Genomic DNA, 72,089 nt, shown 5'->3' with positions numbered 1-72,089 from the left:
ACACCTTGTCTACTATTTTCAAACCTCTAAACGTCTGTTATCTGAGGACACTACACCGATTGATCTTTGCTGCACAGATACTCAATACTGCTAAACTAGCTGGGAACCAGTCTTCAGCGCACACTTTTTTGATGGGGCAATTTGTGTCTCTTTAGCACCGATAAGTGGCTACTCTCTCCTCTCTGCCTTCCTCCAGCCCCTCCCTGCTTGTCATGCTAGGTTGCATCTGTTATATGAACCTATATGTAATCATCTTAATCAAGTTATTGTAGATTAACTTAAATTTATCATAATACTCTTTGATTGCAGGATGCAGGCACTCGATCTGAATTTATTTTTTTTTTATTTTTGCATGTTTTATTTATTTATTTTGAGAGGGAGAGACAGAGCACAAGCAGGAGAGGGGCAGACAGAGCGGGAGAGAGCGAATCCCAAGCAGACTCCGTGCTGTCAGCACAGAGCCCGATGCAGGGCTCAAACCCACAAACTGTGAGATCGTGACCTGAGCCAAAATCGAGAGTTGGATGCTTAACCGACTGAGTTAGCCAGGCGCCTCCACTCAATCTGAATTTAAACAAAAAGATTTATTGATCCACGTAACTGTAGTCCAGAGGTGTAACTTCTGAAAAAAGGGGCCGAGGGCCTTCAATAATGCTGTTGTTTTCTGTCCTCTATGTCTGGTGCCTTAATAGCTGTGTGCAGGGGTTCTGCCTCTCTCCCTTGGTTCTGCTTGTCTCTGTCAGGCTTGATTTTTCACACTGGGTCTACATATGTGACTAACAAGACAGCCACCAACAACCACAGACTTCTAACTCCCAGTTTAAACATCCCACTGGGGGAAGAGACTGTTGCTCCCCAACAGATCCAGGAAATAATTTCTGGAATACTTTGGTCAGTCCGACTGGAGATATGCTCCTGTACTGAACCTTCTCACTCTAGAAAGAAGGCACTTGGATGGGCAATGACTTTCTTCCCACTGTGGCAAGGAACGGGAGGGTCAGCCCCATATGAACCCAATGGAATTCCATAGAAGGAGAGAAATTAAAAAAAAAATTAATATTTATTTATTTATGAGAGGGAGAGAGACACAGTGTGAACTGGGGGCGGGGGGGTGGTGGGGGCAGAGAGAGAGAGGGAGATACAGAATCCCAAGCAGGCTCTGCACTGCCATCTCTATCTCACAGTGAGATCAAGACCCAAGCCAAAATCACGAGTTGAGTGCTCAACTCACTGAGCCACCCAGATGCCCCTGCACAAATTTATTAAGGAACATATGACCCAGGTGATAAGAGTGGAAGCTAAGAGATGATTAGTATTCTCCCTATTTTTGTGTATATGTGAGCATTTCCATGTTACTTAGGGAAAATAAGTGCATCTCTGTTTTTAGGAATGTGGTGCTCCTAAATGGGGTAGCATGATTTATAATCGTATATATCCTCTCTCATGACTAACACCATACAGGCCCCAGGGAGCCACTTTCTTACGTATCATTCCCTGTAGCCTATATGAAATGAGAAGCAACTATGCCTAACTGCCATGACTGTTTGTGGGCTGTTTGTTTGCCATCGTCAGAAACAATGCTTCAAGGGCAGGGAAGATTTGAGCAGGAGACTCATCTAGCCAAGATAAAAAGCAAATCGACTTGTCAAATTTTTCTCACAGGCAGCAAGATGCAGTAGAGTTTTGTATTATGGAATATAATTTCCCAGAATCCCAGACATTCTTGCTTCTTTTTGTGTTGCAATTTGTGGTTACAGTATTAACCATAACTTGTAACAGCGTTCAAGACACTTGCATATGATGGAGGAACATTTTATAGCATTGTGAAAATGTGTGAAGGAAAACCTCGTCAAAAATGGGGTTGGGTTGGAAAGCTCTGGATGGGGAGCCCTCACCCATGTGCCACTTTTTGCAGTTTATTTTACCGAACAAGAAGAAGCTTAGTTTACTACCAGGGGAGGAGGAAGGAAGATTTTGCTCCTGGCCCAGCGACAACCCAGCCAATGAGAAACTGCTACATTTCAGCCAATGAGAATTTGCGCAGCCTCAAACACTCATCTATTTCATTCCAAACAGCCCCTCCTAACTTCCTTCTTTCCTCTGTAAAAGAGCACCACTCTACCTTGTTCCCTGAACTTGCCTATAGTTCACCGTGTCTTGCCTGTCCCAAATTGCACTTCCTCTGCTATTCTCAAAAAAACTCATTTTGCTGGCAAAGTAGCTGGCTATTTTATTTTCAAGGTTGACAGTATTATGTAATTTATATTACTTTTCGAATATAACATACATTGTGAGTCCAATTCAACTGATGAAAACTGAATGCTGGAATTCTACTGAGTAGTTTAAACTTTATTGACAGACATAATAAGATGTATGTGAATTTTAAAAATTAAATACTATTTATTAATTTAAATGTTTAATATTCATTAGTTTTTTTGTATGGGCTTTACAATTTTAATAGATCATGTTGGATATTTCAGAAGAAAAGTACTTTGAAAACACATAAAAATAATTTTAACTTTTAGATTTTTACATTAATTTTAATCTACTTTTTAATGAAACTGTTTATGCTTTATACATATTGAATTACATATTTTCTTTTAATCCTTTAGAATAATTGCTTCCAATAGAATACAAAAAAAAGGTGAAAAATCCTTCTTATTGGGGTACCTGGGTGGCTCTGTTGGTTGAGCTTCCGACTTTGGCTCAGGTTGCGATCTTACAGTTGGGTTTGAGACCCGCATCAGGCTCTGTGCTGACAGCTCAGGGCCTGGAGCCTGTTTCAGATTCGGTGTCTCCTTCTCTCTCTGCCCCTCCCCCACTTGTGGTCTATCTCTCTGTCAAAAATAAATAAACATTAAACAAAAAAACTAAAAAAATCTTGATGATTAATACATAGTTATTTTGCTTAAATGAAGGCAAGAAAATATATTTTATGGAATAATTGTATGATAATTCATAAAATATGCTTGTCAATGTTACTCAATCATACATTGGTAGTTCATTAACAGTGCAAATTGAATTCTTCTGTCTTTGATATTTTGCTAATTTTCAGCCTTGTGAAATCATAGAACGTACATTTAACAGCCCCCATTTGTACTCTTACTGTGGGATCTACAGGATGGACAGAGACAAGAAATGTGGTCTAAACCTGGATGTTGTGACAGAATTTAAGGTGTTGATAAAAGCATGATTGAGATGATTTACTTCAGGGCAAGGCCCATGAAGAGAGAAAAATGAAGTCAGGAGGTAGTTGATAGAGAAAATAAGGAAACACTGAAACACTAGGTTTATACTGAAGAGAAAAGGAAAGATTGTAGCATTTACCCTGTTCTTTTGGATTGCATCAGTTACTCTCACTTTTTCTGGTTTGGGATTTTTTTGGGGGGAGGGTTTATTTTGTGGTTTTCTTTGATACCAAATATGCTTCAGTTTGCCATTATCTGTTATATATAATACCTCATAATTAAAAATTCACACAAAGCATCTTTTCAGTGGGTTTAGATCTTTGTGTGAAAATTCAATGTATCATAAATTTATGCATATATAAATATAACTTTTTTGACCAGTCAAGGTATCATGAAACTGATATCAGTCAAGTCTACTTTATCTAAATTAATTCAGGATTTTTATTCTTAACCTCCGTATTCCTGTTTCTTTATCTGCAAAATGAGTTTCATAATGGTACCTACATCATAGAATTATTGTGAGGGTTAAATGTGTTAATATACATGGAAACTACATAGAATAGTGGCCGGTCTGTAGAAAGTCTTATATTTTTGCTACTAGTATTATTACCTTCACCTTTATCCTTGCTGTTAGGCATACATTCCAGATCATGATGGTGGGTCCTTGAGGGAGTAAGGTGTGGTAGGATACAATTTGTCTTCGATTTTCATCATCTATGCATGCCAGTACCCTTGCTGAGAAGTTCCATTCCTCCAAGGTTTGCACTCAGGTAACTACCGCATCTTGTCTACATTCCTTTCTGGTTTCATGCCACACTTAGCTATTTTCACACCTCTTTTCAGCACATTTAGCTCCGGGAAATTCTGTGTCAGACACACCTACTTAGATAATGCAAATGGCAACCTCTAGTATAACACTCTGCTATGGTTCTGGGAAGAAGGGAACTTCATTAAGCTTGCCACTTCCTCTCCCTCCACCTGAAAACTGAGGCATGATCTGTCTCTCAGATCCTTCCAAACATATACAGGATTTCTGTTCCATACTACACCTCACAGCCTGTGGAAAAGGAGTTAGTCCCTCATCAGGGACTCACTAGCTCCCAAGCTCTCTGGCTTCCCTGCTCCACTCCCTTCTTTTTCTCTCACGCGTCTACCGCTGCCCAAAGTAATCTTTACTTCCTATGGACCTTATAGAATCTGTGTGTGTGGGGGGGGGCGGCGAGGGGACTGGCTCTTGTTTAAGCCTGAGTCCCCAAATCCAAATGCTTAGATTTCTATAACTGAAAATCTACTGCCCTACCCCAGCTTTCCACCAGACCCATATTTTCTGCTTTCCTCTGTGGAAAAAATCTCCTTCCCTGGTGACTTAGCTGACTAGCTAGGTGATTTACTAGTTTGACTGAGAAAAAGGCTAAGGATCAAAAATAAAGAATCAATGATTTACTTTTTGAAATATTATTTTGTTCTAGTAGCTTTGTGTTCTGAGAAAGAAAACTGACTTCTCGTTTAAGTGTGTTTGTCCCTGTCTGCAATGTCCAAAAATACTGAGACCTAGTTTTCCCATCCAAAATCTATTTCACAAGACTAGTAACTTCCTCATCACGCAATGTATCCCATGGTACTCTGGGTACTTTCCTGCTCTGCCTCCAGGGTTAAGCCTAAATAGTGGCTTCCATATGCAACCCTCTTGAATAGAACTGCCAGTCATTTTAAAGGGGTTTCCCTCCTTCAGTGCTGGCCTAAGCCACTCACATCCCTCCTTGCCCTCCTCTGAGGACATTGACCAGAATGCAGGCTGAAGCTGTCCTTCATGAATAAGCCCTGATGAAAACTTTTACATAAGGGGAGAAGAATTGGCTTTGCTTATAGATAGGGTGCTTTGTGCACTTTGTCTAAGCTTCAGAAACTTTTGAAAGTAAAAGGGGAAGCCATTTCTAATTATGCCAGGACAATAGGTCTGAACTAGGATAATCACTTTCCCTTCTAGCAAACCAAGCCTTATGGCACTCAGAGTTTACAGCCAATGTAGCCAGGTTCCCCACCAAAGTCCTAGCCATGTCCACACCCACCACGTGGTGATTGGCTAGTCTTTGCCATAATTGTTCAGTTCGAGAAAATGTGGTTGAGCTTAGGCTACGTAGGGTAAGTGGCCCCTCTCTGATTTGTTGAGCTTTCCTAGGCCTGCATGGTCTTAGTTGGTTTTAGTTATGGTTTCTTTTAAGAGTTTAAGCCAAGAACAAAATGCCGTCTTCATAAAAGCAAAGAAAAGGAAGTGTGCTTCCTCCAGACTAAATGCTTAGCAGCTATCTGATACGGTTCTTTATTTGTGACTAAGTGGTTCTCTCTGGCTTTACCAGGGAGTCCAAACTCCTCTCCCGAACAAGCAAGGTCTGTCTCCTGGCACGCACCCACCTGCCACTGCTTGATGGCTAATCTGCAAGGTAACTAGAGCTCTGTGTCTTGCTGTGCTTTTGTAGACAGTGTTTTAAAGAAATTCAGAACCTAAGGAATGGGTTCTAATATAACTTTCATTCTTTCCTAGGTATTCTCTAGGGATTTAGAAGATTGAATTCCTGTGGCAATTCATAAGGCTCTGTTGACTCTTGTTTTTTTCCTTACACTGATTCCCATATACCTACCTAGAAAATTTAAAGCATTCGGTAATTTGCTCACACCAAGAGGTTTATCTGAAAGTACTATAACTTTAGAGTCTGCCTCATTCCTACCCACCAATATTCTCCATCTGTCACCTCAACATAATTTCACTCTGTAGTGCATGTATTTGTTACAGACAGGCTTCAACGTATCTGGGTACCACCATGGGCCCGCAAGACTCAGTTGTATAAGACGTGTAACTTCATCTTTCTAAATTCAAACTTAGGTTCAAATAGGAATTGCACAAAGTAGATTCTACTTAGTCTCCATCAAACCTAGATAATCTTCATTCATTTAAGGTTTATTTTCAGCTGATGAATGTATCATATTTCACAGAGGAAAATCAGGCAAGTATTTTCTCATTTTCTCCCATCAAATCTGCTAGATTCCCTGCTTCAGTGCCCATGTGCTCTGCCATCCCTTCTGTTTAGATGACAGAATGCCCCCCCTCCTATGGCAACTCCTTCACTGCGCTGTAGTTCTCAGACACGTCTACCCTCTCAAGGACATCTCTTCAGGGATTATACCCTTTTTCTTAATTGACCCTGAGACTTTCAAGTAACTCAAAAGTTCAGCCTTTTTCAACTCAAAAGTGTTGGCTTTTACAAGTTCCTTTTTGCTCTTTCTTTCTTTTTTTTTTTTTTTTTGGCTTTCCCCTTCCCTGTTCATCAGTGGTGACAATAGGTGCCTCAAAGTCTAGCTTCAAGCAGTGGCTCCAGCCAAACATCTTGTAATCTTTCTCGACAGTGCCCTTTCTCTTGTGTGGGACAGGGACCATCAACATCAGATGCACTGGGGATGAGTGCCAATGTCCAAAGAAGACTGAGAACTAGATATTGTGATACCACCATAATTCTCTTCCTTCCTGGCCCCTGGCCTCTGTCACTTCCATCTCATCCCCCTGTCTTCAGATCTTGGGTGAAACCTCATAGAGAAGGAAGAAGAAGGAATCCTTGAATTGCCTTAGTGAAAACTTAAAATGCCATGGGGCACCTGGGTGGCTCAGTTGGTTAAGGGACCCAATCTAGATTTTGGCTCAGGTCATGATCTCATGGTTCGTGAGTTCGAGCCCCACGTCAGGCTCACATCAGTCTCTGTACCGATAATGCAGAGCCTGCTTGGGATTCTCAGTCTGTCTGTCTCTGCCTCTCCCCCACTCACGCTGTCTCTCTCTCCCCAAATAAATAAACAAAAAAAAAAGGAAACCTAAAATGCCTCAGTAACCACAAATTTTACTGAATTTGCAGAAAATTGACTATATAAAGTTTTCTGCACTTAGATAAAAATGGGAAGTTGAGTTAGGAATCAAATACAGTTATAGGAAAAGAAAGACCTACATTATTATATGTATGTCTAGACTACAAATACGTACCTGCTATCCTTGAGGGTTCTCTCCTCCTTATGTGGTTTGTGGACTTTCTTTCCTGATTGATCTCTCAAGGAGGGTACATGAATCTCAGTGATTCTGCAATACAATATTGGCCCCAGAAGATGGGGTGCCTGGGTGGCTCATTAGGTTAAGCCTCTGACTCTTGATCTCAGGGTCTTTTGAGTTCAAGACCCCTTTGGGCTCCACGTGTAGCCTACTTCAAGAAAGATTCCAGAAGAAACTATTAGTACTCCTACATATATTTAATTTTATATAAAATGAGATTTAAATTAATCTTTAGTATCTTTATATGTGGATTGACATTGTCCCTTTACACAGGCATACTATCAGTCACTTGTCATGAAATGTCTTGAGGAAAGAGTGCATGTGGTAGTCTAGAGGTAGTCCCAGTTTTCATCCCCTTTCAGCTTACTGTGAATTACTGGCATTGAGTGGGGACACACGTAAGTGAATTCTCAAATAATGTTACTGAGTTTTAGTTAAATGAAGCATTATAAAATGAGATGAAAAGACTGGGAAAATGTCTACAGAAATACTGAAGAGTTAAGACAATGCTAATAACATACAACCTTAGAACAAAAAATGACTACTTATATGTTTCTATTCCTAGTGTGAGTTTTTCTAAGTCACATCATAAGATATAAATTGGGAGCATATAAATAGTTTTAACAAAAAAAGAGTTGGCTTAGAATTTCACAATTACAAGAAGATCACTTGAAATGTGAAAATTTATGGACATTATTACTGAAGATAACCCTCACCCTTAAGCTTGTTTGACCTCAAAATAGTAGCTAATGGTAACATGAAGCTGTCTGCAATTAACAAGACAATATAAAAAATATTATTTATTTCATCTTCATCTCATTCTCTTCAGTTTATATTTTTGTGTAATAAAATTCATACTATTCATAATATTCATACTATGTTAATATGGTTATATATACATATAACTTATGAATAAGTTATATATATGAAGGACACAACATTTTTTATTGATGGGGTGCAAAATAAAAAATAATTAGAGACCATTGCTTAATAGGACATCAATTAGCAAGACTGCTTCTAACTCTTACAGTGAAAAATGGTAGAGCTACATGATGCTTTGAGAAGTTTCTTAAAGAAACAAGTTCCCTTGGGACCAACGTCATATTTTGTTTTCTTCTTGGGTTTTTCCTTTATAAAGTTATAAGGCAGGGCCAAGCATCACATACTCAGAATGAGTCTTCCACCCTCCCCCACCCACATTCAATCATTTATTCAAACATACTAATTAAGCACATCCTATCTGCGTAGTGTAACAGCACACAGTCCAGAAGTTCTTCCTAAAAGTCTTCAAATCGAGTAACAAGAATTCTTGGCAACAATTCTATATTGTGTTTGGCTGCCATCTTTCCCCATAGGGCGTCTGCCAACTATGCAAGTCAAATTATAGGAAGATATTTGTCATCACTCAAGCTAAAAATCTAGACACACAAATTAATTCTTATTAATCCCTGAGTTAAAAAATGATTTCCAGCAAAGGGCTATTTTTCTTCCTCCTTCTTCTTCTCCTATTTTTCTCCCTTTAGTGTGTTAAAATAATGTTACAGATCGTCAGAAGTGTCCACTGTTAATCAAGGTTAAGCAGGAAATACAGAATATAATCTGTATTAGATAATCACTAACATCTATTGAGTACTTACTAAGCACTTTATTTGTATTTATTCATTTAATCCTTACAATGACCATTTAACTATGACTCTGCTCATTTTAAAGAGGAACTGAAGCACAGAGAAATGAAGGGATTCAGTTAATTTTATTTATGGTAAGGAACAGAGACAGGACTTCGCTTCTGGCAGTCTGGCCAAAGTGTGTATGCTCTGAATCACTATGCTATAATGCTACTCTAGCCCACTTATGGTTCATTTGGCAGAAGTCAATTTTATTCTTTTTCATTTTTTAACTTTGTTAAAATATAATTTAAATGCAACAATGTAACCATTTAAGGTATACAGTTTGATAATTTTGACAAATGTACACACCCAAGTATCCAACAGACTAATCAAGATGGAGAATATTTTCATCACTCTGTATTGCATTACTTCCTCATGACCCTTTGCAAGGAATAGTAATTGAGTAATTGACACTTCCATCATTATAAAATGTCCCTCTTTATCCTTAGTAAGTTTCCTTTTCCTGTTCTATTTTTGTCTCCTAATTACACAACCACTTCAGTTTTCTAATACCACTTGCATGGTATTTTTTCTATTACTTATAACATATGTGACTTCATATTTAAACTAGAATTTCTTGTAGAAAAACATGCATATATATATTTAAGTCTACCATATTGCCCTTTGTTTTCTATTTGTCCGATCCAGTTTGGGCTTAGCTCCTCTTTTTTCTTTTGTACTTGCCTTCTTTTGGGTTAATTGACTTTTATAGCATTTAATTTTTGTAACCACTCTGAGCTCATTAGGTATAATTCTTTTCATTCTATTTTTTCACTGTGAAAATACAGCTGAGGAGCAGTTTTACATTAATTATTAAATTAGTTGAATAGCAAGTATTTTTAAAATAGCTTTTTTTGAAAACAATAAATATCTTCATTTGTTATAACATTCTGATTTTATTTAAATGAAGTTGCTCTATTGTTACATTGTTATATTATGTATTGTTATATATTATTATATCGTATATTATACTGTATAATATATAATGCTATTATATGTTATATAGATAGTTATATATATTTTATATGTCATTAATCTATGTTGGTATATCCAAAATGGACAAAATGAAAACTATAAAATTCAAGACATGAGAAAACAGGTTTTTGAGAGATGAATCTATAAATGTGGTTTCTTCAGTGCACTACTTGTTTTAAAATTGATGTGAACAATAAAATGTGTCTTTGTTGAGCGTTTTCTTTGCTGTTAACTAGAGTTATTTGCTTAGCCATAAATACTTGACAGATAATAGTAAGTTGAGCATATATCACTATAACAACTTAAAATGAGTGTTTTTGCCTTTTTGAGGTGACTAGTGTATAATTCCTCATTAAGTAAATAATCAAATTTTTAATAAAACTTGTTTTGAAGCGAAATTATGAAATTTTCAGGTGAAAGTTAGCTTTATTTACCATAGAAACTCAAACTTAGCTATTTAGTTCTTTCTTCCTTTCAATTCTATCTTGGTGAGCATCTGAGGCTCATACAAGGTGACTGTTAACATAAATAGGCCCAAGATCCCTTAATTTCTCTGACAGGGCTTCCATGAAATTAATTTGAAAATAGGTCAGCATAATGTAGAAGTACCAAAGAATCCTAAGACATTTAAGAAAGAAGGCTAGGTGATGATTCGGTGTAACATCATCATTTCTAGACCAGGATTCAGATGGTCAAGTGGTTAGGTAATTAATTTTTCTAAGGATAAATGTACAGATAGCCAGTGGAAGAAAGCCTGTGTTTTGAACCCAGACACTAATCTTTCAAAGTCAAAACAAGAAAATCTTCTCATAATGGGATTTTAATATAGGGCAGCCAAAGATTATTATATTAATTTATTTAAGTACTGACTTTGAATAGATTTAAGATTAAAAGTGCTAATCCCTGAGCTATGGAGTTTTGCTTCATTTTGTTTTTGTTTTAATTATTTGTTCCACTGAAAGCTGTCTTGAAGAGAGTAAATAGATTAAGGACACAGACTTTGTGTAGAAAATCAACATATTACTGAAAGAAGTATCACACTTTTGAATAAATGGAGCTAGAATCTAAGGTCTTTAAGTGGAAAGACTACATATAATATTGATTCAACCCTCTCTGAAAAGATTTATAAATTTTAACTCAATTCTAATCCATTAAAATTTTGGCAAGAATAAGTTTGAAGAGACAAAAACTGTCCTCTCCAAAAGGATCCCCAAGAAACCCTGGCCCGCAGCATTACTTCAATCTTATATGACCCATTGCCTCTTAGATAAAAACTGTGCACATCCTCCCTTTCCACACCCAAATCCTCCTTTTAGAGAAGGGATGAATGTTTGTATCTCTCCTGTAAGCTGCAAGCCATTGCCTTAAAGTGTTTTGTCATTGTTCCAAATCTGGGCTTGATCTTATCCCAGGGGCAGGCGCAAGTCAACTACTATGTTGTCAGGATGGATGTACCTGATCAAAATTTACTAATTTGTAAGAGAAATAAAATCATAAATTGGGTTCTCAAGTCCATAGCCTATTATATAGTCTCTTCCTACAGGCATGCAGCACATGAAAATGGTATAATAAGAAGTTGATTGATTTTCCAAGAGAAAATGTCTTCTACATTCACATATAATTAAAACAGATTTGAACCACCGTTGTTTTCAAACACTCTGTAACATCACTCTATATTTATTTGGTATCTAAATGCTACAGTGGAAAGACTATGGTCAGCCATACTTACAACATTTTATGCATCTTTCCTCCTGATTGAATGTCTACTGTTTTTTCCATTATTTTTATATTAACTTATTTGAATTATATTTGATTCAAAAACATTGCTAGAATTAGGAAGTTTAGGTTCTATTTTCATTTATGGTGTCAAATGGTGTGGCATTTTGATCTATATACTGATACCTATTTCCAACTATGGAAGATTTTCCTCCATTATGATTTTGTATATTCCATTTGTTTTGATTATCTTAGTAATATCTTATAATTATTACACTGTATTTTCATTCTTTTCATATCTAACATTTTCACTTTCACTATTCACAATGTCTCCCTGCATTCTGGAGATTCTTTTCAAACAATGTCATTCTATTTATTACTTTCTCTTTGGTTGATATAATACCTTCTATTTAGTTATTAATTTTTGAGTCTTTTGATCACATTCAATTTATTTTTGAGTCTCAGTCTTTCTGCTGTTCTTGTTTTCATTAGGCTTATCCTTTTTATTTCAATCTGTTCTCTTCTTATGGGTTCTTGCTCCTGTTTTATAGAAGCCACTTGCACTTATTGATATACAAGAGATATTTTTGTTTATTTCTTCTGTTTATTTTGATAAATCATTTTTCAAGGGTATACTCTTGTTCTCTGTCTTCAGCATATTGTGACCTCTACTTTTTTGTAGATATGCCCATAGATTTCATGCTTCATCTGATTATTATTTTCTGTCTTTCCTCTTTAAATAGAAAGAAATAAGCATCCAGATTTGGCATTTGTTACAAACAATGAGTAGCGTTTTTTGCTTGTTTTTTAAACTAAACTTGCTGTGCAGATAGTAACTGATAGAAACCTGCTCTCAGGTAGAGGAGCTATCTGAACTAGCTATCTTAGCTGGAGGATAGGTTTGATGGGATCTGCTACCAGTTGTAAAACAAGTGTGCAATGAGTTGGAATATTCTTCTGCCCTTACTGCCTAGTTCTCTGATACTTTTGGGATATTACATGCAGAAAAACTATCACATTAATCATTTATTATTTAAGTATTATTATTATTCCAGCCCTTCTCTAATTCAAGGAAGGAGAAGGAAAGTGCGGGAAAGAAAGAACAGAATTATAATCTAAAATGTAATGTTCCTGTTTGCAATATCCAAAGTAATATGGCTAGGTTTCTGGCTGGCACAAAGATTTAACATCACATAACCAGGAGGCAGATGGTGGGATAGATCAAAGACTTTATTGCTTTATTGTAGGTCTTAAAGGCCACATGATATTAGATGGCAAAAAAGCATATTACCCACCAGTAACCCCATCCATAATAAAAATAATTAGGAAACCAGGAATTTAAGGGAACATCTATAAAAAAGACTGTTTATAAAATAACATTAGAAACATTGCTTTAAAAATCAGGAATGAGACACCAAAACTTTTTACCTTACATTTGACCTCGAGTTGAAATTCTTAGTACAATATTATAAGAAAAATTATATCAGAGAAGAGTTAGCTAAAATAGCATTAATTGTATATGTTACGATTATTTACATAGAAAACTAATCTATGGGTTATTAAAAATAATAAGATAGTGTAGTAAGCAGGCTACAAATCAAATGTTTCCTAAAGTCAGTTATATTTCTATATAATGGCAGGAAACCACTAGAAAATATAATTAAGAAGATAGTATTTTCAGTAGTCTCAGGGAATCCAGTTGTCTAAGAATAAATCTATATAATATGTATAAAAATCTTAGAGGGAAAATTATTAAACATTATTATGCAATATTAAAGACTATATAAATAGATATATCATTTTCATAAATAGGAAGACAATATCATAAAGGTGTCAATTCTTCCAAATTGATATAACATAGATTCAATTCCCATTAAAAAAAACCAATTTTTTACACATGTTAATAAAATCTTATTAATAAGATTTATTAATAAAATCTTATTAACATGTGTAAAAAGATAAGGGCCATGAATAGTTCGGATATTTCTGAAGAAGAATAATGAGTTGGGGAGACTTGCTCTTCCAGATACTGGATTGTTATAAAGTTATACAAATTAAGATAGCTTAGCAATGTTAGAGAGATTATAAAACTGATTAGTGGCATTAAATAGGATGCAGAGATCAACACATGTATGGAACTTTGAAAATTATAGAGGTGGAGTATATTTTGGGTCCTCACTTCTCATGACACGTAAAAATATAGTCAAGATAGTTAAAAACTCAAATGTTAAAACTTTATAACTCTCGGTAGAAAATGCAGATGACTATCTTTTGGATCTTGGGTAGGCTCTTTCCTTAAACAAGACAAAACATGTTGACCATAAAATAAAATATTAATAAATCTGACAATATTAAAAGTAAGAACGTTGGCTATCAAAAGCTACATTAAAGAAAGTAAAAGTTACAAATTTGTAGAAAATATTTATGACACCCACACTCTAAAACAATTAGGATCAAGAATATGCAATAAGAAAAACACAAATAACCTACAAGGTATTGGGCAGAAGATGAACAGATATTTCATAGAGAAAGAAACCATAGACCAATAAACACATGAAGAAATGTTTACCTCGTGAGGATTAGGAAAACACACATCAAGACAAAATTGTCATTTTATGTGCATCTGATAGACCAGTTTTTTAAAGTTTTTAAAGTGTTGAGGAAGATGTGAGTCCCCCTGTGGGGGCTTAAACTGGGGAATCCATTTTGAAAAACATTTTGGCATTATCATCCAAAATGGAAGGTTAATCTATGGCGCAGCAATTCAATTCAAACTATGTATGGTTACTTTGCTCAAGAACAGTGTTAAAAATGTACTAATAACTCTGTTTCCTTAAGAAGAAAAAATTGCCATAAAGCAGGCACCAGGAGATTTGACTCCATGTGGAAATTTTGCCAAGATCTCCTAAAGCAGGGGCTCCTGGGTGGCTCAGTTGGTTGAGCGCCCAACTTCGGACATGTCATGATCTCATGGTTTGTGGGTTTGAGCCCCATGTCAGGCTCTGTGCTGACAGCCTGGAGCCTGCTTCAGATTCTGTGTCTCCCCTCTTTGCCCCTCCCCAACTCACGCTCTGTCTCTCTCTCTCTCTCTGTCTCTCTTTCAAATAAACATAAAAAAAGTCTCCCAAAGCAACTTTTTTTCTTTGTTCCTTTTATTTCACTACTAAAAACTTTTGAAAAAAATGTTTATTTATTTTTGAAAGAGAGAAAGCATGAGTGGGGAGGGGCAGAAAGAGGAGGACAGAGGATCCGAAGCCAGCTCTGTGCTGACAGCAGAGAGCACCATTCAGGGCTTGAACTCAAACCCTGAGATCATGACCTGTGCCAAAGTCAGATACTGAACTGGCTGAGCCACCCAGGTGCTCCTAAAAAAACCTTTGTCATAGATTCTTTAGAGTCCTTATGGTCATTAGTTAATTCATAAACACTGAAAGAGTGTTCAATCTCTCACAGTATGTCCTTTTCAAAACCTGTGGATTCATTTGCATTATAAAAGCCATAGCAAAGTCACAAATTGCTCTCAGGTTTAGAAAAATTGGAAAAAATATCTATTAGTTGCATTATGCTTATCACAACAAAGTCTCTTCTCTGTTCGTCTACTTTCTCTTCTATTAAAATCCGCAGAAATGAGAGCAAATAACCTATTATCTGAAAGCAAACATTCTTATGTATAAACCTATTATATATTAAATAATTAAGGGGCGCCTGGGTGGCTCAGTCGGTTAAGCGTCCGACTTCAGCTCAGGTCACGATCTCGCGGTCCGTGAGGTCGAGCCCCACGTCGGGCTGTGGGCTGATGGCTCAGAGCCTGGAGCCTGCCTCTGATTCTGTGTCTCCCTCCTCTCTGCCCCTCCCCCGTTCATGCTCTGTCTCTCTCTGTCTCAAAAATAAATAAAACGTTAAAAAAAATTAAAAAAAGAAAGAAATATTTAAAAAAAATAATTAAAAATAGTAGGGTTACATGTGTCAGTTTAGAGAATTATAAAATTGTCGAGTGGCTTTTCCTTAAATTTCTGCTATAGACATGTGTATAACAATATTCTCTTCTGCTTAGCACTAAATTAATATACAATCAAAAAATGATCTCTAAATTGCTGGGCTTTTATGTTTTATATAAGATGAAATCATAAGAATTACAAAATATATCCTTTAAGTTAGAATTTATAGATCTTTAACTTATATCCTTATGTAAAAAGTGGAAGAAATTAATAAAAATGGACAAATAATGTCAGCACCATAATCTATAGGGAGCTAAGGGAATCTAAAGAATACATGGGCCCTGCTTTCAATGATCTTACAATCTTAGACTACAAAAAAAGATAATTTACTAAATTTTAGAATAAAAAACATTTTATCAGTTTTAACATGTTTTATTAGATGCAACACATAAGAATATTTTGATGTTGCAAAACAAATTGGTTTAAGAACTTCTACCATAGAGGATGCTTTCCATGATGGATTAATTAATCATCTAGATTAAGCAAGGAAACAGAATTTTTGTTGTTGCTGTTGTTGTTGCTCTCAGGGGATGGTCCATGTGGAGATTTATTTATTTATTTATTTATTTACTATTTACTTTTTAAAATTATCTATTTATTTTTTTTTTAATTTATATCCAAGTTAGTTGGCATGTAGTGCTATAATGATTCTAGGAGTTGATTCCAGTGTTTCATCCTGTATGTATAACACCCAGTGTTCATCCCAACGAGTGTCCTCCCTAATGCCCCTTACCCTTTTAGCCTATCCCCCACCCACACTCCAGCAACCCTCAGTTTGTTTTCTGTATTTAAGAGTCTCTTATGTTTTGCTCCCCTCTCTGTTTTTATATTATTTTTGCTTCCCTTCCCTTATGTTCATCTGTTTTGTATCTTAAATTCCTCCTATGAGTGAAGTCATATGATATTCGTCTAAGAAAGAGAATTTATGAAAAGATCATAGATGGGGCTAGTTTAGGGACTTGGTTCAAAGGCTCAATTGATGTCAGAAGGGTCTAACTGAGTAAACTTTGCTTTCTCTGGGTTGGCTTCATTTCAGGCTTTTCATGGTGGTCTCCGGCATCTTTAGTTATGTCAGCACAACACCAAATCCAAGTTAGTCTACATCCCAGATTTAGGGAATTCCAGACCAGCTCCTGCCCACCCACCCCACCAGCTCTGCAGAAAGCCACAGAGTGATCTATTGGGAAAGGGGGGAAGGCCAGGCTTTGAGTCCTGTCTGGGATGCTGGTCAGGCTATGTGCATTGTTAAATCCATAACTTTTATTGTTTAGACATAATGGCATATCAGCTTCCCTTTGAGTTCTTACTCTGAGTCCTTCAAATGTTAGGGGCAGGCCAGGTATAGGCAATGTTGGAAATTTTGTTCTTCAACCTGAGAGCAGGAGGAAGTCATTTGAAGGAATTTAGGCAGGAAAGGAACAAGATAGGGTTTAGGTTTTTTTAAAAAAAAATTTTCTTTTTAACGTTTATTTATTTTTGAGACAGAGAGAGATAGAGCATGAACGGGGGAGGGTCTGAGAGAGGGAGACACAGAATTGAAACAGGCTCCAGGCTCTGAGCTGTCAGCACAGAGCCCGACGCGGGGTTCGAACTCACAGACTGCAAGATCATGACCTGAGCCGAAGTCGGCCGCTTAACCGACTGAGCCACCCAGGCGCCCCAGGATTTAGATTTTTTTTTTTTAAATGGCATTACCGTGCTATAAGCAGCATAGAATCAACCGCACGTATTTAATGTATACACCTGATCCATTTGACATGCCAATGAAATCACAATTAAAAAAAAACAACAAAGAAAATGAAAAAACCCACAAATGACTTTTACTTGGAATATATAGGACTCTACAATTCAGTAACTACAAGACAAACAACCCAATTAAAAATGGGACAAAAGACCCCCCAAAACCAAGAGCACACTGTACACACTATAGGTTAGCCGATTTGAAAATAAATTACATTAAAAAAATAATAAAATGATTAAGAAAAAAAATGGGACAAAAGATTTGAACAGTCACTGCACAAAAGAAGATATACAAATAGCAGAGAAGCGCAGGAAAAGGGTCTCAACATCATTTGTCACTAGGAAGATGCAGATTTATATTTTAAAATGTCACTCAGGCTCCAGTAGGGAAAGAACTGGAGATCAGGTTGGCAGGAAGAACAGTTAAGAGGTTGTTGCTATAGGACTAGTAAAAGACAGCAGCTACTTGAATTAAGATGGTAGATGTAGAGACAGGGAGTGGATGACAATTGGACAAATATTCAGGGAGCAAAATAGATAGGCCTTGACACTGGTTTTGATTTTAGAGAATCAAGTGTTAGAAATGATTCCAGATTTTCTGGCTTGTGCAGTAGGGTGGCCAGTGGTGCCATTCACAAACGTGGTGAAAACTGGAGAAAGACCAGCTATGGGTAAAGATTAAATATATGTTAAATGAGCACTTTTGAGGTATTTCTGAGACCTCAAAGTAGACTCTGGGAGCTGGCAGTGGAGCAAAATGTGTCCTAAGCCTTGTCTCTTGTGTTTGGTGTGGGCAGAAGCTCAGTGGCAGTGGGCTGAGGTTTAAATGCAGGGAGAAAGAGAAGAGCAGGGATTGCTAAATCAGATTCCCCTGTTCTGTCCTCAAGAAAGGGAGGGAGACTGTCATAGGTGGTCTACACTAAGGAAAGCAGGAAGAACTTCTGGAGGAAGGGGAGTTTCGGAGACGTTCTTTAAATACTCAGAACTCCTGAGGTATTTTGCTATTTGGGGGGTACCCTGAATTGGAACAAGTAAGCTAAAGATCGTCTGATTTCTATGGTTCCTCCAATTCCTATCCTACTCCCATTGCTGATCCCCAATTTACACACAGATTGTATAGTGGATGTGGCCTCAGGAAATGAAAAGGTCCTACAGTGCGGGTCATTCCAAATCTTACTAAATGACCTTATGTTCCGTTTTTCCTCATGGATTCTATAATCTGTTGAAGAAGGGGGAAAAGAGCATTCTTTTCTTTATTTTTATACCTCATTAGTGAATCTTAACCATACTCTGCCTTAGACCCCTTTTCCATCTCAGTCTGGTTCTCAGATTCTTAGAAAGGACAATGGATCTTTAAATTCACTCAGTTTGTGCTGGGAAGAGGCCAAAATTAGTTAGCGTCCCATTGATACTCAGTTGGAGTAGCCTTCTAGTTGTACAATCTAGGGAAGGCATTCACACCTCCTCCTCCTCTTCTTTTCCTAGTTTGGAACATTCTGGCTTGTGTTTTGCTCTCCCTGTAAATATGAGAGAAAATAAAAGACACTATTCAGCCTCCTTTGTCTGAAAAGTCTGGCAGTTCAGTGGTTTTCTTTAAAGGGGGCCCTCATTTGTAACCAGCTTTGCCATTAACGGAAATCAATCTGAATGTCCTATTGTGCATCTTTTTTCTTTCCTCACAGTCTGAACTTGTCTTTGCCAAGTTTTCGAGCTGAACCTGAAAGACCCTCTCTCATTTTCCCTGTTCCCTGCCTCCAGCCCCATTGACTCCTAGCACAGCTTTCTCAGGGAGAAGGGCTGCAGAGTGTGGATAAGGAGGAACTCGACCTACTCCGCTAACCCAGTGGCCTGAGCCAATCACAAAGCGGATTGGAACCTCATTTGAGCCCCCCTTCCCACCCCCTCCCCCTGGCAACAGCCTCCAGTAAAGGGGGACAGTGGAAGGGTGTGTTTGCAATTCAAATCCTTGGCTTTCTGCCTGCATCTTTTCCAAATAAGAAGGCAGGAGCTGCTGTGAGGTGCAAAGGGGTCTTCAGAATTGCAGTGGGAATAAGATCCATAGATCCTCCCTCCTGTCTCTTTTATCTGTCTTCAAAGCAAAAGGAAAGGGCAAGGATGGTGGAGGCTTTCTGTGCTACCTGGAAGCTGACGGACAGCCAGAACTTTGATGAGTACATGAAGGCGCTAGGTAGGTAAAAATAAGATGTGCTGTTCTCTTCTTAACCTGAAGCTTCAGTAGTGCCAATTCCTTTTTTTCTCCTATTAGATTGCCAAGCGACAAAGAAAGATCATGTTGTCATAACTGAATCCTAGGCTATGTATTTCCCACTGAAGGGATTTTTAATGTGGCGTTTGCCTGCTTTCTTGCCCAGGGCTAAATAACAGTGCATTTGGTAGTCTGGGGGAGGATGTGAAGCTTCTGTGCCTTTTTGTTTTCAGCATCCACTTATCATTTGTGCATCCAATTAAGCATCCGCGTATTATAGCTCTTCAGTAGTCATACTGCATAATTAAGGGACTAAACGTGTCCTGATGAAACTTACACTCGAGGGCCTGGATTCCAGGATAGGAAAGCAGATTCCTGCTATGTGAGTTATTTTGGAAGTCGCTGCTAACTGCATTGCTTTTTTAGGTGTGGGCTTTGCCACTAGGCAGGTGGGAAATGTGACTAAACCAACAGTGATCGTCAGTCAGGAGGGTGACAAAGTGGTGATCAGGACACAAAGCACATTCAAAAACACAGAGATTAGTTTCCATCTGGGAGAAGAGTTTGATGAAACCACTGCAGATGACAGAAACTGTAAGGTAAGGACCGCTCCTTCTCTGGGGTGGGGATGGGGAGGAGGGAATAAAAAGAGATCCCTGATGTTTCTCGTGTCTAGATGATGGGAGTAGAGAAAGTTCTCAGTATTTCAGTTCAGAGAGGACACCACCAGGATTAATTTTGCATTCTAGTGCACATATGTGGGTACTGGCTATAGCTCAAATCTCAAATCTATCTGTCTCTTACTCTACATTTTTCTTTTCATATTTGTATTTCAGAAAGTAAGAGTGTTCATTTAAAATAAAGATTGTATTTTGTTTAATGTCGCTGATTGCCTCAGATTAACGAAACTGTTTACCTCATCTGAAGGCTTTGTTTACAAGAGTAGAGTGACTAGTCTGAGAGTACTTGTTCAGGATTTTTATCTCTAACATATGAAATTTTTGCATCTAGATGTACACACTTCAATGAAATTATGAATTATTAGTTTACTATCATAATGACTCTAGAAGCCACAGAGGATATGGTACTAATATGATAATTAGTTGATCACCATTCATTCAATTCTATAATTCCTTCAAAAACCACTTCACTTGACTTTCATCTCAGAAATTTAATCTGTACCTTTTGCTATGTTCTGCATTTTGTTGTTGGTCTCAGTCTGTTGTTAGCCTGGATGGAGACAAACTTGTTCATGTACAGAAATGGGATGGCAAAGAAACAAATTTCGTAAGAGAAATTAAGGATGGCAAAATGGTTATGGTAAGTAAAGGCAGTTCTCCCTTTGTTTCTTCTTGCCTTTCACTCCTCTCCTAGTTCCCATCCCCTTCTCTCTCTCCCACCCTTCTTTAATAACAGTAAGTCTCCAGCAAGCTTCTTTGAAGACATAAAAATGTCCTGGTGAATTGTATCATCAGCTCTGCTTCTTTAATTATAGAAAAAAAAGAAAAATTCTATGCAAGCGTGGTTTTCAGAAGTTTCCATCGATTTAGCTAAAACTGTCAAAGAAAGAATTTGTGTAGTATTACTGTGAATGTCTAAACCTCAAATGAAATCTAAATATAAAAATATTCATGAAAACACATGAATAAGACTGATAAATTACTATGAGTATCAAGTTGACTGAATATCCAAAAAATTACTTTACAGCTACTGTAATAAATAAGAGATCTTGACACTTTTTATATTTTAGTTTATGCAGGTTCCATAAGCTCAGTGCAGATAATTTAGAATATAATAGAAAAGTGTAGTTCCTCCTTAGAGGGAACCATTTTGATGTTACTTCCTTCTAGTCTTTCTTTTGATGCATCATGCCTTGTAAATATTTCCATTCAATACCACTAGTCATGTAAAAACTATAAAAATATAAAATTTAAAAAAATCTCTAATGATGTAGTAGCATCATAAACTGGGGAAAATGTTATGCATTAATCTAACATTCTAGACACATTTTTGTGAACTGAGTAATGGTATTTTGATGACATTGAAATAGTCAATATATCATTTTGGGGTTTTTTGAGGGTGGGTGGGTATTGCTTTACCTATTCCTTCTAAGATAATAGAAGAAAGGGCTTTTTGTTTTTGTGATTTAAGGAAATTGACTGCTGTTTTTTCTCTTCCCTTTAACTGTTGCAATCAGGGCTGTTCTAGATTGAGACACAGGGCTTACATTATTCATACTTCTTTCCATGGGATGGGAAGAGAGGGGCAGTGTTCCTCTTATGGTAATGAATATTTGCCCACATATTTCTGCAGTGATCATCAAAAGAAAGGATTTGTTTATAAAAGATTCAGTCTGAGCTTCTCCTTTATGCTTTTATCTCCATTTCCCACCCCCCACCCCCCCCCCCCCCCCCGCCCCGAAGACGGAAAAGTGGATAGCTTATAACTGACTGATCAGGCAAGACTGAGTTCAAAAAAAGGAGATTAAAGCAATGAATGACAAGGGCATGCTATGCTCTTGAAAATCATGTCAATCCATGTAAATAACAAACCCTAAAAAAACTCCTAGATTTTGTAAAGAGATTTTATAGAAATTCTTTCAGTCCAATTTGACGTAAGAGTCCATGTTCCACGTTACACCCACCCAGGCACGTAGGTTCACATCAGCTGAAATATGACAACCAAAGCAATGAGAACATTTGTACATTTCCTTTTCCTGATGACTTTGACACAAGTCATTCCAAATACCATTTCCCCAAATGATTTGGATTTTCTAAAAATTCTTCACAATTTATGTGATGAAAACCTATTATAAATTCCATTCACTTTCAAAGCAGACAGCTAATTTGATTACCCTGATAATTTAAGGGAAAAGGAATTCTTTTGACCTGAATCTACTTAGTTAGTGTCAGTTTTTTTGCTTCATTTTCCTTTTAGAGACATAAACTATATATACATGTTATTATTCACTCAGTAAATAAAGTTTCTTTTCTTTTTATTTTAAGAAAGGAAGAGCTTATGCAGCATTTAATGTTTGTCAATGACATTATTCGTTTACATAATATGTAAATTATATATGATAATCTTTAGAAAGTTCAGCTACTGATATTCTTGTATAAAAAGACTTGATTCTTTTTGCATCTTTCAGACTCTCACTTTTGGTGATGTGGTTGCTGTTCGCCACTATGAGAAGGCATAGAAAGGTTCCTGATCTGGGGTTCGAAAAGCTCTACAATTTTTCTATTTACTCAAGTCTCAGTGTTATCCTGCTATTACAGCATGGGTGATCACGAATTAAAAGGTTATCTTTGTTGTGGAGGTGGAAAATGGTGCTTTAAAAACTTGTTTTAAAACTTTTTACTGCAAATAGACCAATTTTGATCTGCAGAATTATGTTTTATAATTCACATTAAGATGTTAAGTCACATTTTTAAAATAAAGAAGTAAATGCATTTTATAATTTCCATTGAAAAGTAAATCAGATTCAAATAAAAATTGTATACCCATGAGAAATTTTGTTGTTGTTTTTAATGTCACTAATCTGGTGGTTTTAATATTAGATATTAGATATTAAATATTTAATATTAGATATTAATCTGATTAATATCACTAATCAGGAGGTTTTAGACAAAATAGCCTTTCTTACTGTATAAAATAAAGCTGGAAAAGTGCTAACTTTTTAAAAATATTACTAACAAAGTGCTTTGTTTAAAATATTAATTAAAAAGAAATCAGCAGAAGCCTGGGGAAAAGTGGAAATGCCACAGTTTTGGTTGAGACTTCCATAGAGAACCTGTGGCAATCAGAAACAGGCAGGCTGATGAAGCAAAATGATATACACAAAAATGTCTTATTAAAAAATAGTCAAAATATCACACAATCAAAATGTCATATATTCAAGTTTCTTATTGAAAAGTAAACAGGAAAATAAAATGAGTTTTACCCTGGATTATAAAGGTGTGTTTCCAGACAAATACTTTGAGCTGAACTAAGTCAACAAAAGTGCTAAAATGGAGTACATAGAATGTGCATTAAGGCTTCCAAATTCCCATTAAAAAAAATTTTTTTTTTAGTAGAGAAAACTAACTTTATTTTTCTAACTTGTTTTATTTTTTACTTTTTAAAATTTACATCCAAATTAGTTAGCATATGGGGCAACAATGATTTCAGGAGTAGACTCCTTAGTGCCCCTTACCCATTTAGCCCATCCCCCCTCCCACAACCCCTCCAGCAACCCTCAGTTTGTTCTCTATATTTATGAGTCTCTTCTGTTTTGTCCCTCTCCCTGTTCTCATATTATTTTTGTTTCCCTTCCCTTATGTTCTTCTGTTTTATCTCTTAAAGTCCTCATATGAGTGAAGTCATATAATTTTTGTCTTTCTCTGACTAATTTCACTTAGCATAATACCCTCCAGTTCCATCCACATAGTTGTAAATGGCAAGATTTCATTCTTTTTGACTGCTGAGTAATACTCCATCATATATACATACCACACCTTCTTTATCCATTCATCCATCGGTGGACATTTGGGCTCTTTCCATACATTGGCTATTGTTGATAGTGCTGCTATAAACATGAGTGTGCATGTATCTCTTCGAAACAGCACACCTGTATCCCTTGGATAAATGCCTAGTAGTGCAATTGCTGGGTTGTAGGGTAGTTCCATTTTTAGTTTTTTGAGGAACCTCCATACTTTGCTTCCAGAGTGGCTGCACCAGCTTGCATTCCCACCAATGATGCAAAACAGATCCTCTTTCTCCGCATCCTTGCCAACATCTGTTGTTGCCTGAGTTGTTACTGTTAGCCATTCTGACAGGTGTAAGGTGGTATCTCATTGTGGTTTTGATTTGTATTTCCCTGATGATGAGTGATGTTGAGCATTTTATCATCATCAGTTGGCCATCTGGATGTTAATTTTTGTTTTAATATTTATTTATTTTTGAGACAGAGAGAGAGAGACACAGAGTGTGAAATGGGAAGGGGCAGAGAGAGAGGGAGACAGAATCCGAAGCAGGATCCAGGCTCTAAATCAGCACAGAGCCCTACGTGGGGCCTGTGGGGCTCGAACTCACAAGCTGTGAGATCATGACCTGAGCCAAAGTCAGCTGCCCCAGGTGCCCCCGAATTCCCTTTTTTGGGTGTGTGTGTGTGTGTGTGTGTGTGTGTGCTGCAGTTGTTGAAACTGAGTTACCCAAGGGAAAGTAAATACCTATTTGTAACTGGCTAGGGTTTGCCTTTGTAAGTAGAAACAAACAAATGTTATTTTCTATTTCATCATTTATTAAATGCATTTTATCCATTTTCCCAAACCAACAATGTGAAGCAGGTAAGGCAGATACTGTTATTTTTACTTTACTGATGAGGAAATTGAATATCAGATTTCCCTGTCCATGTTCTCATGATTAGTGAATAATACTGAGAACTGCAAACCTTGTGATTTTCCCTTTCATTTATTGTCAAAAAAGCACAAGATTTTAGTTTCCCTTATCACTACTTAGGAAATCGTTCCTCTGTTAGCCTCTGCGAGGCAAATAGGGTAAATATTTTCTCAGGAAAAAATAGGTAGTATTCATTTTTTTAAATTTTTTTAACATTGATTTATTTTTGAGACAGAGAGAGACAGAGCATGAACGGGGGAGGAGCAGAGAGAGAGGCAGACACAGAATCTGAAACAGGCTCCAGGCTCTGAGCTGTCAGCACCGAGCCTGACACGGGGCTCGAATCCACGGACCGCGAGATTATGACCTGAGCTGAAGTCGGACGCTTAACCACTGAGCTGCCCAGGCGCCCCGGTAGTATTCATTTTTAATCAACCAGGTGATTTCAGTTAATTTCTATAATTCAAGGCCCAATTAACTTACAGATATAAGCATGAGGAAACTTACTTTAACTTACAAAATTCACCATAATGAAACTATTATCTGACTATTGGATTTAGGATTACTTTATTACTATAATGAAGAGTAGAGGAAACTAAAGTGCAGCTACAGGATTTAACATTTGAATACAATTAGTACTGAATGCCAGGATAAGGTTGGCTGAGATGACCATTCCTAAAACTAGACAGTCTACCTTTGTCTTTAAAAGCATGAAACAGAACACTGAGAGTGTTTGCTCCCAATTGTTCAGGCAGACTTCATCTTTGCTTCTGTTGGAAGAATGCTTTCTCTTGATGATTCCAGCCTCTGCTCCAGTAGAAGCAAGGGTTCTGGCCTCTCTGCTCTTAAGAATACAAGGCCATGGATGGGGATTCAGCTTCAGTTGACTATTATTAGGCCAAATAACATCCTGCTGGCATTTATTTCCATAACAACTGCCCTCCAAGTGAAGAATGGGAAGGGTTTTGGGTGGCCTAAATGAGAAACAATTACAATGACAATCACAAAGATCAAAGGTTGCAGTGGTGTACCAAATATATTTTTCTGGGAAGAAAATTAACAAATATTTTTTGCTTCCTAAATCTTTACAAGGTAGTTGCAAATCATTTTTCTTCGAGCAGTATTCTAGCTCATATACTGACCTACCAATAGTACTAACTTTTCTGGTTTGTCCTTTTTGTTTTTGTTTTTAACATAGTTAATAGAACAGGGAAAATTCCCAAGCCCAAAGGCAATTTGACCAACAGGCCCTGGAGAAATGTTTGTGAAATCCCAAGGTCTTAAAGTTGCAAACTTGACTAAAAGTGGTCTTGTGAAATCCACACTTGCACCCCTGATGATGAGTAAGGAGCAGTTTCCATCCTGTCATATGTGTTCTCTCACCCAGATACACACCCTCACAACAAATGACTCCTCCATCTGGACCATGAGGACCTATAAATTCATGTCCAAGGTTAAGATGAAAACCCAGAGATGTTGAGGCACTATAGCTTTGCACTAGAGAGAGTAGGTATAAAGGAAAACAAAGCAGAGGGAGTAGAAGGGAGAATGATGTTCGTATCCATTGTCTTTTAAGGAATTCAAGCATTTTTTAGGTTTCAAAAGGTGCTGGAGGTAGTTTATGCTTACTTACTGAAGGACTGTTTCACAATCAATTCACTTCCAGTAAAGCTTATTGGAAATTGGGGGAGAAGAGCTAAAATTGCTATTTTTACACTTTAAAAAATCATTTTCCTAGTATTCAAAATGTTTGGGTTAGAAACACACAAGTTATTTTGTTGTCCTTAAAGTTATTCTCTCTCATCTGTCATTTTTTCCCCCTGCCCATTTTCCTCCATACTTTTGAAGTTGTGGACTGAGAAATTCCAAACACCATTCTGTCCACCATTGGAAAACATTTTGGTTCTAGAAAGGCTTTTCAATTATCCTAAAACTGAGGCAGGACTTAACCACTCTGGCAGTACATGAAACAAAATGGAGGCACCTTGATTACTATTTCAAAGCCTCTTTCATGTGGCACTTTCCCATTAAATTACACAGGATACAATATAAGGTTTCCTCTGATGGGAAACAAATACATTTTATGATCTCTTTTATGAAGTTAGTCATCCTGCAGGACACTTTTTTCTCCCAAGGAATTCGACATCTTTATCTTAAAGAGACCAGCACCGTCATAAATAGTTAGAGAAGAAACACAGAACCCGAAACAATTTGGGGATCTTGGCCCCATTGTCAGACTAAGTATCTTTAAAAATTCTTTAGGAGAGTAAAAGCAACTGGCTCTACTTATGCTTGTCATGTGTCTCTGGACTGCATAAATCACAGTTCTGAGACCTTCTAACTCAGATGTAAACAAACAAACAAACAAACCCCCTAAACAAACTAAAAACTAAGACCCTGTGTCTTTTTTTTTTAATTTTTAAATGTTTTTTTATTTTTGAGAGAGAGGGAGAGAGGGGCAGAGTGTGAGCAGGGGAGGGGCAGAGAGAGAGAGGGAGCCACAGAATCCACAACAGGCTCCGGGCTCTGAGCTGTCAGCACAGAGCCCTCTGCCAGCTCAAACCCACCAACCCTGAGATCATGACCTGAGTGGAAGTCAGACACTCAACCGACTGAGCCACCCAAAAGCCCCTAAAATCCTGTGTCTTTGAGCAGTGGTTCTCAAACATCCCCATCACTTTAGCATCACCTGGAGGGCTATTAAAAACACAAATTACTGGACCATTTTTACACTCCTTCCTGAGTTTTTGATATAATTGGTCTGGGATAGGACCTAAAAATTTTCATTTCTTACTAAAATTCCCAGGTAGTGCTGATGCTTCTAGTCCAGGGACCGCCCTTTGAGATAGCTGTGCTATCCAAAACTTCTGCTGCCCTCCTCCAAATTCTCATACTTCAAGGTTCTCTGCATGTCTTCTGCAGCGGAGCCCCATCTGTTTAAGGCCAGGCAGCATTTAGGGAAGATGATCTGCTTGAAGTTTGCCCAAGCACATTCCTTCCCTGGCCAGTCATTGACGGAAGGCATAAGAGGGCAGATCATCGCTAGACAGTTGCTGAAGGTCAAACGAACTGACCTTTTGCGGAATCTACCCTCGCACGTGACTGCAGGGCGTCTACACCCTCACCCTTCTTCTGCCTTCTCTCCACCCCCAAGCCAGACAGCCTCAGTCTCCCACGCCCGTGGCTTTGACCCGTGATGGCTCTGCTGGGCGCGCTTGTCTGCTGCCTGTTGCTCGCCTGGCGTGGCAGTCCCGGGTTCGGGCTGCCCCTGGCGCCCGAGAGTTCAGCTCCGGCTGTGGGTGAGTCCGCGACCCCTTCCCTCCCGGGAGCTGCCCGAGAACAACGGGCCAAAGCGCCCGCGCGAAGTCTGGAAAAGTGCGTGGGGGCAGCAGTGCGCTGCGGCCGAGGCTCCAAGGGAGTGGAGGGGAGTGGAGCCAGACGCGCCGGGCGCGGGGAGGGCGCGGGCGACTGCGGGAGGAGAGCGCCAGGCGACCAGCGGGAGGTCCAGGTGGCTGGAGAAAGTACCCTTGGCCAGTGGGGGCGCTGCAAGGAGCTGCGGGAGACTAGGTTCCTCTGCGCGTTTGTTCCGGGGGCGGGAGGAAGGAAATGTGCACGTCTCAAGCAGAACCGAAGCTAGAAGTTGGATGTCCCTCATTCCCACGGGCCCCGAATCTGCCCAGAGCACAGGGAGTACGGAGCTTCCTCTTCCACATAGGGGTGTACATTTCAGTGGGACTTCTAGTATCTTCTGTCCTGCCCGCCGGGTTTGTTGGCCTTTTCTTCTTACTCCTCCTGCCAGAGTCTCGGTGCTACTCACCTCTTAGTCTACGTTAGAACTTGTGGGGCCTTTATTTCACTTTACCTGGATGTTATCGGACTCTCTGTGGGCGGGATCAATTTTAATCATACTTAACAAGTTTAATGCAATCCCTTTTGTGGTCCGCCTGGGACCAGCAGCATCAGCGTCACCCAAACTCCTTAGAAATGCAGGTTTTCAGCCCACTCCAGACCTATGGAATATGAAACTCAGAATTGGGACCCAACAACCTGTTAAACAAATTTTAGATTTTAGGGTGCCTTTTGAGCCTTCCCTTTCAAAGGTCAAGGTAACCCCACCTGCCTGACACCCTTTGAAAAGAATTGTTCTGTTCTTTAGATGGGGGAAATTTTGATAGGTGGAATTCTGTTCTGTGTTTGGGGACTTAGGCGCCTCTGAAACTTAGCACAGTGCTTGGTGCTGTTCTCTGAAGCTCTTGCTTTCTCACAAGGCTCTGGAAATGCTCTGAAAAAAATACCTCCTCTTTGCGTGAGAGCCAAGTTCTCGTGACTCAGCTGTCAGGTTGAAAGCAAGGACTGTGAATCTGGTTTCTTAACTGTCAGTCATAACGAGAAATTATCCCCAAATACTTACGTGTGTTGGTTTCTGCTTTTATTGAAGCTTGTGTTGTTTTTCTTTAGTTAGGTGACTGTTTAGGATTTTGAAATAAAATGTCCCAGGTTGCTACCCATTGGGAATACCCATTGGCAAATTTACTGTTTGGTTTTAAGGATCTGATTGCTTAAGTCCTCAGCAACAACTTTGTGGTGTCTAGGGCAGCTCCACTTACACCTCCCCGTTTTCATATGGAAACTAGAAGCCTGAGTCACTTAGGGAGGAGGAAGGGATGGGGTTCAGAGACTTGCTGAAGTGTTGACTCAGCAGTTTCACATTGGCTATATTATTTTACATGTTTTCTACTTGATGTAACACTCTCTCTCTTCACCTGACCCCATCCGGAAATGCTTCCTTTATAACACTCACCATGACTGGCCTGTGCTTAATTGGTGTGTGTGTGTGTGTGTGTGTGTGTGTGTGTGTGTAAATTCCCAGTCTCAACTTTCTGTTCTGTCAAGTCTCAGTGGTCAGAGGACAACAACCCAGGAGACTTCACCTGGGTGTGTTTGTCCACATCTCTGATTAGAGTTAGTAGGTCAAGGCCTGCTGAGGTATTTGGTAGGAACTGACATTATAAACAAAAAACCAAAAATACCTATTTTAAACAATTCAGATGTGTCCAAACATCTGAATTATTGTTTACTAGGTTTTTTTTTAGGATAAATTACAATTTTTTTAGCTAAACCATAAATTTTTTGGTATATAATGTTGAGCATTTATCTAGGTATATTAACAACACACACATGTATACACACATACATTTGTGGAAATCTTCTTAAAGGTTATCTGCAGAACAAGAAAGAAATCATTGTGTGGTGAAATGAACTTTGGGCCACAAATCAAAGAATCTGTAGTGGAGTAGGGCTTGGCCAAAGGCCAGGTCTGTGGCCTTAGACACACACACACACACACACACACACACACACACACACACACACAGCACTTTATATATAATTTCATTAGAAGTGGAAAGTGAGGCCTCCAGAGGTTCATTATTCATAAATCCCAGGTTAAGAACCTGTCAGAAGTCCTCTTGGCTTCTATTTAAAGACTTTCTTCAGTGCATCTAAATAATTACCTCCTCACTTATCTGTCTGGTGGTGCAGTGTAGTGGAAAGAGTGCTAGACTGGGAGTCTGGAGGGACTGGTTCTAGTTCAGCTCTCATTAATGAGTCACCATGTGATCTTGAGGAAATCCTGAAATCTGTCTGTGCCTCATTAAGGAATGTTTACTGAGGGCCTACTATAAGTCATGTTCTAGATGCTGAGGACATACAAATCTAGGTACTGGAAATGTATTCTTAATGTGTTTCCAGTTTTGGTTTATAAAATTTTAGTATACTTATTATCTCATGTCCCTTAATTGTCACAGTATCTCATGTAGGTGTTAAGTATTTTACGTGAATCAAGTGACACGGAAGGACAGTTGAATGTGAGCACACACAGAGGCAAGTGATACCATGGTTAAGAGCAACGTGGAATCCGGAATCAGACTTCCTGAATCTCTATCTTGACTCTGTTGTGTATGACACATGTGACTTGGACTTAATCTCTGTGTCCTTATCTTTAAAATGAAAATAATGATGAGTTAATACATGTAAAACATAAAAAAGGTACTAAACTTACAGTAAGTACCTGATAAATTTTAAGTATTACTTGGAAATGAAGAAGTTCCATCTCAAATTCAAGCTTAGGGTTACAAAATAAAAACAGTATAACTTTTTTTTTAATGTTTATTTTTGTGAGAGAGAGAGAGAGAACGTGAGCGGGGAGGGACAGAGAGAGAGAGAGAGAGAGAGGGAGACACAGAATCTGAAGCAGGCTTCAGGCTCTGAGCCCAACGTGGGGCTTGAACTCACAAACCATGAGATCATGACCTGAGCTGAAGTCAGACACTTAACTGACTGAGCCACCCAGGTGCCCCGTCAAAATATTAACAGTATAACTAACACTGAGGTTACTAGATGCCAGGTATGTTCTAAGAGCTTTACTTCTACCAAATCACTTAACCCTCATACAGAAGGCAGTAATATTCTTCCCATTTTGCAGATAAAACAAGCCAGGATCACACAGCTAGATTAGTAAATAGAGCTTGGATTTGAAGTCAGGTAGTCTGACTCTGGAGTTCCCCATCTTAACCATAACACTATTCTGTTCTGTGTATAGCTTATTATACCTTAATATTCTACAAATCATTAAAAACAGGTTTAAATAAAATTGAGATGCACTATATATTTATACCTCAAGGAAGGACAGCCTCCAGGATGATTCTGAGCTATTTGTCAACCTCACTTTGTGTGTTGGATACAGTAAGTCTGGGCTAGAAATGGAAGCTGGAGTATTTTCTGCATTAAAGAAGAAAATAAATTACTCTTGGCATGTATTTTCAAATGGGCATAGGATACAAAGTAATTGATCATAAAGACTGTTTTATGTCTGCTTTCTTCTGGATCTTTTGTCTACCATGTCTTAGCTGTGAACTTAAATATGTTATAAAATCATAATAATGTTGTGGAGAAAAAACAACCCAAATACAACTTAACGTTTCCACCCTAACAAATTAACAGTTTTCAGTTTCTTACTTTCTTATCCCAGCTTTGGGTCCTATTCAGGTGTTTGCTCATATACATACTTAGCTTTTATCATCTTTGTATAGATAGATAAAAGTTTCCATTCTACTTGTTTGCTCCATGTTTCTGGTGTAGTATGTGCTGCTATGTCATTTCTGATATAAATTAGTCATAATCAGAGTAAACTCCAAATTCAAAGTGTGAAAAAGCCTCAGTACTAAAATAATTTATTAATTGCATATGAGAGAAGGCAGCAAAATCATAGAAGATATATGTAACTTATGTATACGCAAGCTGGAGGGCCTTTCGAAGTGGGGCTCAGATTCTGACTGTGCTGTTTATTAGCTGTGTATACCTGAGCAGATTTCCTAATGGACCCAGCTTGCATTTCTCCCCTCTAAAATGAGAACAGTGATTCCTACTTCAAGAGAGTGGTTTCGAGAATAAAATGGCATAGTATATTTAGTTTCTTTATCATAATGCCTGGCACAAATGCTTAATAAAGAGAGACACTACTCTGAATATTAATACTACTATTTCCTTCAATTAAAGAATCTTTCCCATGGTATCAAATGGGTTCCAGGTTTCTCACTGAAAACCGAATGGAAGCATCCTCTTTAACAAATGCTTTCCTTAACATTATCAACATTTGATACAAGTGTATGCTAGAAGATGTTCCTATATTTAGTAGCTTTTAAGAGCCTCTGGAAATTCCTACTTTTGGTTTAAAGCTAGTATTAAACATTTATACTCTTTTTCCATTAATGTTGAGAGGCCAGGTTTTACAAGAAATTAGGAGTGAGATTTAGTTTCTGGTTTTGCAATCTATCCACTCTGTAACCCGAACAGACCACATCATGTTTCTATGTCAGTTTTTCCACAAGAAGCACATAAATAAATTCTAAAACCATAAATTCTGCAAGGAAGGAAACATACTATTAATACACAATATTATTATTGACCCATCTGAAGTATGTCTCCCTGTATTTCATTATGCAATTTACGTTTGTTACATAGTCTTTTTTATGTAGGCACGCTGTCAGTGAGCTCATCGGTTCTGACCAATGTAAATAGTAAATTTTAGTAAATTCTTCCCACTATCTTTGGGACCCTCATCTACTGATAGGAAAGTATTGTATTTACTTTCAGGGCAAATGAACATTTAAATTACTAGGGTTTTACTCCATCACAGGGGGGAGTAACTGTCTCCAGTCTTACTGTAAATATGTGTATGGGAATACCTAAAGGGAAGTAGATTTAACACCATTTCTTTTCTAATCAACAGGACAGTTTTGGCATGTGACTGATTTACACTTAGACCCTACTTACCACATCACAGATGACCACACCAAAGTGTGTGCTTCATCTAAAGGCGCAAATGCCTCCAATCCTGGTCCTTTTGGAGATGTTCTGTGTGATTCTCCATATTACCTTATTTTGTCAGCATTTGATTTCATTAAAAATTCAGGACAAGAAGCATCTTTCATGATATGGACAGGGTAAGTGAGTATATAAATACTGTTAGTTGCTCAATATTTATCTACAGTGACCTAAGCTTCATTAGAATGCTGAATTCCTACGAATATTAATTAATTAGGTTTTGTTTTTGTTTCTGTTTTTTTTCTTTTTTGAGAGAGAGTGGGCAAAGGGCAGAGATAGAGAATAGCAATTTTGTAAACATTATCTTCTGGTGGCATAATTAATTAATTCTATCTGTCATGACAGAGTGATAAGGTTTGTATTCCCTATGCCTGCAGTAATGACCGGTGCTATTTAACTAATGTTTAAATTATACCTCATTTAACATTTGCATTTGATATTATTATCCCCATTTTACAGATGAAGAAATGAAGGCTGGGCATCTAAGTAACTTGTTCAAGTGTACACAGCTAGTAAATGGCAAAGTTGGAATTTGAATCCAGGCATTTTAGCTCTGGAATCTGTGCTTTGAATTGCTCAACTATTTGCCTCTCACAAATCTTCAGTCAAGCAGTGTCATAGGCTGAGATTTCCTGCTTATCTGTTGTATCACACAGTTTTTAAAATGGGATACTCTGTGCGAGAAAGATAAATGAAGAGTAGTTTATCAGCTCTTTTAATAATCATCTGTTGTTTTATCATGGAAGTGTGCAATGATAATACAACCGGGCATCATGCATGTCTAGTGACTTTTCATAGAAGTTGATTTTGCTATGATTCTGTCTCCTTTGCAGGGATAGCCCACCTCACGTTCCTGTGCATGAACTCTCAACAGACTCAGTCATAAATGTGATTGCTAATATGACAACCACCATCCAGAGTGTCTTTCCAAATCTCCAGGTTTTCCCTGCACTGGGTAATCATGACTATTGGCCACAGGTAAATTTGATGTAAACTCCAAAAGTGTTTCAAGGAATTTCCCCATTAGTACTGTCAAAATTCTGACAATAACTGGCTGATGATAAGATGTGGGAGTGGGGCTCACGGAGGTAGAGTGCACTGTTAATAACCACTGAAGAAGGTAAGACAAGTGCTTTGGGGACTTTAAAGTGATTCTCCCTAATCCATAAAAAGATACGTCCATAGTGAGTTTTGGAAGCAAATTGCCTAGTTTGTGGATTATTGATTCTTGTTTTCCCTCATAATCTTCCTCAGTTTCTACTTTCTTTTGAATAACAGTGTTGTTCATTCACATTTTATGATAAAGGTTGGCAAGGAAGGTTGATATTGACAAATGTTTACATTTTTCAGAACTTCTCTTAGGCAGACAAAGCTCTCCACACTCTGATCATAGCAAACTGTCATAAGAACCAAAGAGGGAAGTTCCTGTTTGGGTCCAGTTTATCTGATTAAGATATAACTCAAGACAGAGATTGTGTTTAGAATATTTGATGACCGATAAGCCCAGGCCTTAACCTATCAGTGTGGCGGTTTGTTAAATAGCCTGTGCATAACAGTCGGATACTAGTCCTGGCTGGAGGGTCCTGTTAGGGTAGGTGTAGAATCTTAGATTTGGACAGATTCAAGATATCTCAGAGTTTTAGTGTTTTAGTCCAGGACTTGACACACTACGACCTGTGGTCCAAATTTGGCCTACCACCTGCTTTTGTTAATAAAGTTTTATTAGAACAGAGCCATGGCTATTCTTTCTGTATTGCCTGTGGCTGATTTCTGATTTTGCGCTAGAACAGCAGAGTAGAATTGTGGCAAGAGAGACCGTATGGCCCATAAGCTTAAAATATTTATTATTTGGCCCTGTATAGGAAAAGTTTGGTGACCCTTAGTCTAGATCAACTCTTCATTTTATGGATGAGAAAACTGAGTCCCCAAAATGTCAAGTTGCTTGTTCAAGTGCTCACAATCACGTAGTGATAGAGCCCACATCCTGGATCTTTTGTGTTCAATTAGACTAACATTCTTTCATACATCCCTTGTTCTTGCCAGATTAACATACTCAGTATTCCTGAACACAATATTTACTTTCATGCCTCTATGTCTAGATTTATCTTCTTGCTTAGAATATCTTTTCCATCTCAGGCCACAAGAATGCTTAGTGAGCATTTTGATCACCTAAATACAGGGATTTTGAGACGTTGTACTCTAGGATGAACTTGTTTCAAGTAACTTTTTGGCACTGGCCTCTGGGCTTGAGATGAACAATGTGTTAGTCTTTGTGAGTCATCCTCTAAACCAGTGGTCAACTTTGTTACTATTGAGATGTGAGACCACACAGGGAAGATGCTTGGGGATGAACAATCTCTAGAAACCAGGAGCTACCCACATTGTTTTTTATATGCTTTAGGTGACAGACAGATTGACATAGTGGAGAACATGTGGGGTTTAGAGTCGTATTTACTAGAATGTAAAGCTTCATCCTGCCCTGCTCCTGACAGCTTGGCCAACTTGGATAATTCGCTTAATGTCCTTGACCCATAAGTCACTCATTTGTAAATAGGAGCAATAACACCCACCCTCAGAAGTTTCTGTGAGAATTAGTGATATTACATGAATAGGGCGTAGCTTTCTACCTGGTACATATTATGCCCTCAATAAGTGGAGTGGTAGTTATTGGAGCAGTAAGCAGCAACATGTGGGATACGTTTTCCCTAACTCCTTTGAGGATTTGTTTTATTTTACTTTTATTTCTGTCTTTGTGAAGTCAAATCTTATAGTGATTCACAGATATAGATAATATACAAATTCTAAAATATATCCTATCGTATATATAACTAGGGTAAATTGGGCAGCCCGTATACCTTAAAGAGTTAATTTTTTTGTCTTTCTAGCTTGTGACTTTATATCTGAAAATCTTCTTTCTATTATTCTGCTTCCACCCTTCCACGCCAGTTTCAGGAATGTCAATGTAACATGAAAGCCCCACAACAAACTCTCCTACAGACTGTTAGTCGAGATGGAATTCTGGTGAATGTTAGTAACAAAACTGTTAGTAACAAATCAAGCAGATACTTTAATAAGTATTATTTCTCCATTAAAATCTCATAAACATACACATAAACATAGCTACCTAAACATGCATATGTGGATGCATGTCCCCACCCATTACATCAGAAGTAGATATTAGTGTGGGCAGCCTAGGGACTCCTTCCAGTTGCCGCCCAAGGAGGCAGTCTGGGCCAGGGTCCTCATTTACTCCTACACTGGCAAGACTGGCGCCACCAAACTTATGGGTGGGTCACTTCCCATTATACCTCATTTCTCGGCACTGCGCATGTCACAGCCAAAGAGTATTGAGATGATGGCATGGTACAATTAATAATTGGACATAGGAGTGACACTGGAAAGACCTGGAATTTAGACCAACCCTGGAACTGACCAGCTGTCCCTGAATGAATCATCTAACTTCTCTGATGCTCACATTTCTCATAACTAAAATTGAGAGAAAACTCTACAGTAATTTTATATAATTTTAAGATTTCATATGACCATTCCAGTATTTTGGCATCTATCCCAATACTTTGGGATACACATGGCTAACACTTTCAGATTTTTGATGATGATCATGTGACCAAGTTTTAATCAGAATCTGGGTTGGCCTATAAGTCATAATTTTTAGTATTCAGTATACTTTTCAGACAGAGGAGTCTGATATCTAACACAAATTAAAAATATACTAATAGTTCTAGTTAGAACAAGTCATTTAGTTATTACTTTTCCTGAATGTATTTCTGTTTTCATCGTGTATTAGGCATATGTATTAGGAACTAATGTGACTTGGGTGTCATCTTGGAAAATAACTAAGCATTTTAACTAGTGCTGATGGGAAAATTACTTTAAGAAATAGATCTATGTCACTAATATACAGAAGAAAAGGAGGAGTGTGAAGGAAATGGCTTCTGTTTATTAATATAATTTTTAAAACAAGAAAATAGGAATAATTATTTAATTTCACAAGTGATTTTTGGATTTTTATTCAGTATGCACTTTCTTTTTTTAAATTTATTTTAAATTTAAAATTATTATTATTATTATTTTATTTTTATTATTAGAGATATCGAGAGAGAGAAAGAGAGAGAGAGGCAGAGAGAGGGAGAGAAAATCCCAAGCAGGCTCCATGCTGGGCATGGAGCCCGACACGGGACTCAGTCTCACAACCGTGAGATCATGACCTGAATCAAAGTCAGGGCTTGTTCACGCAACTGACTGAGACACTCAGGTGTCCCTCAGTATATACCTTCTTAAAGTTTGGGGTATTTTTTCCTTCCTTAAAGATCCTTAAAAAAATTTTTTTTTAAGTTTATTTATTTTTGACAGAGACAGAGTGCGAGCATGAGCGGGGGGAGGGGCACAGAGAGAGGGAGACAGAATGCGAAGCAGGCTTCAGGCTCTCGGCTGTCAGCACAGAGCCGGACACCGGGTTCGAACTCACGAACCGTGAGATCATGACCTGAGCTGAAGTTGGACGTTTAACCGACTGAGCCACCCAGGTGCCCCGCAGAGCTAAGATCCTTTATTATAATGTGATAAAATAGGATGATAAAAATACTTTGTGATGATAAAAATGTTTTATGTATACATTGCTTACAAAAAATCAAAACATGTTCATATAAAGAGACTTCTCCAAATCAAAAGCATGTGGTTGTCAGTCTTCATTCAGAAAGTTCAAAAGCTTTATACTGGTGTGAACATTTCAGAAGACTTTGTTTAATTCTAAAATCATGAAATTTTCTCCATTCTCTCAGTGTGCTGTTCCAGGCCCTGTGTGTTCAGGCTCATACCTGCCTCTGTTTCTCTTTAATGAGCACACTCCCATATCCGTCCTATATCCTGGCCACGTGGCACAAGTGCTTTTTTCTGTGTATAGCACTGTGAGTGTTGGTGTCTGGGCCATTGTCTTTACCTTGATGCCCTTTTCTTGCCAACATGATGAAATCATTATTCAAGGGCAGGTTGATGTGCTTTCTTCACTTTCCCCCCCTGACTCTCTGGGCCGGACTCGATTGTTCATGCTTCTACCCTGCTAGAACCTCTGTGATGGCACCTGACACATTGTCTGACAGGTGATTGATTATATTTTTTTTTTTTGTCTCTTTAACGAAGTTATACATTCCTTGAAGATGAAGCCTATCTAGTACTCATCCTTGCCTCTCCAGATGTCTCATATAGTAGTAAATGCTCAAGTAATGTTTAAATTAGTTAATCTATGTATCTTTAAAGTTTCAATGGTGGATTGTATTGTTTGTGGCCAGGATCAACTGCCTGTAGTCACCAGCAAGGTGTACAATGCAGTAGCAAATCTCTGGGAGCCCTGGTTGGACGAAGAAGCTATTCATACTTTAAGGAAAGGTAAGTGAAAGATTTATTCATCCTTATTTTGTCTCTATTTTTATTCATGTTGTTCAGACTAAGATCTTTAATGTTTGTTTGGGTGTGTTCATTCTGGATGTGCCCGTTTCTTTGGAGGCTGTAAGTCATGTTTGAAAGCTGTGGAGAGGCATGGATGGTGAGTGGGCCCAGGGCAAAGAGAGCAGGTCCAAGATCAGGTGCTAGCTCCAAAAGTACCACTGCAGCAGACCCTTGGGTGTTACCACCACTGGCTCACAGGTGTGAGGGCGATTTTGCCTTTAAGTCTCATTCCTACTAAGACTGTAGCAGGTCTGGTTTATCTGACATCTCTCCCATAGTAGTCTTTGGCACGGTCCACGTGTGTTCCTACTTTTGCATTTTGTACTTCACTATATCTCTCATCTTAACTCCCCAAACATGCAAAAGTAGGAGTTGATGCATTAATGTTTCTTTTCTAAAATTTGACACCTCATGACCTAGTGCCAATATCATTTTCATCTGAATATCGGATACAACTGTTGGTAGGTCAGTATGTGGAAGTCCCACCACTGGATCTGGCACACAGTAGGTTTTCAGTAAGTGATTCTTATTTAATGACAACCTATGTATGTACAAACTAAATAATGAGAAATAAGTATCACCTCCCTGACTGGCTTGTAAACCATAATTAAGAGTTTGCTTTCATAGTCACTGTGAATCTGTGTACGTGTTTTTCTAGTGTGTCTTAAATTTGTTTTTGTAGGTGGCTTTTATTCACAGAAAGTTTCACCTAATCTGAACCTTAGGATCATCAGTCTAAACACAAACTTGTACTACGGCCCAAATATCATGACTCTGAATAAGACTGACCCAGCAAATCAGTTTGAATGGCTAGAAAAGACACTGAACACCTCTCAGCAAAATAAGGAGAAGGTAGATCCCAGAGACTAAAATCATCTGGGGATAAACAGGGGCTAAATTTGTGTATTTATTAACTCAAGTGGGGTCAGCTATTAATAAAGATATTAAAATTTGAAGATGTTTTCACATGAAACACCTTACGGTTTAATTAAATCTGCTGTGTTTGTTTTATTTTGCTTTGCTTTTAATGCTTTGATGACTGATTGACATCTGTTGATTAAAAAAAAAATTGTGACCAAGATCACAGTTACTATATATCATCAACAGTGTAATTTAAGTGAGTCAAATGCAAGTAGAATGATACTAATAGTTTTATAATTTCATCGTTTTTTTTTTTTTCGGTAATAGGAGAGATGGTATATTTGCTTTCTAAATTTTAATTAATATACAGTACTTTTAATCTTGGATATCTAAATGTCATTTGGTTATGATACACATGCAAAAAGATTCTCATCAGTCCTCATTATGTTTCTTTCTCCAGGTGTACATCATAGCACATATCCCAGTAGGATATGTGCCCCATTCAAGGAACATCACATCAATGAGAGAATTGTATAATGAGAAATTGATAGATATTTTTAGAAGATACAGCAATGTCATTGCAGGACAGTTTTATGGACACACTCACAGAGATAGTATTATGGTGCTTTCTGATAAAAAAGGTAATATGCTGTTCTGTGTGCATTTTCCCAATCCAAGATGCTAGAGCAAAGCAGTGAATATCCAGTAATTTTTACTGAACCAGTAAATTACAAGTTTCATTAAATCAACCTGCCAGCACCAGATTTTTCTGAATATCTTGTGTGTTTGTAAGGCAAGTGTCGAATTCCTATTTAGGCCTGCAGTTGGGTGTCTCCCTATTTGCTCCATGGGGCCACCAGCATTTGATAGCTATCAACAAAAAAGGCTGGGAAACCCTTAGCTCACTCAACTTTTCTTTTAGATTCTCAAGTTTAGAGAAATACTGCTGTTCATTATTTACTTCCTAGACTCAAGTGTCTTTTTATATGACTTGTTTTACTTCTCAGAATTTGAAGAGAAAAGCAGAATTCACCACTGGTTTAAAATAGATCAAACACTTAATTTTAAGGGATAATCAACATTGTCATCTACTCAGAATTAAAAGATAAGAATAGGAGAATCTCAGCATCAAACAAAACAATGATTACCTATTTTTAAAGATGACCTCCTCACGAGGACAGGAAACTGGGAGTTAACCAAATAAGGGTTCTTATTTTAGAATAGTCAGCCAGGAAAAAAAAAAATCAGTATGTATTTTTTTCAGCAATTGGGGAAAATTTTCAAAATGCTTTACCTCTTTCACCTACAAAAAGTAGGCTTGGTAAAAAATGACCATTTTTCAGCATCTGATAGCTTTTTTACTCAGAAATTCATTCCTGTAATAGATATGTATAAAAGCATGGTGACCCCAATCAGGTTCTTATTATGTAATTATTGGCATATTGTTTTAGGTAGATGTACAGAACAAACTAGTTTTGTATTTGTGTGTGTGTGTATATACCTGTGATAACTTAGATTTTGTTATTATGAAAATTTTCAAATACACCTAAAAGAGAATAATTAAACAACGCCCCCCCCACCCACATACCATCACTTATATTTAACATCTATCAGGATTTTGCCACATTTGCTTTACCTATTCACTTCTTTATTCTTTTTTCTTTTTCTCAAGTGTTTGAAAGTAAATCTCAAACATAGATCCATTTTAGCCTACATGCTACTGTATACATTGCTAAAATATATGGCTAATTCACATAATCTAATTGTCATTTGGTCAGTTGTCATTAACTACATGGCTAATTATATAATTTACATACTAATACGATTCACTTACCTACCTAACAAGAGCAACAGTAATTTTTCATTATCATCTAATACCAATCCATAATAAAAATTCCTCTATTTTCTCGAAAGTGTCCCTTTATAGTTGTTTCAAGTCAGGATTCATCAAGGATCATACATCATTTGGCTGTTATGTCTGTTAATCTCTTAATCTCGAATTTGTTTATATTTTTAATAAAGATAAACTCAATTAAAAAATATGTTTATGTACATATGTTTTATCCAGGAAGACCGGTAAATTCTTTGTTTGTGGCTCCTGCTGTTACCCCAGTGAAGAGTGTTGCAGAAAAACTGACCAACAATCCTGGCGTCAGACTATTTCAATATGATCCTCATGATTATAAACTATTGGTAAGTTGGCACAATTTTGGAATTGCCCCCACATTTATGCATGTCTTTATAGTTTTCAATAGTTTAGTTGAATGTTTTCAGCTTAACTATGTACGTTGTTTCTATGTTGAAATCTCATGATGTCTGTCTTCTTTTTATATTTGGCTGGTCAGCACTTTCTCAGTATGGGCATTATGAGATCAGCCTTTGGGAGGTTGTTTCTGTCCTTCTAAGGACTTGACATTTGTTCAGTACATTGGGCAGGGCCTGATTTGGGGACTTGTACACATACTGAAACTTTTCACTAAGCCATATTTATTAATTACTCTTCTCTAGAACATAGCTGTGAAGGTGACTGTAGACTCTGAAACCATACTCCCCCAAGCATTCTTTTATCAAATTTCCTTGTGTATTCCCAGTCTATTCCTCTGTAAAATGAGGATTAAACTAAGTATTACTGACTTCACAGAATTGCTGTGAGGATTACATGAACAAATATGTGTAAAGCACTTAGAAAAATACTTGGCTTATAGTAAGAGCTCAATACATGTTGGCAGCATTTTTTTTTTTTTTGTAAAGAAAAATGAGTTGGACATTTATCTTTGAGACAAAAGTTCTCTGGAGCTCGTACACGACTAGGTTTTAGACCAATTTAACATTGAAAGGCTGGGCTTTTTGCTTATGAGTACTGCCCCTTTTAATTAATATCATTTGAAAAGAATTTTCAATTAAAGTCTCTATTGATGTAAATGCATATTTTTTCCTAAATAAACTTAGTAAGAGGTAGCTCACTTGTCCCTTAGAGCATGTTTTTTTTTTTAATTTTTTTTAACGTTTATTTATTTTTGAGACAGAGAGAGACAGAGCATGAACGGGGGAGAGTCAGAGAGAGGGAGACACAGAATCTGAAACAGGTTCCAGGTTCTGAGCTGTCAGCACAGAGCCCGATGCGGGGCTCGAACTCACGGACCGCGAGATCATGACCTGAGCTGAAGTCGGCCGCTTAACTGACTGAGCCACCCAGGCGCCCCCCTTAGAGCATGTTTTTATGAAGAAAATAAGGCAAGGGAAATCAGATTTAATTTGTAAACATTAGATTAAATGAGGAAATAAAACAATTGACTGAATTCTTTTTACAACTATTAGTTGCCTATTTTTGGATCTGAGCATCATACACACACACACACACACACACACATATATATATATATATATAATATATGTATACATGTACATATACGTGTGTATGTGTATATGTATGTATGTGTGTATGTATATACACATACTGACATGGAAAGATGCCCTGATATAGCACTAATTATTTTTAAAAGTGCAAAACAGTGCATACGTAGTATAGCTTAATTTTTTGAAAAAGCCAAGAGATAGTAAATAGGGTATACATATTCTAAATAATATTTGTTTTGTACATAATGTCTAGAACAACTTATGTCTTGACATACACTGGAGTGATGATAAATGTTTAACAAGTTGTTCACTGGGGGGAAAAAAAGCAACACTTTAATTATAGTGTCGAGATTCCTAAAAGTTTGATAATTGGCTCTGTGAGCTGGTACCAGCCACCTCCAGCACACCACTGATTTATATGTAACTATTAGCAGTGGTTACTTCTGAGGTGTGTGAATCCAAAGCTTTGTATTTTGTACATCTCTCTGTGTAGTTTAGAATATGTTCCTTCATTGTTTTTAAAATGAAAAAAAGTAATACAGATTTGTCTATGGAATTCCTTAAAAAAAAAAAAACAGTTCTCACTTTTTTCTAAATGACTACAACTTTAAATTAAGAATGTCACATAAATCCTAATAAGGACGCTTCTTCCTGTGCAGTACTTTCTATGGCAGAGAATGAACCAGGGTTTGTGACTGTTTTTGCTATAGGATATGTTGCAGTATTATTTGAACCTGACAGATGCAAATCTAAAGGGAGAATCCGATTGGAAGCTGGAATATATGCTGACTCAGACCTATGACATTGAAGATTTGCAGCCAAAAAGTTTGTATGCATTAGCTAAGCAATTTGCAGTCCTGGACAGTGAGCAGTTTATAAAATACTACAATTACTTCTTTGTGAGTTATGACAGCAGTGCAATTTGCAATGGAGAATGTAAGTCCTATCACGTTTGTGCCATTATGAGTCTTGATCATATTTCGTATGAAGATTGCCTCAAACAATATTATATAAAGCACTATCCCTAGTACTTAACTGTTTGTGTTCATAGAAAATGTAACATTGTTCTGTTTCTGAGATCGGTTTGTGGGAACTGTTACATAAATCTTGTGGGTTACTGAGTGGGCCAGCAGAATTCTTATCTTTGCTTTCTTTTTTATAATCCTCAAATGTGGATATTTGTAACATTCTACATTTTTATTATATTGAATATATAACTGCCCATTACAAGAATGATGTGTGGATGTCAGTATCCTGTCTTCCAGTTTATAGAATTATATCTAATTTTTACCCTTGTTGCAACTGTCATTTATATAAATAGAGCAAATGACTTCTCACGCATGATGAATTATTTTTAATAGGATGATTTTCTGTCTTTTAATTACTTTTGTTAAAAACTCATGTGTAAACTGAGGCTGAAACTGTTTAAATCTCATGTATAAACTGAGGCCCACACTGTTTCCATGCACTATCTACTGTTGGGAAAACACCAAGGACTGGTTGAGACCAACTTGGGGCTTATGAAACATCCTAGGACATGAGTTGCCTATAATGGAGCAAAGCTGTCTTTGTTTTATGAGTGAAGGAGAGGCCTCTTGAGTACTGCTAACTTTTAAGGAACAGAGTGTCACAAGTTGTGCTTATTGTAACTGCAGTACTAGCATAAGGCCTGGGTCCTCCCCTGGTGATGGGCACTTAGTAAATAATTGTTGAAGTGAATTGAAAGGTATGAATATTTCTCAAAGAAATGCGCTAGGATGCAGCAGTGGCATTTTCTTTGCCACGATATTCTGAGGGAAGATAAAAAAGGAGCTTTTATTTTTGGGATTGTGTGTAGAGTTCTCCCATGGTTGCCTGTCTCTCAACAGCTTCTCTCAAGCTGTTGTTTGCTTCCAGGCTAAGTGGGAGAATTCAAGTAGAAGAGAAGAGGAGGAGGCCTAGGGATTTAGGAAACCTCAATACTTTGGCTTGCTGAAGAAGATATGCAACCACCAACCTTAGGTCAATCAAAAAGGAGAGTGAAACTCATTATCCTGTGACTGGTTGGACTTCACTTAAAAAAGAAAAAGAGGGGTGCCTGGGTGATTTATTCAGTTAAGTGTCTGACTCTTGATTTCGGCTCAGGTCATGATCTCACGGTGATGAGATCGAGCCCTGCCTTGGGCTCTGTGCTAACGTGCAGAGCCTACTTGGGATTCTCCTCTCTCTCTCTCTCTCTCTCTCTCTCTCTCTCTGCTCCTCCTCCATTTGTGTGCATTCTCTCTCCCTCTCAAAATAAATAAATACATAAATAAATAAATAAATAATGACTTACACGTGTAAGATCTCATCATAATGAAACTAAGTTATTCTGATTTTCAAAGGCCTGAGAACACAAACATTACAAAATAAAAATATAACATCTAAGAAACTATCGATATTCATTAGGTAAACATTTCCTTAATTTTTAAGTTAAAAAAATAAATTGGTAGGGTGCCTGGGTGGCCCAGTCAGTTGAGTGTCTGACTTTGGCTCAAGTCATGATATTGCAGTTTATGGGTTTGAGCCCCACATCGGGCTCTGGGCTGACAGCTCAGAGCCTGGAGCCTGCTTCGGATTCTGTGTCTCCCTCTCTCTCTGCCCCTCCCCTGCTTGCACGCTCTCTCTCTTTCTCTGTCTCTCAAAAATAAATAAGCATTTAAAAAAAAATTTAAAGATAAATTGGTTTGTTTTTTAGAAGTGAGAATGTGGAAATAAAGCAAAGCTTCATTGTTATAATCACATTATTTATTTATTTATTTATTTATTTTTAAACGTTTGTTTATTTTTGAGAGAGAGAGAGAGAGACAGAGCATGAACGGGGGAGGGGCAGAGAGAGAGGGAGACACAGAATCGGAAACAGGCTCCAGGCTCTGAGCCATCAGCCCAGAGCCCGACGGGGGGCTCGAACTCACGGACCACGTGATCATGACCTGAGCCGAAGTCGGACGCTTAACCGACTGAGCCACCCAGGCACCCCTATAATCACATTATTTAGAAATCACCCTCCCCTCAGTTATATTTAATTTGGTGTTGTCAAATGGGTACATTCTATATTTTTATATTCATATACTTATGGACAGAAGTTTTAAGAGAACAGGTTTGTGCCATATGAGAAAAAAAAAAAAAAACTTTAAGTGGCGAAAACCAAAGATGGTGTGCGCTGACTCAGTGAGTCCCAGCTCTGCAAGAGGACAAGCCTGGACTTGCAGGATTACAGGACAGAAAATTCCTGCACCTGCTGGGATTTGGGGCAGTGAACATTAGGACTCTTTCTACATTATTCTACAGCCTACACTTTTTTTTTTAAATTTTTTTTTTCAACGTTTATTTATTTTTGGGACAGAGAGAGACAGAGCATGAGTGGGGGAGGGGCAGAGAGAGAGGGAGACACAGAATGGGAAACAGGCTCCAGGCTCTGAGCCATCAGCCCAGAGCCTGATGCGGGGCTTGAACTCACAGACCGCGAGATCGTGACCTGGCTGAAGTCAGACGCTTAACCGACTGCGCCACCCAGGCGCCCCTACAGCCTACACTTTTTAAGGATACCTTTTTGTGTTCAGGTTACTTTTACCTTAAAATAGAAATAAATGATCTGACGTTTCAAGTAATACTTAGGGATATTATCAGTAATTAAATGAATTTTACCATTCTAAAATCAGAGCATCTTACCACTATTTATTGTGGGTTATTTCCAATTACTATTACTGAATCCCAAATTCAGCTGCCCATTGCTTGAAAGGTCAATACTCAAGAGACACATGTTGATTGGAAAGGAATATGAGCTTTATTCAGAAGGCTGGCCACCTGGAGAGAAGGCAGACACTTATCCAAAAGCCAACTCTGAGGTTTCTCCCTAGCCAAGAGGGTTTTAAAAGGGCAAGGGGTGGTTAAACAGTAAGGGGTGCAGTGGCATGTAACATTTCCTGATTCTGTGTAGATTTGATGGTGCCTGTTTACAGCTTTCACTGCCTGAGGGTTGTGCAAGAGGTCTAATTCCTGTTCTGTGATGGGCGTGGGCTTTCTCTTCTTCTAAAAAGGAATGTAAGATTTATAGATTCACAAGGAGGGTTATTAAATCAATCATATCAACTTAAGAACACCTTAAACATCATCATGCTAGTTATGAAGATCAAGGTGGCCTCGATTACCCCACTGTCAATTTTACCATTCCTTATATATGGGATTAAGGACCAGGGTCCATCGTCTGTAGCTTCTTCATGCTGATATAGGGCGTAGTTGGGACCATGGAATGGAATATGTTAATGTGGGTTTGAAGCATCTCTTTATACACAACTGATGTGACTTGCTTGCATGGTTTTGTTACACACATTGTAATAAGCTTAATTCCTATACATAGTGCTAATAGCATGAATGTGAGTCCTAATTTTAGAATGACTTTTAATACAGACCTAAGTCCTTACGGTAACCAGGAGAAGACATTTGTGAACCAATTCCATCATCTCTGGAACAGGGGTGTGTGGCAATCTAGGGTCTGCTGCAACCAAGTGGCTTGTCTGATTTTATCAATACCGGTTTCTGAGGAAGTATTGATACATGTGCAGCAAGACGACTTAGCAATAACAGAAATTTCCCTTTGCTCAGCTAGGGTATAGTCTAGGGCCATATGGTTATCCAGGACAACTTTAGCAAGGGAATCTAATGACTTTTCCAAGTTAGCCCGAGATTTAGTGGTTTCATTAACTAGGATGGTTAGAGTTTGGGACAGTTGCAAAGCACATGTTGATAGGCAGCAGCCCCCCGTGATGGCAACAACTTATAAACAAAGAAATATTCATCCCCATCAGGGATATTGCTGGGGAAGTCACGAGTCAGTCTAGTAAATAATTTCAGGGAGCTAGCCTAATGTTTAGTTTCATTAACAGGGTCAAGGGAGAAGGGGATCCCTAGGGTGGCCAGAAGGGGTAGAAGAATTTGTAATACAGTCTGTGGGCCAGGGGATTCCATCTAAGCTGCAAATAAAGACAAACCCAGCCTGAGCACTTAAGATGAAAAGTGGAGTCCTCCTCAGGTCTTAGTGAGAATCGGCTCACCAACAGGGCAACCCATTCCATCCAATCTTGGCTCGCCTGAACCTGGCTCTGGATGTCGTCCATAGCCAGGAAGGAAAAAAGACTGCTGTTTACACATAGAGAGCTGGTCCCTGTTGGGAAATGGTTTCATGTGATGTCTAATGGGGGGAATACATGCTTATTTTCTGTCCTTTGAAAATAACCTCTTTTAGTACAGTAATTGCAGGGCTTATGAGACATGCGGGTGCCTCATGATCATTCTGAGGGAATCTAGCTATTTTCACCCTATACATTTTTAAAGAGTCTTTTTGAAAAATTAAGTAAGCTCTGCACCCAACGTGGAGCTTGAACTCATGACCCTGACTGAGGTCAAGAGTCGCATGCACCACTGACTGAGCTAGCCAAGCATCCCCTAACCCTATACATTTTTATTTGGGCCTTAGTGATTGGAAGCCAATTGCCCTAGGGGATTTCTGAGGTGTTATGAATGGGATGGACCAAGGAGTCTCCACGGTCCAGCATGGATTGGGCTTTTGGATGACATATCCAACAATCAGTAGCACATGTAGCTGTAACCAAGGTCTGAATTACCTGTACTAGTCTTTCCAATCCAGGGAGAGAGAAGACATGGTCAATATGGATCACAGAGTGGACATAGTTGTCATAGATTTCCTTTCCTAAAAGGGTATTTTAAATCCTGAATACGATGGCTTTCTCAGCAGGGGGTTTCAGTGGCTTCTTTGTTGTCAGTAGGTGGGGCCCTCTTCACTCTGGTGTGGTGCATGCATGGTGTTACCCCTGCAAGTTTTAGAGAAGTAGGAGTGGTTAATAAGATTTCATAAGGCTTCACCCATTTCTCAGCCAACTGCTAATTGGGTCCTTAATTTTCTAGGTCTTTAATGGTACTCTTTCTCCAGGCCGGACAGGATACAGTGGCTCATCTCATGACCTAAAGAGGACAAGAGAGGATAAACCTGTGCAAAACATTCAGTATTTGACTCAATTGTTGTACATATTGTTTACTACCATTTTCATTTTCTTAGTCTAAAGGTGATGTCCCTAGAGCCAAGGTCTGAAAGGGTCTCCCATATATAATCTCAAAAGGGCTTAATTTTAGCCTGTTTCTGGGGGCAGCCCTACCACAGAGCAGGGCAAAGGTAGAAACTTATCCTAGCTCAGGTTGGTTTCTTGACAGATTTTGGCCATAGTCTTTTTCACTATATGAAGCATATGATGTCCATATATGATCTATAAAGCAGCACTTACCTTCTGCACCACATTGGATACAAAGGCAGATCCATTATCATTCTCAATTGTGTAGGGTAAACCAAACCTAGGAACAATTTCCTTTAGCAAGAGTCTCACAATGTTGGAAGATTTTTCTGTTTGGGGAGGGAAAGCTTCAACCCATCCCAGAAAGATGTCTACAAACACTAGTAAATGTTTAAAATTCCTAGTAGTCCTAGGCATTTGGGTAAAGTGTATTTGCCAGTCCTCAAAAGGAAATTCCCCTTTGTATTGTATCCCTTGGCTTGGTGGGTGCCTCTTCTGTTTTGGATTATTCTTTGCACATATAGGGCAACTCTGGGTGATTGTATGGGCCATTTTCTATAGATACAGCCCCTTTTTTGCTGTGCTTGACCTGAGACCCCAACCACAGAGACTGTCTTCTGGGCGTTCCGTGTCAATTAAATTTTAAAGATACTGTACGCATCCCCTGTATCTACTAGAAAGCCCGTCAGTTGGTTTCTCACTGTCAGTTGCACCTGGGGCTCCTGTGGGGAAATGATCAACGGGATGGTAGGGAGCTCCAGGGCTTCTTCATTCATTCCTGTTGCTCTTTCTTCCTTTTGGAGCTTTCTCTTTATATCAGGGGTGCTCTGTGCAATAAATGTCATGTTTACTATGTAGATATTTTCTGGGGCCTCTGGGTTGATATCTGTATATTTCCAAAATATACATATATTTCCTCAATTTGGGTCCCAAATGGGCTCAACCAATGGGACAGCAGTTCCTGGGCCTGGGGCCTGGGCTGGGTCCTCATGATAGACGTGCTGGACTTTCTCATCTGCTTTGGCCAATACTACATATCTTTCACTTGTGGTTAACATCATATTCATTATAGCTTTTATATCTGCCCAACTCAGCTGATGGGTTGCAAAAATGCTCAAAAAGAGTTCCACCATCTTTCAAGGTCATCTCTATAAGAGCAATTGGCATTTTTTCAATTCATTAAGTCTGAAGTTTGAAAAGGAGTGTATGTCCAATAATACTTGAGAGGCTATCCTTGAACATTAATGCTCCTTAATAGTATTGTCTGAAAGGATATTGCCCAGGACCCAAGGGAATGGTCACCGTCCAAACTGGGTGCCCTGTCTGAAAGGGAAAGACTTTAAGATCTGTTAAGAATCTTGTTCCAGGATTTCCTTGCCCGCATCCTATAGGATGGTGGGATCAAAGCCCTAAACAGAAGAGGAGAAGGTGGAGGTAAGAACTCTGGCTGGGGGCAAAGTAAGAGCCAGATTTGTCATATATTCTTCATTCTGTCTTTGTTTTTCACTTACATCAAGACACACAGTTGGTCTCTCTCTTTGTCCCTGTGCCATTAAGTTACTGTTTTCCTGAGCAGCATCTTTACGATGTAAAGACATGAAGGCCTGAACATAGGGTATCTCATCATTTTTTCCTGCCCTTTGACAAAAAACTCTAATTGCAAAATGGTGTAATATTTTTTTTTTAATTTTTTTTTCAACGTTTATTTATTTTTGGGACAGAGAGAGACAGAGCATGAACGGGGGAGGGGCAGAGAGAGAGGGAGACACAGAATCGGAAACAGGCTCCAGGCTCTGAGCCATCAGCCCAGAGCCCGACGCAGGGCTCGAACTCACGGACCGCGAGATCGTGACCTGGCTGAAGTCGGACGCTTAGCCGACTGCGCCACCCAGGCGCCCCAAAATGGTGTAATATTTAGAGACCCTCTCATCTGATTCTAGATGGTACATCAGCCAGGCAGGATTATTATAGAAAATCATCTTTTTTCTTAGTCATGGATTCCTAGCTATCCTCTTTCCATTTATTAAAATCCAACCCAACAGCATAGTTGGCAAGATAGAGATAGAATCTCCCATTTCACAAAAGATGATAAACACAAACACACACACACATACCAAAGACAGATCTGCCCCAAATCCTGAAGGAATTAACTGTTATTCAAGCTAGTCAAGTTCTTAGTTTCTCTCAAATGTTGTGCCTCTGCCAGAAAAGAAGAGCACAAACAATAGAAACAAAGGCACCTGGCACTTCACAAAAAAGAAACTATGTCTGTGTGCACTTCTGACAAACCTACCAGGTCCAGAAACTCCTTGCTTTGCTCCATACGTTCTTTTCCTTTCCATTCAAGTTAAAAGCAAAACTGGAAGTTAGTGTTGGTTGGGAGTCACCAGAGAATTTCCCCTAAACAAAAGAAGCCTTGGCATCTGCAGGGACAGGTCTCTCAGGTTCCCTCCCTGAGCCTACCTAGCCCTGAGCTGCTAACCTCCTGTGCTCCTCCAAATTATTAGCCTTGGAAATGAATGAGGAAGCTCTGGTGCACTGCCACTGCCTACTGCTTCTTCTTGGGTTTCCCCGGGGGAACTGACCACAGGGGCACTGGTTCCTGGCTGGCTTGCCAACATTTGTTACTGAATCCATAGTTCTGCGACTTGTCCCTCGAAAGCTCAATACTCAAGAGACAAGTGTTGACTGGAAAAGATTATGAGCTTTATTCAGGAGACTGGCCCCCTGGGGGTTGGCTTTTGGACAAGAGTCTTTTCCCTAGGTGGTCTGTCTCTTGAATAAAGTTCATATTCCTTTCCAGTCAACACTTGTCTCTTGAGTATTGACATTTAGAGCAATGGGTAGCCAAAGTTGGGATTCAAGAGCATGTTCAAATAAATAGCAAATATATATGATAAATATATAATGCCCATGATAATGTCTTGATTTGTCTGTTTATTGATAGGGCTTTGACAAATTCATAAACTATATCCTGTTTAGATTTTTAAAGTTGCTACTTTGAAACCAGTTTTGTTGATAGGAAGGAGGAGTATGAAAGTGAGGAAAATGGCAGAGAGTTCTTTTTTAAAATTTATTTTTAACATTTATTTATTTTTTGAGAGAAGGGACAGAGCGTGAGTGGGGGAGGGGCAGAGAGAGAGGGGGTCACTGATTCCGAAGCAGTCTCCAGACTCTGAGCTGTCAACACAGAGTCTGACGTGGGCTTGAACTCACAAACCTTGAGATCATGACCTCAGCTGAAGTCAGATGCTTGACCCACTGAGCCACCCAGGTGCCCTGAGAGTGGTTAATAAAAACCATGGATTTAGGTGGGTAGAGAGATTTTCTTTTACGTTTATTTATTTTGAGAGAGACAGAGACAGCCCAAGTGGGGGAGGAGCGGAGAGCAAGGGAGAGAGAAAGAATCCCAAGCAGGCTCTGGACTGCAAACGCAGAGCCCAGTGCACAGAGCCCCATGCGGGGCTCTAACTCACAAAACTATGAGATCATCACCTGAGCCAAAACCAAGAATCAGCCGCTTAACTTACTGAGCCACCTAGGCACCCCAAGGTGGGTAGAGAGACATAAGGGCAAAATGTATCTGCTTAAATATACAATACTAGAAAGACCTATTTGAACGAATTCTTCCCATTTATAATAGTAATACCCTCACATATTATGAATGGGTTAGCTAAACTTAACAAGCATCCCCCATCTTGTATGAATGCAGTAGAAGAATCTGCTTAACGGATTCGGCAGAGCTCCCTGTATTGCCTAGTCCTAGGACATCATCTGATCTTGCATTCAGACTCCTGAGAGAATTCCGTTACTCTAGACTCTTGGCAGGTGAACATAGTATTCACCTTCCTCTTAGTATTGGAGCTATTTTATCTTCCAAAATAACTGAATCTTTGAAAACAACTACATCAGGTTGGTTCTACAATGTAAAGCTGAAAATGAAATTCTCTATTGCTTAGCAATTTAGTCGTAGGGTTATACCTAAGAATAAACTCTCAAAAACATACAGTAAGAGTATAAAAATATCTATGGAAGCATTTTTGTAGTAACAGTAAAAACCCTGAAAACCACTTACATATATATCAACAAGAGAATGGATAAATGAAATATTATTTATTCAGAATGTAGAATGTTATACAGAAGTGAAAATTAACATTCATAAATGTCACAGGCATAACAATGAGTGAAAAAACAAGTTGGCAAAGGATACATACAGCATAATACCATTTATACCTAACTTTAAAAGTAAAGAAATAGTATTGCTTAGAGATATATGCAGTAGACCAAAAAGAGGTACGCTGGTAAAATAAACATCAAAATACAGGAGTGTTGGAGGTTAGTGAATGGAAAAGTTGATTTAGGAGAGATAAGTAAGAGGACTTAAATGTACTGGTAAAGTTTTATCTCTTAATTCAGTCAGCGGCTAGCCTGATGTTTGCTCTTTTTCTCTATACCTCTATATTTTTTTAACATGCTAAATACTATATGCTGTATACTCACTTTATCTAAGGGGGGGGTTAGAAATCTAGCCTTTAAAACTGATTTATTTTGGCTCTTCTTAGAGAATGATCCATAGTGAAAGTGTGGAGACTTTGGGAAGGTTTGATGTAGTCTCCTAGAGAGGGGGACTGAAGGTGGGCAGAAGTGGTGGCTGTGGAGAAAAGCAGCCCATTTTGTAATCTATTTCAGAAGTAGATGCAGCAGCCTTTGTTGATGACTTGGGTGTAAGAGATGAAGTACAGAGAGGAATAAAGGATGATTCCTAGATTTGTGGCTGAAGAAACTGGTAGTTAGTGGTGTCGTGAGGGAGCTGGGATTTCTAGGAGATGAGAGGGCTGGTCGGGACAGTGTGGGGGATAGAACGACAGACTGAGAATATTGTGTGTTACAGCTAATGCAGGCTACCGAAGAACTCATTTAATTCATTAGACATTTTGCTATTCAATCATTTCTTTAGGATTTTAGGGTTTCTTTTTAAAAATAAATTAGTATCCTAAGAAAGAAGCTAAACCAACTTAGACACTACTAGTATGATTGTTTCTGCAATATTTAAATGAGTTAGGAATAAATATGACTGACTTATAAACGTGTATCATCTGTCTGCCTCCCTAGTGGTATTGCCTAAACCATTCTAGACAAATGTTGAGGACAGTTATGGAAAGGAAAAATAGTATTAATTCAATTATTGATGAGCCATCTATTCTTCTGCTAGAGAATAGATTTCCTCATCCTACAGAATCCCCTTCTTGGAACAATTATATGCATATGCATAATGTAGACAATCATTCCATGAAACATTGAAAGAAATAATGAAAAGATATGGATCATATTTATTTTATAACTTTAGTTTTTCAAGACATAACTGAAGTTCCTGTTCTGCAAAATTATCCTCATTAAATTTTATCAGGACTCAGCATCCTTACCTTTTAATAAGATGAATCTCTTTCTACAATATTTATTTGTTCTTTGATTTTAAAAATTAAATCAGTATAAAAGTTCCTTCTCTTTTGTTGTAAAAATTCAGCTCTTTGCATTCTACTATGCATAATACATTCCTTTTTGAAAATTCTGTATCCTCAAACTGGTGATTTAGAAAGATGCCTATGAACGTATTCTAATTAAAGTCAACTATCAGTTTCTAAACACGAATGCAATTACCCATTTTCTTCACCTTTGCTCACATTGTTCGTTTTCCCGGTCTACTCCCCCCTCTATTTGTTTCTCTTTCCAATATTACTTTTTTTTCTAAAAGAGCCAACATAAAAATTGCTTTTGTTGTCAAAACATATCTAACCTCTTCAGGTAGAATGAATCTTTCCCCCTTCGGGCAACCATTGCACCTTATTTAAAAACAATACTATTATCATGCCTCCTTTTCTTTTCTTTTCTCTCTTCCATTAGTTCTGAGAGGATAAGGGCTCTGCTTTACTCAACTTTATGTCCCCATTGCCTAACACCGTACTTGACAAATAGGCAAATGAGTTTCCTAGTAAAGAGTGTGACAAATGAAATTGTATCTACCTTTGGAGATGTTTTTCTCAATTTCTTACTAGTGCTTGAATTCCTCGATGAAGAGATGAAACTTACCATTGAGGAGCCGAGATTCAAGGTTTAAGATGAAAATGTTTGGCTTAGGCAATATATTGACTAAAACTTATTTATGCTAAAGGGTAATGAGTTGATTAGTCAGTCATCCTACATAACCGAGAGCATCCTCATTCTTCTTGAGGCAGAGAGGATGGCTTCTGGCATTGGCAAGTTGAGGAAAGGGAACTGAGAAGAGAGGTGAGGATTTTGATACATAAGAAAAGAAGGATGGCATGTCCTCTCACGTTATGGTACTGAGGTGGTGTAGTGAGTAGGAGGTCAGGAGGAGGTGCTACGATAAGGTGATGAGGTTAGGGCTTCTAGTTAGAGGTATTTGAGATCTGATCCCAGCTCCCCCTCTCTTCAAGTGTGATCAAAGTACTTAACCTCTCTGTAACTCGACTGAATCTCTCTATTAAAGGAGAATTACATAACATAACATGGTTTGTAAAACTATTGTAGGAATTGAATGAAAATGTAAAGTGCACAGCTCAGTTTCTGGACATAGGAAGCATTATATTATGTAAAAATTATAAATATCAGCACTATTTTTAACATTATTAGGTGCTCAAAGGAAACAGTGAATTTGACAGGGACGCGGAGGAGTAATACAGAGAATGGAGAATGAAGTTAAGGGAAAATAGAACCTCACACTTTTCAAAGTTGCTCTGGAGAACATTCAGTTTATATGCAAATAAAACCACGGCCATTGTGTTTTGCATGGCACAGTTCTCTCCACAAATATGTATGGGTTTCCTTTAATGTTTTAGGCACTATGTAGGTGCTAGAGATACGGCAGTGAATAGAACAAAGATTTCTGCCTTTGTGGAGCTTATGCTAGCATGCACGTTAGTGTGACATACGTGTGTGTACAACTTACTGAGAACATTGATTACCTTTGAACTATATCATGCATAATTAAAACTGATTTAGGGGTGGCTGGGTGGCTCAGTCGGTTAAGCATCTGACTTTGGCTTAGGTCATGATCTCGCGGTTCACAGGTTTGAGCCCCATGTCAGGCTTTGTGCTGACAGCTCTGAGCCTAGAGCCTGCTTCAGATTCTGTGTCTCCCCCTTTCTCTGCTCCTCCCCTGTTTGCACTCTGTCTGTCTCTCTCAAAATTAAACAGTAAAAAAAATTTAAAAAATTGATTTAACAAAAATATTTTTAACAATGGACTTCATTCTCAGAGAACTAATTAGTGTGGGGCTGTGACTATCAGGTAACAAAGCGCAAGTGTCAAATATTGACAATTACACTACAAAGATGTCCGCTGAAGTCTTCAATGTTTGAGAAGAATAACGAAAAGTTACCAAAATGATTACTTTGCCTAAAACAGTGTAATTACCTAAACACGGAAATGGTTACCAGAGTACAGAATTTTCTGATTAGTCCGTCAGGTAAATTTTATTATTTGACAATCAGTACTGAGGTGTCTGTCAGATAGTTACACAGTCCCTTTTTTTTTTTTTAATTTTTTTTTTCCAACGTTTATTTATTTTTGGGACAGAGAGAGACAGAGCATGAACGGGGAAGGGGCAGAGAGAGAGGGAGACACAGAATGGGAAACAGGCTCCAGGCTCTGAGCCATCAGCCCAGAGCCTGACGCGGGGCTCGAACTCACGGACCGCGAGATCGTGACCTGGCTGAAGTCGGACGCTTAACCGACTGCGCCACCCAGGCGCCCCTACACAGTCCCTTTTTACGTATGTGTCTGAAAAGCATCTATTCTCAGATAGCAATGGAATTATGCTTGGAACAATGAAAAGACGTACACAGAGTATTCTTCTCCGGCATTTGTCAGTGTCCTTTCCTGTTAAGCCTGCAGATTGCTGCCAAGTGGTATCAGAACACCATCGCAGCAGCCAAGGTAGTGTCTACCCACCTGAACATTCATTAATCATCTTCCCCTTAAAATCAAGCTGGAATCTTTAGCTACAATATGTGTGGTTTCTTATAATCCTGTATTTGTTTGGGAAGGATTGGTAGCACTGATTTTAGGATATATGGATCTTAAAATCCTTTGAAGAGAAAAAAAAAGTCACTTAAAAACTGTAAAATACCATCCACTAAATGATATATTTTAATGGATATGTTTGCTACACCAGAGAGAGCCAATGTCTTTCATTTGGAATCTATACTTTAGAAACAAAAGAGGATCTTTTCAATAAGAGTACTTTAAAGATGCTATTCATTTTCTTCGGTTGAGAATGATAGGCCACAGAATATTAAATTGGGAGCTCATTTGTAATGTGTTTATTTAAGTATTCATATGTTCGACACATTTTATGGAAAAGGGAGTAGTGGATTTATACATTTATTTATTTTTTTAATTTTATTTTTTATTTTTTAAAATTTACATCCAGGGGCGCCTGGGTGGCGCAGTCGGTTAAGCGTCCGACTTCAGCCAGGTCACGATCTCGCGGTCCGTGAGTTCGAGCCCCGCGTCCGGCTCTGGGCTGATGGCTCAGAGCCTGGAGCCTGTTTCCCATTCTGTGTCTCCCTCTCTCTCTGGCCCTCCCCCGTTCATGCTCTGTCTGTCTCTCTGTCCCAAAAATAAATAAACGTTGAAAAAAAAATTAAAAAAAAAAATTTACATCCAAATTAGTTAGCATAAAGTGCAACAATGATTTCAGTAGACTCCTTAGTGCCCCTTACCCATTTAGCCCATCCCCCCTCCCACACCCCCTACAGCAACCCTCAGTTTGTTCTCCATATTTATGAGTCTCTTCTGTTTTGTCCCCCTCCCTGTTTTTATATTATTTTTGTTTCCCTTCCCTTATGTTCATCTGTTTTATCTCTTAAAGTCCTCATATGAGTGAAGTCATATGATTTTTGTCTTTCTCTAATTTCACTTAGCATAATACCCTCCAGTTCCATCCACGTAGTTGCAAATGGCAAGATTTCATTCTTTTTGATTGATGAGTAATACTCCATTGTGTGTGTGTGTGTATATATATATATATATATATATATACCACATCTTCTTTATCCACTCATCCATTGATGGACATTTGGGCTCTTTCCATACTTGGGCTATTGTTGATAGTGCTGCTATAAACATGGGGGTGCATGTGTCCCTTAGAAACAGCAAGCCTGTATCCCATGGATAAAAGCCTAGTAGTGCAATTGCTAGGTTGTAGGATAGTTCTATTTTTAGTTTTTTGAGGAACCTCCATACTGTTTTCCAGAGTGGTCGCACCAGCTTGCATTCCCACCAACAATGCAAAAGAGATCCTCTTTCTCTGTATCCTTGCCAACATCTGTTGTTGCCTAAGTTGTTAATGTTAGGCATTCTGACAGGTGTGAGGTGATATCTCATTGTGGTTTTGATTTGTATTTCCCTGATGATGAGTGATGTGGAGCATTTTTTCATGTGTCAGTTGGCCATCTGGATGTCTTCCTTGGAGAAGTGTCTATTCATGTCTTTTGCCCATTTCTTCACTGGGTTATTTATTTTTTGGGTGTTGAGTTTGATCAGTTCTTTATAGATTTTGGATACTAACCCTTTATCTGATATGTCATTTGCAAATACCTTCTCCCATTCTGTCGGTTGCCTTTTAGTTTTGCTGATTGTTTCCTTTGCTGTGCAGAAGCTTTTTATTTTGATGAGGTCCCAGTAGTTCATTTTTGCTATACATTTTTTCATCAAACATTTTTTTTTTTAATTTTTTTTCAACTTTTTTTTTTTTTAATTTATTTTTTTTGGGACAGAGAGAGACAGAGCATGAACGGGGGAGGGGCAGAGAGAGAGGGAGACACAGAATGGGAAACAGGCTCCAGGCTCCGAGCCATCAGCCCAGAGCCTGACGCGGGGCTCGAACTCACGGACCGCGAGATCGTGACCTGGCTGAAGTCGGACGCTTAACCGACTGCGCCACCCAGGCGCCCCTCATCAAACATTTTTTAATGCCTATTGTGTGGGCCTATGCTAGGTATGGGGGTGAAAAAGGTAATTGATTCATGAAACAAAGACACACACAAATGAATAATTAAAAATTATCACACCCGCCACAAAAAGGAAATGGTAATTATGTGAAGTGATGGAGGTGTTAGCTAACGCTAAGGTGGTAATCCTATCGCAATATATAAATGTATCAAATTAACATATTGTACACATTAAACTTACACTATGTTGCATGTCAATTACATCTCGATAAAGTTGGGGGGAAAAGGCTATTGGGCTAAGAGGATCTAAATCCAGAAATTATATCCACCTTTAGAATTCATATGATGCAATCTGAGAATGGATGGAATTAAATGCCAATCTTTGGAGACATGTTTCTAAACCATGATATTTTTGTGTCTATCAGCACTACAATTGACTTTTAAGCATATATTTAAAAAATTTTTTTAATGTCTATTTATTTTTGAGAGAGAGAGAGAGAGACAGAGGGCGAGTGGGGGAGGGGCAGAGACAGAGAGGGAGACACAGAATCCAAAGCAGGCTCCAGGCTCTGAGCTGTCAGCACAGAGCCTGACGTGGGTCTAAGATCATGACTTTAGCAGATGCTTAACTGACTGAGCCACCCAGGCACCCTGAGTTTTAAGTATATTTGAACCAAGAGTGTAACAGAAACATTTTTAATGAAGGCTTTAAGAAGATTTACATTCAACCTAATACAACTTTCTCCATGCTCCAAAAAATTGTTATAGCAGGTAAATCTTATTGATTGCTGTTTCATTTTGCCTGATTTTTCATGATTAGGAATTGTCATTTTTGCATTCAACTGAGGATTTTAACAAGGGTTCTAAATTTTTTTGTTCTTTTGATGAACTGTTTTACAAATATAGTCCCTCTGTGAGTCCTAAGATTTAGTGTGTTTTGTGGTTTTGTTTTGTTTTGTTTTGCTCTGTTAGTTTTATATAATATCCATGTGGACTTTTTCTGTCATTCAGTTTCAAGTGAGGTAAAGCTGGTTCTGGATTTTTTTTTTATTAAATTTTTTTTACCATTTTATTTATTTATTCATTGATTTATTTTTAATTTTTTAAAATAATTTGTCAAATTGGCTTTCATACAACACCCAGTGCTCATCCTAGCAAGTGCCCTCCTCAATGCCCATCACCCATTTTCCCCTCTCCCCCACCCCTCCATCCACCCTCAGTTTGTTCTCTATATTTAAGAGTCTCATGCTCTGCCTCCCTCCCTCTCTGTTTGTAACTACTTTTGCCCCTTCCCTTCCCCCATGATCTTCTGTTAAGTTTCTCAAGATCCACATATGAGTGAAAACATATGATATCTGTCCTTTTCTGATTGACTTATTTCACTCAGCATAATACCTTCCAGTTCCATTCACATTGCTGCAAATGGCATGATTTCATTGTTTCTCATTGCCAAGTAGTACTGCATTGCATACATAAACTACATCTTCTTTATCCATTCATCAGTTGATGGACATTTAGGCTCTTTCCATAATTTGGCTATTATTGAAAGCACTGCTATAAACATTGGGGTACAAGTGTCCCTATGCATCAGCACTCCTGTATCCCTTGGGTAAACTCCTAGTAGTGCTATTGCTGGGTCATAGAGTAGTTCTATTTTTAATTTTTTGAGGAGCCTCCACACTGTTTTCCAGAGCAGCTGCACCAGTTTTCATTCCCACCAACAGTGCAAGAGGGTTCCCATTTCTCCACATCCTTACGAACATCTATTGTTGCCTCAGTTGTTAATTTTAGCCACTCTGACCAGTGTGAGGCAGTATCTCAGTGCAGCTTTGATTTGTATTTCCCTGATGATGAGTGAAGTTGAGCATCTTTTCTTGTGTCTGTTGGCCATCTGGATGTCTTCTAGTTGGGATAGAAGGAACATACTTGAACATCATAAAAGCCATATATGAAAAGCCCACAGCTAATATTATCCTCAATGAGGAAAAACTGAGACCTTTCCCCTTGAGATCAGGAACACGACAGGGATGTCCACTCTCACCACTGTTGGTTAACATAGTGTTAGAAGTCCTAGCATCAGCAGTCAGACAACAAAATGAAATAAAAGGCATCAAAATTGGCAAAGAAGAAGTCAAACTTTCACTTTTCACAGAGGACATGGTTCTGGATTTTATTGAGAGAGAAGAAAGTTTTCTCATCTATAAAACAGAGACGTTAATGGTACTTCATATAGAACGTTGTTTTGAGTCAATTTTTGTAAAGCATGTAAAATAATGTCTGACACATAAGTGCTACAAAAATGTAGATAAAATTGAATATACGTTACCCCTGATTTCATTCATTGTACCCTTGAGTGTTATGAACTAACCTAAGTCGATTACTCTTGGCTTCTTTTTGGCAGATAATGGCTACCATCCTGAAATTGTTGGGTGTCAGGTTAAAAATGAAAGCAAGTTTGAGCTAAATTATACCACACAGAGAGATACTTATAAACTAAGTATTTATTAGTAAGATAATATATAAATAATAAAAATAAGGCAAAACAAATATTTTACACTACTCTTTTTATAATCTCTAGAAAATATAGTTCACTCTTCATTGAGGTTCTTTGAGGTGTTGGAGCCAAGTGCCAAAATTCTATACACAAAACATTTCAGTCTTGTGACATCCTCAGACACTCAGAATCAGGGCTGTGAGGCACTAGCATCTGCTGCAAAATTTGAGGAGGTGCCAAAAAACTTAGTAATCAGAGAAATAATTTTTTTTTTAATTTTTTTTTCAACGTTTTTTTATTTATTTTTTTTGGGACAGAGAGAGACAGAGCATGAACGGGGGAGGGACAGAGAGAGAGGGAGACACAGAATCGGAAACAGGCTCCAGGCTCCGAGCCATCAGCCCAGAGCCCGACGCGGGGCTCGAACTCACGGACTGCGAGATCGTGACCTGGCTGAAGTCGGACGCTTAACCGACTGCGCCACCCAGGTGCCCCCAGAGAAATAATATTTTAAGTCAATATTTTAAAAGGTAAAAATGAATGCGAAATAATTCATTATGAAGAAAATGTCAAAATTTAAAATACAGACTGTTGTTTGTTTTATGTGTCTGCATTACTCTGGAACGAAACAAGTCATTTCCAAGGACCTTCCATAACAATTTATGAAGGCTAACAATGGCATCCAATCCCATTAGGCAAATGCAAGATTTTATATATGGTCATGTTTTTGATTATAAAGATTCTAGTAACTTTTTCCATTTGGTTCAAAATATGAGAGGGACATTTTGGTAAGTGTATAAAATGGCAGTGATCTCAGGTTCCAATATGGCTGGACAGGACACCATTCAAAGCCCTCAAGAGTTCATTCTTGGGGGTAGAGAGGGTAGAATTTTAGTCTAAAACATCATCCCTAAAGGTAAGGCCTGCTTTTCTGGGCTCTTCTACCTTGCTTATGCATGTTACAAAGAATGGGTGTCTTTTTAAAAACTACATGCATATATGTCTATGTCTATGCCTATCTATCTTATCTATCTATTATCTACCTATCTATCTATCATCATCATCATCATTTCTCTATCCATCCATCTAGCCATGCCATATTAGCTAATTGACATACTTTGAGTATCTTTAATTTAACCTTTGAAAGTTCATTTCCAACATTCATCATGCCAGTTTACAGGCCATTGCTTCCACCAATAAAAACCCAGTTCTGCAATTGTATGAAAATTAGCAGAGTAACAGCTTCCTGATTAAGACTCACACCACTTCCAGGCCTTGTATTCTTGATGGAAAGTTGGTCACTTAAGCACATGAACTTTTCAATTACAGCAATGGACTGCCCCTGGAGCCTAAGTTTAAGCTAAGTTACACATATATACACAGTATGTCTGATGGGGTATTTAACAGGAGTCACAGCGCAACATTGAGTTTTAGTCAATATATTATTTAATCTGAAGTTGGATAGCATATTACTGCTTACCTCCTAAGTTAATTTAAATATATGCCAGGCATATAGAGAATAGAGTTCTCTTTGACTTAAACTGATATCTTATTTTTTGTCTATTATTTAGCTGTCTGAGATGCTAAAGCACATTATTATGGGACGACTAGTAATTTTTCAGTAATGTTGGTCATCCTACTTCCATACACATATGTATAATTTTTTTATGAGGACTACAACTTCCAGGGTTCTACAATATTTCTCTGCCCTATTTCTTGCCTACTTATTTTCTGAAGGTCTTAGGCTAATTTTTCATAGAAAAAGATAGCTTGATTGAGGATGAGGGAAACCAATATGCAGGTTTCTGCACTCTGGCTAGAGAGAGGTATATGCTTTGATTTCTGGTTGGTTAATACCTGTGCTTCTGATTCAGTGGCAGACAATGGAGTAAGGACAAAAGTTTCTTTTCTTCTCTCAAGCCAGTAGATTTGCATTGCTTAATGGTATATTGCACAGAGATCAGTAACTGTTCTTCCCATGTAGTTATCAATGCAAATGTTTTCCAGATTCTAGCAATAGGATGACTCCTAGTTCTGCTTAATTAATTTATTCTTTCATCAAATATGTATGGAATCCCTCCTTCATGCCAGGTGTGGTTTTAGGCACTAGGGATATAGGAGAAAATATCCCTACCATTATGGAGCTTAAATTATTGTTGTTGTGCTTTTTGATTTTATTCTGGATAAGAATTTATGGAGCAGCAGTATGATAAACTGCTAGACAGATGTCATTTCCCACAGAAGTCCAACCTAACATACTTCAGGCATATCTAGTGAGCTTAAATTTTAGGGTCATATATAGAATAGTTTCATCTAGTTTAATATCCATAAATTACCCATTAATGAAATTAAAAATTTTAAACAAAACTGTATGGCATTTGCACATATTTCCTCCCTGGACCTTCAAAATAATGATTCACTTAGTACTTTAATATTTCAAAAGCATTTCTACATTATTTATAGGCAGAGTTGACTCAGAAAGATTGAATAACCTACCCAAGGGATATACCTAATTAAGTAAAGAAACTGAAACTCAAACCCAAGCCTTCTGACTTCCAAGTTAAGTACTATTTCCTTTATATTAGTCAAGTTTGTAGTTTCCAGGACTTTCCACATTGATGCATGATTCATCAAGTTCACAGGACAACAGAAAACAAACTCTTCTACTAAAATAATTTTAGTTATATGTTTCACAACTGAGTCAGACAGTGGATTTTTTTTTCCAAAATTGCCCATCGGTATTTCAAAATGTGTTTATTCAGTAAGCCTCTTGCCTCTGTAATGTTAGATTCTGCCTGTTCTGGGAACTCAGAATCAGCACTGACTGTTCAGATGCTATATGACTCTCTATAAAGAAACACTCGATGCTTATTGATGAGTTGAAAACACAACCAACACGAACACTGCATGATATAGTCTTGACCTATTTCTATTAAATTAAACCCTCTATTTTATATCTTGGCTTCCTTTTTCTCCTGACTGAAACATAATTTAGAAATCGTGCAAGAGTTTACCCTTTTTCTATTGCTTCAGAGTAGGTAAAATGTAACCTTTCAAATATGAGATTTTTTTCAATCTTGGTTTTTACATATTAAATGCATCGTTACTTTTAATACATTGCTAGAAAACTTTCTTTTATCTTTTTTTAATAACTCATTATATATTTAATGGGGCTCAGTCAATTACCCATTTAACATAGTCTATTGAGCATCCATTTTATGAAAGCTAAAAAATTGATTTCTATATACCTGATTATTCCAGTTTATGGAATGATTTTCAAGTTTCTGCCCTGCTTCTGGGCCCCCCAGAGCATCTGGTATTAAAAAAAGATTCATCATTTGGACATCCATCCACCAATACCTTTGTTCATAGGGGGAAAGTCCTACAACTACATGAAAAAAATAGGAATTGTATTGGAAAACATATATGTCTATAGATATAGATATAGATCAATATATAATATGCCACAGGACTTTCTTAGGAAGCAATAAATAATATAACTGCCACACACACATGCACTTACACACACATTAAGGTACCTTCATGAGAGAAAAGGCTTTCCACTCAAAGATAATGTGAGCAGGAAAGAAATATTTCTATTTGTTTTAGGAAGTCGGTTGAGTTGCATGTTCGATTAAATTGCACAGGCATCTCTTTGTACATCTAAAGACATAAAGATATGACAAAATCCAAATCTCTTTTTTGTTTAGTTTCTACTAATACAGTTTTTTTCAAAAGGTGATTAAATTGTTTTTTAGCCATCACATAATAATTATTTCCAGCAAATATCATTGATGGATGCTAAAATGCTAAAACTATCAGGTGAAAGTTTGAATGTATATCACATTATCTCAAAGTGTCTCCTGACAGATTACAGGTTAATTATAAAAGTTAAAAAAGTAACATTCTAGTATAGAAACCTGGCAGATGTCACCTTAACTAAGTCTTCATAGCTAAAGTCACGAATAAACAGCTGAGTCTCCTGTTGCGATGCGCTAATGACACAATACTCCCAACTGAGACACAGAGACGAATGTACACACAAGGAAACATCAGATGAATCCACACTGACAGACATTCTATGAAACAGCTGGTCTGTAGTTTTCAAAAAACATGAAAGAAAACAAAAGACTAAGGAATCATTTTAGATGAAAAGAGACTAAAGAGATCTGATAAGTAAATGCAATGTAAAGTCTTGGATTGGGACCAAAAATTCCAAAAAGAATATTATTGGGATCATTGGTGAATACTGAAAATAAGTTGCATTTTGTATAATATTGCATTAATGTAAAGCCTCCAGAATATGATAATTTATGTGTAGTTATGTAAGAAAATGTCCTTGTTCTTGGAACGCACACTGAAGTATTTTAAAGGGCATGATGTTTGCACTAAATGTCAAATAAGTCAGGGAAAAAAATACTAGCACAGCACACACTAAAGTATGTATGCATAGAATAAAATGTTAAAAAGTAAAATAAAATATGAAAACGTTAATCCAAGAAAGACTTCCAAGCTGAAAACCAAAGCAAAACAAAAGTGAAACTTACTGAAATTATAGAATGCTTTAACCAGGTGATAAAGATTAGGGACAAAATTGTGAGGTTTGTTTTACTTACATTTCTTCTTACTCTCTAAAATGTTCATTTTTTTTCACTGTCATAAACTATTGAGCTTTAGGTAGCTTATGAAATTTTGCATAGAATGCAACCTAATTGTGTTGTTTTGAACTTCTTTCTCTCTTGCTATACTCACCATTCAGGCCCATGGCTTTGTTGATACAAAACAAGGAACCATTGGATTTCACACAGCAGCATTCCCAGTGCCTTTATGTCATCTCCATTCACACACTGCATGTTTAGCATTGCTTGTAATGAGGCTGCCTGAACCATGGTAACCCCTGTAACTCAGTAAGCGATAGAAAGTAGATGGATCATTCTTTCCAGGGGCATGTTGTGAGGTAATCGGCTTTCATTATAGGCTTTCTTCTCTGGGAGGTGATAGGGATTAGATGCTGTAAGCACAGGGTGGAATCTATCTGTTTTCCCAAAAGGCCAAGTTCAAGATCTGTAGAAACCACGCTTCTTACTTTCCCACAGCCATTTTTAGCTTCTTTCTGAGCCTTTAAAATGGATAACCTTCCTGGTGTGTCTTCTTTCCATTTTCAACATCTCTTTAAGGCATTTTCATCCCCCTATTTAAATGATCCTGAGGGGTGCCTGGGTGGCTCAGTCAGTTAAGGGTTAAGTGTCTGACCTTGGCTCAGGTCCTGATCTTGAGGTTCATGAGTTCCAGGCCCCTGTTGGGCTCTGTGCTGACAGCTCGGAGCCTGGAGCTGCTTCAGATTCTGTCTCTCCCTTGCTCTCTGCCCCTCCTCTGCTTGTGCTCTCTCTTTCTCTCAAATATAAAATAAACATTAAAAAATTTTTTTAAAAAATGATCCTGAAAAAATTATTCTGTCTCTCATATATTAATTCAGCAATGAGTAGCCAGAAGCTATAAGCCCTTGAGCTACAGTTTCCTGGGGAAAGGGACTGCTTCTCTCATGCTTTCCTTTGAAGCTTAGAGAAGGAAAATATAAGACTTTCTTCTGTGTATGGGGCTGTGATTACCTAATGTCTTATGCAAAATCAATCAAATACACTAATTTATATTTTCAAACCTGTAAGGTTTTAGTGATAAAAACTGGCAAGTTATAGTGAAAGAACTTATCCAGCCCTATGGTAAAGAGTATTTTCATGATATTGGTGACCTGGGATCTTCCTTATTTCTTGATACTTCCTGCTGATATTAAGTCATTATCACTGACAGAACAACAGTGATTTAGCAACGGGGGATTTTTGTTGTACCTGTTTTCCAGTGCAGAGTTTTAAGACAGACTTAATCAGCCTTACTGTGTCTTTTTTACTATCAAAGTAGCTGCAAACATGTTTCCCTTCATTATATTTCTCTTTGAAGCATCTTGAATTTATACTTAAATAGTGGTTCGCACTATTATATTTGCAGGAGGAAAGGTTTGAAAATCTGGCTTTTGTTGCAAATGAAGAAGCTTTAGCTATGGGGCTAATTATGAACAGATCTCTTTGTAATTTCTAATAAGAAGTTGGGGCTTTGCCCAAAAGCCCAAGCAATGGTTCTACTTTTTTTTTTTTTATGTTTAGCATTACCTTTTGTTTGTCTGAATATAGATGGAAGGACTTGAAATTCCCAGTACCTATTCTATGTCTAGAATTATGTGATCATAACAACATTAGAGCTTGAAGAGAGTACAGTTAATACCAGATAATGCTGACAAGCATTTTCCAGGGTCACTCTTTCTAAAATTTATCTACTTAAGGAAGCACCTATGATGATAGCAGCAAGCCAGCACTTTTCCATTGCCTTGTTTAGAACCTCTTTCCTCCCATTTTACAAAGAAAGGTATTGTTCTCATCTATCCAGGATCTTTCTATGGTTCATGACACCACTGCGTCAAAAATTTCCAGATCCAAAATAAAAGATCACTTAGAAATATTACAATGTTTAAAAAGTGAATACCTTTAACAACTGGATAAAAAATCCTTTTGTAAGTCAGGTGGTTGCTTTCTATATACTGATAGATTATTAAAAATAACACAGATAGATTACTAAAATAAACAGAGCTCTAAGCAGCTGCTTTGAATCCCTCTGGAACCAGCCTTTCTCCTCAGTTCCTTAGTGTGGGTTCTGCCCCAAGCAAAGAGATTTCCCAGAAAGTTAGCCGCTGTAGTGTGTCTGACTCTGGGTAGCCAAATACGGCATAGATCCCTAATGGCATGGCCTTCCTCCTTAACTGGGTTCCTAGGTAGCAATAACTTCCTGATTCAGGACTGAGAAATTTGCTTCCTTGCTTTCTCTTGAGGTGTTTGGAGGAGGGGAAAGCAGCTGAGAGTTTAGGGATTGGAACCAGACTTTATAGCATGACATTTTGAGGAGACAGATGAAAGCTGAGTGACTGTGGAAAATCAGAAAGAGGAATAATAGGCAGCAGCCTGAGACAGCACACAGGGTATGAAGCCAGATCACAAAGCTAAGAGCAGCCCACTTATCATGGAACCGGGGGACATAACCTCTTGCCACAGTCTCTTGAAGGAGTTTGGTAGTTAATGCTCTTTATTTTATTTATTTATTTTTCAATATATGAAATTTATTGTCAAATTGGTTTCCATACAACACCCAGTGCTCATCCCAACTGGTGCCCTCCTCAATACCCATCACCCTCCCTCCCACCCCCCATCAACCCTCAGTTTGTTCTCAGTTTTTAACAGTAGTTAATGCTCTTTAAAACATGGGTAATTGTTGACACAGCAGTTAAAACAAATAACACAACCAATAATATAACCATTTACTTAATATTAGAGATCTAGCTTGTTTCCAATGTTTTGTCATAACAAGTAATGCTATAGGGGATATTCTTCTACATCAATCTTCAAGTAGATTTTTTTATTATTTTCCTAGCATCAGTTTCTAGAAATGGAATTACTGGATCAAATGATATGAAAAATTTTGTTGATATCAATTTCTCTCCATATAAGATTTTATATTCTAATTTATACCCTCACTAGTAAAGCAGAGTGTACACTTTATGAAAGAATGATTATTATCATTTCAAAAGACTTTCAACTATGTGATGACACTATTATTTTTTTTTTTTAATGTTCATTTATTTTGAGAAAGAGAGAGAGACAGGGAGGGAGAAAGAGCATATGCCCATGAGCTGAGGAGGGGAAGAGAGAGAGGGAGAGAGAGAATCCCAAGCACTCATAGTGCAGAGCCCCATGGGGCTTCATCTCATGATTGTGAGGTCATGACCTGAGCTGAAATCAAGAGTCGGACGCTTAACCGACCGAGCCACCCAGGCGCCCCAACAGTGTTATTTTATTATGCATTTCTTTGAATGAATCACTTTTGGTATTGAGTAGTAACTTCTGAAAAAAATTAAGCAGGATTCGTCTGGATTGAACTAGAATATGTTTTTCCAAGTGTCTCTCAATCTCAGTTACATACACAACCTAAAAAACTGGCCACACCTGATGATTATGGATAAAAGGATTGTAGGTTCTGAGTCCTGAGCCACCCTCTTCCTCCAACCCCCTTCCTCAAATGCAGTCCTCATGGTTACACATTCAGTCCAAATGCAGAACGGTAGGCACTCTCTGCCACAGGGTTGATCACCATGTAACTTCAGCTTCTATGTATCAGGAGTAACATTATTTTGACTATTGTTACTTTTCTTGGTGTTTCAATAAAAACCACAGTCTTTTAAAATAACTTAACCTAGTCTCAATTAATACAGAATCAATTCTGAAATTACTCTTACACTTTCACAACATTTAAAATTCTAGTCCATATTGCTTGAAACTGTACTCTGGTATGTTCTTAATTTTTCTCCCCTCAAAATCTTCATTTTTGACATGCTCAGACCTAAATGTGTATCCTGCCTTCTTGGTTGTATCATGGCCTCCAACTGAGAATGTGGCACATGTGAAGATGTGTGCATCTTTTCAAAAAGGGTGGTATGTGAAATATCCCAATCCCAAACCAAAGGATAATTTTGACTCTTCATGGCCAACTTTTAGAAAGGTTCTGAAATCAGTTCAATACAAGGCTTGATCCCATGTTTGGTGGAGATCTGATAGGATCTGATACTGTTCTAAATTTAAATCACTAGCATTATGGATTGAATGTTTGTGTCTCCTCAAAATTCCTATGTTGGAATCCTAACTCCCCACGTGATGGTATTAGGAGGTAGGTACTGTGGGAGATAATTAGGTCATGAGGGTAGAGCCCTCTCGAATGGGATTAGTGCCTTTATAGGAAGAGACAGGAGAGTTTTCTCTCTCATTCCCTATGTGAGGCTACAATGAGAAGATTGCCATCTGCAAACCAAGAAGAGAGATTTCCCCTCACCCTGGATCTGCTGGCACTTTGATCTTGGAGTTCTTCGCCTCCAGAACTATGGGAAATGAGTTGTTGTTTAAACCACACAGTCTATGTTTTTTGTTGTTGTTATGGCAGTCTGAACTAAGACACATAGCAAATTCCTCTTGTTCTAATCCTTTCTTATCCAGTATGCTTCTTATGGTTTGACTTCCCAGGTAGCTGGAATTCATGCTGGCTAAGCAGATAACTAGTTTGATCTGCTTAATGCCCACGTTTATTTTTGCAAGTTAATCAAATTACATTTACTTTTAATTAAAAAAAATAGGTGTCAAAGTTCCTTGAAAGGGCTGATTAAAAAAATCTTATACATTCTTTAACACAAAGGATGTGTGGCAGAGAATTTAAGAGTTCAGCTTCTAGATCTGAACTGCTGGGGTTCCAATCTCATCTCTGCTACTTATTAGCTGTTATGACCTTAGTAAATTTCTGAGCTTTGGTTTTTCATGCTAGCTAATAATAAAATATGATTAGCAATAGAATTTATATCACAAAATTTCTGTATGTATCAAAGGAATAATATTTATTGAGTGTTTGGAAAAACACTTAACAAAAGGTAAGCACTACATAACTATAAGTTAGTGTCATTATTTTTTATAAGTTAGTATTATTAAATACATGAGGTAATTTATGCATACATATAAACTAATCTCTTAGTTTCCTCTTTTGCTCCACATCTAATTCCAAAACTTTATATATCACACATCCAATTTTTTTCATATTCTTTTAGTAGGCTCAGTGTTTTGTCTTGATTATTCTGTTTAGCTCAATTAGAAAGAAATTGACATTTGCATGTTATCAACCTGGAATTAAGCAAGTTTCTGTATATGGATCTTACCAAATGTCTCTTTGAAAGAGTCTGATTGGGGGTACCTGGGTAGCTCAGTTGGTTAAGTGTCCCACTTTGGTTTAGGTCATGATCTTGAGGTTGGAGAGTTCCAGCCCTGCATTGAGATCTGCACTGACAGTGTGGAGCCTGCCTGGGATTCTCTTTCTCTCTCCCTCTTCCTCTACCCCTCCTCTAATTACTGTGGGTGCATGCTCTTGCTCTCTCTCTCTCACTCTCAGGTAAATAAATAAATAAAATAAAAGGAAATAAAAGAAATAGAGAGAGTCTATGATAAAAGCATGTAACTTTGTAATGCTGAAGACTTTCAAAAGAGGAAGGTGGTGACAAAGAGCCAAGCAATATGTGAGCCATTTGGTGAGTGGTGGACGCATAGAAGGATGCATAGGTAGGAATAGGCAGACAAGTGTGCAGATAACAAAGGCAGATAGATATCTTGTAAGATATCCTGCACTGTCCTGTGAGGAGAATTGGTTCCGATCTCAGGGCCAGATTAAGTCAGAGCTGGTACATTTCTTCTGGTATAACCCATTTCTGAGATGGCTAATGATCTGACTGTAAATAATTTATAGGGCATGAACTAACAATCCCTGCCCAGGAAGAGCAGATATGATATTTTAGATATCATTTGATTATCTTTGGTCAGTGTATAATTTCTTAAAGTGTTTCCAACAAAAAGCATTTGAACTT

General features: G+C 38.0%; 2 protein-coding genes across 2 annotated transcripts; both read left to right on the top strand.

Moving 5' to 3' along the window:
• The first annotated feature begins 19,489 nt into the window (after window positions 1-19,489).
• Window positions 19,490-22,779, top strand: FABP7 (fatty acid binding protein 7). The gene is made up of 4 exons (XM_047103153.1): window positions 19,490-19,562; window positions 20,007-20,179; window positions 20,799-20,900; window positions 22,729-22,779. Exons 1-4 carry the CDS (start codon window positions 19,490-19,492, stop codon window positions 22,777-22,779), a joined length of 399 nt encoding a protein of 132 aa, XP_046959109.1.
• A 5,361-nt stretch (window positions 22,780-28,140) lies between these two features.
• On the top strand, window positions 28,141-44,366 carry SMPDL3A (sphingomyelin phosphodiesterase acid like 3A). The gene is made up of 8 exons (XM_047102765.1): window positions 28,141-28,258; window positions 33,250-33,463; window positions 34,178-34,322; window positions 38,651-38,747; window positions 39,490-39,659; window positions 40,129-40,309; window positions 41,737-41,861; window positions 43,736-44,366. The coding sequence occupies exons 1-8, from the start codon at window positions 28,156-28,158 to the stop codon at window positions 44,051-44,053; spliced, it is 1,353 nt and encodes a 450-aa protein (XP_046958721.1). The 5' UTR covers window positions 28,141-28,155; the 3' UTR covers window positions 44,054-44,366.
• Window positions 44,367-72,089: the final 27,723 nt, after the last annotated feature.

The sequence above is a fragment of the Lynx rufus genome, unplaced genomic scaffold (assembly GCF_022079265.1).
Source record: "Lynx rufus isolate CCGP_SWC_20201006 ecotype Redwood Valley unplaced genomic scaffold, mLynRuf1.p SCAF_6, whole genome shotgun sequence".
In the NCBI taxonomy this organism is placed as follows: Eukaryota; Metazoa; Chordata; class Mammalia; order Carnivora; family Felidae; genus Lynx; species Lynx rufus.
This window is presented reverse-complemented; position numbering and strand designations above follow the sequence as displayed.

Coding starts and splice junctions, on each gene's coding strand:
- SMPDL3A (XM_047102765.1), top strand. CDS start 28,156: ATGGCTCTGCTGGGCGCGCTTGTCTGCTGCCTGTTGCTCGCCTGGCGT. Junction 28,259..33,249: donor GAGTTCAGCTCCGGCTGTGG/GTGAGTCCGCGA, acceptor TCTAATCAACAG/GACAGTTTTGGCATGTGACT. Junction 33,464..34,177: donor TCTTTCATGATATGGACAGG/GTAAGTGAGTAT, acceptor TCTCCTTTGCAG/GGATAGCCCACCTCACGTTC.
- FABP7 (XM_047103153.1), top strand. CDS start 19,490: ATGGTGGAGGCTTTCTGTGCTACCTGGAAGCTGACGGACAGCCAGAAC. Junction 19,563..20,006: donor TGAGTACATGAAGGCGCTAG/GTAGGTAAAAAT, acceptor TTGCTTTTTTAG/GTGTGGGCTTTGCCACTAGG. Junction 20,901..22,728: donor AGGATGGCAAAATGGTTATG/GTAAGTAAAGGC, acceptor TGCATCTTTCAG/ACTCTCACTTTTGGTGATGT.